We start from the raw sequence: 72,089 nt of genomic DNA, 5'->3' as shown, positions 1-72,089 counted from the left end.
ATAAAATTACACAAAGGTATTTTAGCCTTGGCTCTCTCTCGAACTCATGGTACATTCAACCCTCTTCCCTTTGCTTAGTATCTATCCTTTCTCCTCATCTCCGGACACTGTGAGTCTCTCGGTGTGGGGTGAGGCATGGGTTTTAATTTACTTTCACAACTGTCCAGCCAAGGTTGAGAATGGCCAGATTGCATTAAACATTAGCAGTTCGAAAATTTCAAATCTCCTAACTCCTGAAAAACATAAGCACAGAGTTCCAATTTATCTTGAAATTCTTTTAGTGGGAAATTTCAAAAAAAAGTATATATTCACATTTTTACAGAACACTGGTAAAAATAAAAAGATTGTTTTGGAGTAGAACAAAGTATGTATTCAAGATGATCCTGAAAATGCACACATTCTGTCATGTTTCCTGCCACCTGTAAGGTGGCAGTCCCTTGGTAGGAATATTAGTTAAGCCATTTTGAGTGGACTAACACATTAACTTAGGTATGCAAGTGACGTAATTAAAAGTTAAACCAGGTAAATTAGTAAACACAACAAAAGTGAAATTTCAGTATGTATAAGAAATTAAGCATTCATAATTAAACGCAAATGCCTGACAGAGACTCAAGCTGGTATTATTTAGTTGGTATTGTTAAACCAGATCTAACATAATTCTAGTCAGATGGAAAGGCAGTAAAATGCATGTCATAATATTTTCCTTTCTCTGGAATTAACATTATAATTTTCAACAGCATATTTAACAAATGAAAGCAAGTGAAGCAGTTTTAATTACTTGATTGGCTATTATAGGAACGGCAATGTTTTAATTAGCTTCTAAATCTGTAATTTTCTTCCAATGTATTCATCTGCTGCAGTATCTGTTAAGTAATATCTGCCCTTATAAAAAATAAAACTCACAGAATTTTGAAACAAAGGTTTTTAAAAAAACATTACATGTTGCCTATAATAGCTTTTAAAAAACTATATTGAGCTCTAGCTTTACAAGATGTAGAACACCAGTAATTGGTAGTAGCAAAGAAAAATATATATATATATAAGTATTAAGTTTGAATACATCCCTCCAAAATATAAAGTTCTTAATTGTTTAAAAACATTATACTCTGCTGACTTTTACTATACCTATGAAGATTACATTTAAAAAATACCTGTTTTGTTTTTTCTGGCCAAAAATAGTTTAAAAAATTTAAAAAGAGCTGCCATTATGTTTCTACTGGCTCTTCTAAGTTTGCCAGGTAAACATCTCAATTGAAAGCTGTAACTATGATTTATTTATTGGGCTTGAAATACAGAACATATCTTTCATGTTGGAATTTTAAATATCTTATTAAGCAATGTAAAGTCTATTCAGTGCTTAATCAAAACAAACCACAAAATAAGTACGTGTGTACTTAGCTTTCCCTCAGAAACCACCAGCTGAAGGAGATGGAGAAAGGAAATATTTCTACGTTCTCTAATTGTCTTATTTCTCTTTCTAGCAGTGTTTCCATACATGTAGATGTATATAAATGTGTATATTTACAAAGGGAACTTACAGTAGCAGAGACCTATATCATACGATATCTGACAAAATAGCTTATGGTTGTCCTCAATAAAACAAAGACAGTGGGCCTCAATTATTTTTTTAAAAAATGCCAAAAAGAAGGTAGCATATGTTTTATTTACTTTTCACTAATGTTTTGCAATAAATTCTTCAAATTTTATTGATGGAAAAATGTTTTTCTGCTTCCACAAAAATCCATTATGTATATTTTAGATGTTGGGAAAATATTGCTGCTTCTTGTATTTTTAAATGAAACCTAGCCACTTAAAAATATGTATTTCACTTTGAATTCTTTTTCCCTTATCTGTGGCAACAATGGTGTTAAATGATGTGAGGGGGATGCGTTTTAAAATGATGGTATTTAGACTAATCTGTTGGAAGAAAAATGGGCAATCAAGAAAATATGATAGAAACATCATTATAATATTAAATACAATAAAGCAAGAACTTTTTGTAGCATACTGAAATATAGATGGGACTGAATAAAAATGGATATTCTGTTCAAAAAGGCCATGAGCAACACTGGAATGGTAAGTACAGAATTACAATCACCTTTATGTCAATTAAAGAGTTTAACTACAACTGGCTGTTTAATTGGTCTGGTTGTAACACCACTGTTACCTCCCTCAGGATATGCAGAATTTGATAAATGGAAATTCAGAGCTTTTATTAAATTTTAATTGTATTTTATTAAGGCACAGATGAAAGACATTTTTGTGGTTTTATTATTAGCATGATAATTTGCCAAGAGAAGGTCTTTAATGGTTTAAATACTAATTATTCAAAGATATATTAAGCTCTATGAAAAGGAAAAGGGTTGCTCAGAGCGTTGGACATGCCGAGGAATAAAAGATAACATTTGATACAACAACTCATGCTGATTCTTTAAAAAGAAAAGCAGTTGGATTAGGAAAAATCTGCATTTTATGAAAAGTTAGAGGAATAAGTAAAATTATAATAAAGACAAATATTCATTCATTCATTTAACAAAGTTTATTAATTGCCTGCTCTATGTATCACCAACTTTTAATCACTGTGAATATAAAGTCAAATCATACACAGTTTTGTCCTTCGGGGGGAAGCGGGAGGCAGAGAGACATGAATCAACAATAATAGAGGGTGCTGGTATAAAATCTTAGAGTTCTGCGAATTCCAAAGAGAAATACATCAAACAAAAGCTGATGTGGGCGTGGGAGGCACGTAGGTAAGTTTCTCCAGACACAGATCTATTTAAACTGAATTTTGAGGCTGTAGGAGACAATTTTCATGTAAATGGGGCGAGAGCATCCCAGGTGCAGTGTAATAAAGCACAGAAGTAGCAGGACCTAGGGAAGCAGAAAGGGCCAGACAACAGATCTATTTGTGAAACTCACAAGTTTGAAATTTATTCTAAACTTTAGGAGGAGCTACTGGAATCTCTCCTGTCAACTGAGGTACAGTTTTTATATTGTGAATTTACTCACTGTAGGATTCTTAGTATGCCAAGGACACAGTGAGATTTGTATTTTAGCAAGACCATTTTGGCAGCACTATGGGGAATAAACCAACAACCATCTGTCTTTGCATCATTCATCTTCAAATACCGGATATCTCAGCAACTTTTGTTGCTTACCAAATATCAATGTTCCCACACTTTTCCTAACCCCCTTCAGTTAGGCAAGGCCATGTGACTAATTCTGGTCAATGGGCTGTATCAAAGGATATATTTGGCAAGAATACCTTCAGCTTTCTTTCCTCCCTTGGATATAAACATAGAACCATGTGCTCTGTACGGTGCTGCCTCAATATGGGAAAGTCTTCCTTAGTCTGACTCCTTAAATGGCTGTGTGAAGGCTTGTCTATCTAACCCCGCCTCCGACCACTGCCGACAGAGCTGGGTGAGTTAAAATATGAGTTAAAAAATAATCCCTTGTTCTTATAACGTATTCCAGCTTAGGCGAAATAATTTTATTTTCTACCCTACTTTATTCAGTCACTCCCATGATTTTTGTGTGACTCATCACTGGTAATTTCAGGTATCTTCCTCTCTGACTCTTATCTCCTATTTTCTTGACGAACTCCATATACTTTGTGAATTCATACTATTCCCCAATTTCATTGAAATTCAATCTATTCATCTAACTTTTCATTATCTCTTACTCCCCTCATATCCTCTCCTTCTTACATCACTACATCCTATGGCCGTCGTTGTGATTACTCCCTTGCAAATTCTGTTATCTCATTTGTCTCTCTTTGGCTTTTGAATGCTCCCTGGCAAAACCTCAGACCTGGTTGAAATTAACTCTGTCATCTCTGCACCTGAACATTTGTTAATGAGTGTAGCTGGAACAAAACACCCTAGCATCCGGATTATTCTCACTTTTAACTTACGACTTCGAAATTTATACATTTTCCTTGCCCATTGGTTTTCCTACTACTTTTAATTTGTATCTTAAACTTTCTTTTCTCAAATCACCAACACAACATTACTAAACTTACTAACCTTGCTTCCTAATTCTTTAAGAAAATTGATTAGTTCTCAGAAGAGAAAAAAACACCTAAGTTGTAACCACAGGCGCTATTTCTAACTGCTGCATATGCGCTGTTTTCTCTCCTGTAACTGTGGGTAGTCTATCTGTAATCCTATCTTAGGCTAAGTAAGAATCACTTTTGCATGTGATTAAAACCCTCCTTGCTGGCCAGGCCCAGTGGCTCAGCCTTGTAATCTCAGCACTTGGGGAGGCTGAGGAGGGTGGATCGCCTGAGGTCAGGAGTTCAAGACCAGTCTGGCCAACATGGTGAAACCCAGTCTCTACTAAAATTACAACAAAAATTAGCCAGGTGTAGTGGTGGGCACCTGTAATCCTAGCTACTCAGGAGGCTGAGGCAGGAGTATGGCTTGGGCCCAGGTGGCAGAGGGTGCGGTGAGCCAAGATTGTGCCACTGTTGCATCACTGCCTTCCAGCCTGGGCAACTGAGCGGGACTCTGTCTCAAAAAAAAAAAAAAAAAAAAAAAAAAAACAACGCAAAAAAACCGTCCTTGATTGTGAACATGGCTCCAGAAATTCTCCCAACTTTATGGAATGACTGCATTTTCCCGCTTTTTGAAATCATTCTTGCTAACAGGCCAAGATACATCAACTTTAAATGTCTTTTCTTGACTTACTCCTCCACCTCTGCCCCTCTTTACATCAATTCTTCTCCAGAATTTACCAAGCCTATTTCTCTTCAATTCCCCTCCTTCAATTATCTCTTAATTAAGTCTAAAGAACTTTTACCTTATTATTTTCCTGGACTCTTCCTGTCTTCAATGAGATTCATGTTGCTAAACAGTTCTCAGGTTTTATATTTTCTGACAACTGCCAATTCTCATGTTTACTTCCACAGTCTAAATTGATCTCCTAAACTCCAAATTTTGAAAATCAAATTGTCCTCTTAATGTTTTGTTTTCACACAGCATGTTTAAAAAATTATTTTTTCTCTTTTCCATCTCTACCATCATTTCTAGTTGGATTATTGGACAGGCATCCTACCGTTTTTCCCTAATTCAGTACTTTGGTTAATTATCCCTTTGGTTAATTCTGAAAACTGATGTCAGAATGCTTCTTTTTGAAACTCAAGTAAATCATGTGACTAGTCTTCAAAACCCGCCAGTTGCTTCCTCTCTTTCTCAGAGCAAAATTCTTAAAATGCTCTATAAAACATTGTGTCCTGGTTGTCATCAACATTTCTCCAATTTCATGTCTTCCTTTTTTTCTTTTTCTTTTCTTTTTTAAAAAAAATTATATATATATATATATATATATATATATATATATATAAGTGTACTTTAGGTTTTAGGGTACATGTGCAGATCAAGCAAAATTGTTGCACAGTTACATACATGGCAATGTGGTTTGCTGCCTCCATCCCCCCATTACCCATGTCTGGCATTTCTCCCCATGTTATACCTCCCTAACCTGCCTACTCCCTGCTGCTCCTCCCTTACTCCCCCTCAGGAGACCCTGGTGTGTGATTCTTCCCTCCCTGTGTCTATGTGTTCTCCTTGTTCAACACCCTCTATGAGTGACAACATGCAGTGTTTTTCTGTTCTTGTGTCAGTTTGCTGTGAATTATTGTTTCCAGATTCATTCATATCCCTACAAAAGACACAAACTCATCATTTTTAATGGCTGCATAGTATTCCATGGTGCATATATGCCACATTTTCCTTGTCCAGTCTATCATCAATGGACATTTGGTTGGTTCCAGGTCTTTGCTATTGTAAACAGTGCTGCAGTGAACATATGTGTGCATGTGTCTTTAAAATAGAAAGATTTATATTCCTTTGGGTACATACCCGGCTGGGTCAAATGGAATTTCTAAGTCCTTGAGGAATCACCACACTGTTTTCCACAATGGTTGAACTAATTTAAACACCCACAAACAGTGCAAAAAGTGTTCCTATTTCTCTACAACCTCTCCAGCTTCTGTTGTCTCCAGATTTTTTAATGATCACCATTCTAACTGGTGTGAGATGGTATCTCGATGTGGTTTTGATCTACATTTCTCTAATGACCAGTGATGATGAGCATTTTTTCATATGCTTGTTAGCCTCATATGTGTCTTCTTTTGAAAAGTTTCTGTTCATATCCATTTTCCACTTTTGAATGGGCTTGTTTTTTCCTTGTAAATCTGTTTTATTTCTTTGTAGATTCTGAATATTAGCCCTTTGTCAGATGGGTAGAAGGCAAATTTTTTTTCCCATTCTGTTGCTTGCAGGTTCACTCTAATGAATGTTTCTTTTGCTGTACAGAAGTTCTGGAGTTTAATTCGATCCCATTTGTCTATTTTGGCTTTTGTTGCCAATGCTTTTCCTTTGAAATCTGGCACTAGACAAGGATGCCCTCTCTTACCACTCCTACTCAATATAGTATTGGAAGATCTAGCCAAAGCAGTCAGGCAAGAAAAAGAACTGGAAAAAAACCACCTAAAACTTCATATGGAACCAAAAGAGAGCCTGCATAGCCTATACAATCCTGAGCAAAAAGGACAAAGCTGGAGGCATCAGGCTACCTGACTTCAAAGTATACTACAAAGCTACAGTAATCAAAACAGCATGGTACTGGTACCAAAACTGAGACATAGACCAATGGAACAGAACAAAGCCTTGGAGGTAATGCCACACATCTACAACCATCTGATCTTTGAGAAACCTGACAAAAACAAGCAATGGGGAAAGGATTCCCTGTTTAATAAATGGTGTTGGGATAACAGGCTAGCCATGTGCAGAAAATAGAAACTGGACCCCTTCCTGACACCTTACACTAAAATTAACTCCAGATGGATTAAAGACTTAAACATAAGACCTAACACCATAAAAACCCTAGAAGAAAACCTAGGAAAAACCATTCAGGACATAGGCATAGGCAATAACTTTTTTTTTTTTTTTTTTTTTTTTTTTTTTTTTTGTGAAGATGGAGCCTCCCTCTGTGGCCCAGGCTGGAGTGCAATTACACAATCTTGGCTGACTGAAACCTCCCTACCTCCCAAGTTCAAGCAATTCTCCTGACTCAGCCTCTCAAGTAGCTGGGATTACAGCGTCCACCACCATGCCCAGCTCATTTTTGTATTTTGAATAGAGATGCGGTTTCACCATGTTGGTCAGGCTGATCTTGAACTCCTTACGTCAGGTGATCCACCTGCCTCAACCTCCCAAAGTGCTGGTATTACAGGTGTGAACCTCCATGCCGAGCCCCTTTTCTCTTCTTCATTCATTCAGCTCTAGACATGCTGGTCTCCTGGCTGTCCTTATAACATGCCAGTAAAATCTCTCTTCAGGGCTTTTCTCACTTATTACCTTCTCTGTCTAGAATATTATTGCCCAGGATAATTGCAGGTCTGATTTCTTCCCTTCCTTTGAATATCTGCTTAAACATTACCTTCCGCTGTGGTTTTAATATTTGTGTCTCTTCAAAATTCACATTAATATTTAATTCTCAATTCGATAGTATTAAGATGTGGGCACTTGGGGAAGTGATTAAGACATGAGAAACCCACCCTTGTGAATGGGATTAATGCCTTTATAGAAAAGGCTTTAGAGAGCTTCCTGAAATTTTCATCTCTTCCACCACGTGAGGGTATAGTGTTCATTCTTTTTTGATCTTGGTCCATGTGAAGACACATAGAAGTTTCTACCCATTAGGAACAGGCCCATGTTCCTTCAAATCTGCTGGCACCTTGATATTGGACTTATTGTCCTCTAGAACTTCAAGAAATACATTACTGTTCTTTATGGATTAGCCAGTACAGTATTATAGATTACCTAGTCTTTTGCTATAACAGCAAGAATAAACTAAGACGCCTTCTAAGTGAGGTCTGCTTAGAACTCTAAATAAACATACTTATTCTTTTGGTAATCTTATCAACCAGATATTATTACATATTAGAGTTGAGGAAAATTTACAAGGTTATCATATCCGAATTGTAAAGAAATAAAGGTTCGCAGAATAATGCCTAGCTGTAGCATTACTCTGTCACAGAGATTGTAAGCTCTTTACATATTTTATATTAACTTATTTAATCATCACAATAACTCTATTATCCACAGATATCAGATAAAATGTCAGAATCAATAAGTTGTATAGACAGCTGAGACAGTTTTTTAAATCAATACTGTCTTTGCTATGTTTTTCAAACTCCTGGTATTATCACCCAATTATGCAAAAATCATATATTATTAGTCATAAATAAGTTCTTAGGAATTGGTTATGTGTATTTTTCCAGTTAAGTTTCTTGGATAGTCCTATTTTTTACTATAATTTTTAAAAATAATGCAATTAAAATGCATAGTAATTATAAATTTTGAGTTGTTGGCATCTCTATACACTGTTTTACTATATTTTGGTCTACATTGTAAATTTTTATCACAACACTGGTCTCCCCAACAGACAATCTGATTTTTATCTAAATATAACATTGTTTTAAAACATAAAATATTTAAAACCAAATAAACAAAAAGATCCTAAAGAAGGGTTTGGTGAATCTCTAACTTCATTACAGGAATGGTTATGTAACATAAAATTTTTATAAACAGGTTTAAACGTGTATATTTTAAAAATTTGTCTCTAATTTGCTAAAAATTTAAGCATGATTTGGCTGCTAATATTATATTTTGTTTATAAGTTGTCTATTAAAATTTTTCTATGCTACAGTCCATCACTTATAAACACATAATTTTGTAAAACACACAGGAAATTTAATGAATTATACTGCTCATTAGTGTATGCAAACCTCATCTCCTGTTCTACTTTTTCTTTACTCTACTTTCCTTGGTCTCATAAAGTTGGAACCCATTCTATTGTGTTTGACATGTCTTTAACTATTTATGTAATTTTAATAAAATGTGTAGAGTCATTTGGATAAGTGTGTTTTAATTTCTACATATGAAATTGAATTATATAACTTTTTATTCAATGCTGCTTTTAAGAATTATCCATTTTTATAAACACATTTAGTTGTTGTTTCTAATTGCTGCATGGTATATGTGTGTACCTCATTTTACTCACCTACTCTTCTTGCCCTTGAATAAAGGCCACAGTGAAAATCTGCACGCTTGTTCTCATACTTCCCATGTGAGAATTTCTCTGGTATGCACCCAGAACTGTGATCCCTGGGTCAAAGAGCATATCCTTACTTAATTTTAGTAAGTACTACCAGTTATTTTGAGAATACTTGTGTCAATTTATATCTTTAACAACAAATATCGTCTCTCTCATTTTAAAGATTTGCTCCCCAAATTTCTTGTCATTTCCACATTTAATCCCAGATATATGTATATATCTGGGATTTTATACATATACCTGGGATTAAATGTGGAAATGACAGATACATATATATGTATATATTACATATATTTATAAATATATATTCTCTGTATAAATATATATTTGTAAATATATATTCTATATATATTTACAAATATATATAAATTATATATATATATATATATATATATATATAAATATATATGTATTCTTTTTTTTTTGAGATCGGGTCTCATGCTGTCACCCAGGCTGGAATGCAGTGGTGTGACCTTGACTCACTGAAACCTCTGACTTCTGGGCTCCAGTGATTCTCCTGCCTCATCCTTCCCAGTAGTTGGGATTACAGGCACACACCACCATGCTCAGCTAAGTATTTTCAGTAGAGATGGGTTTTCACCATGCTGGCCAGGCTGGTGATCTGCCTGACTTGGCCTCCCAAAGTGCTGAGATTAATTACAGGAGTGAGCTACCGTGTCCGGTTAATGTATCCCATATATGTTCTTATTATTGGCATTTGATAACTCAATAATGAAGATGCAGTTTAAATCAAAATGACTCTTCCATCACATTAGAATAATATAGAGTAAAAATAACTTTTGAAATAAATCCACACTTTCATCTGTGGCTTTTTATAGTTTTTCTTTGTCTTACAGTTATTTATACATTTGTTTTAAGTCCTGTAATTGCGAACTTCTTAAAGGCAGGAGCTATGCCTCAAACACTGCAATATTCATCTACATATTCATTTATGGATTGAAAAATATTTATTAGGCATTTCCGTTGTGGTAGTAGCTTTCTAGGTACTAAGAATACAAAAGCAAATAAGACACAGTGCTATGCGAGGCAGGTCAAGTGAAGAGTGGAGAAAAGCATGGAAATAAATGACCCAAATGCAACATGAAAATACGTAGATCAAGTAGATGCAAGTTTGAAGAACATCGCTAAATTATGTCTCCAATGAACCTGATAAAAAGACCTCTTCCCTCTTTTCATTCTTGTTCTCAATTTGATTGGACATGTATGTGGAATAAGGTGACTAGAAATAAGCTGTTCTTAATTCTAGAACAACGAGAAATAAGGGATTCAAAGAAGATAGAGGAAAAAGTATTGTCAAAGGTGAGGAAGGTCAAGGGGTACAAAAAGTAGAAAGAATAAAAAAGTTATACTATTTGGGAACACAGAAAGGTGACTATAGTCAATAAGAACATAATTGTATATTTTAAAATAAGTTAAAGAATGTAATTAATTATTTGTAACTCAAAGGATGCCTGGTTGAAAGGATGGATACCCCATTCTCCAAGATATGCTTAATTCACATTGCATGTACCCCATAAATCTGTACACCTACTATGTATCCACAAAAATTTAACATAATTATAAAACAAATTTTAAAAATATGTTCTGTTTTGTAATGTTTCTTAGAAAAACAAACATTTGAGGGGAGGCTTCAAAGGTAACTCATGTGGCAAATTCACCAGGTAAGTGAGAGAGAGTCGGATATTACTAATAGGCAGGTAATATCTGCAATGGTGCAAAGGCCTAAAACAGCATACATTATTTGGAGATTTAAAAATAGTCCATTAATTCTGGTGCAGGATTCCAGGGCCAGTGTGGCAAATAAGCCTTGGAGGAGGATAGCTCATGAGAAAACGTTATCGTTCATTTCAAAGCAATAAGAATCCTCTGAAATTATCGTACTTTTCTTTGTTTAATTAGAAAAATAATATGTAATTATAATAGAAAATTTGAAAGACAGAAAAGTAAACAAGATAGAACAAATTAATTCACAATCTTTTATTCCTAAGATAAGTACTACTAACATGTCTTTCTGTATTACTCTTCCATCCATATATTCATTTATCTATATTTTTTAGATCATTACTTTTTTAGCTTTCCTATATTTGTACATTTTAACTTTAGTAAATAAGGATTGTAGTGTTTTACAGTCAACATTTTTACACAATATATAGTATTAACTCAGTCATTATCATCCTATACCATATCATACATCACACACACACACAAATCTCATTTTATTTAAAAATTATACTTTAAAAATTGAATTTTAAACTCCTTGTTTATTAGCTTATTTATTTTGAAAGTCAGGTCACAATAAATCTGTTGCTCACCAGTTACTTCTGGGTTGCAAAAATATGAATAATTTTTCTTCTCTGGCCACTATTAATTAACCTGATTTCCCACAAAGAATTAATCACTATTTGTTGTAGACATTGTGGATCTTTAGTCTTGCTATCCTAGTTGCTATGACTATTTTATGAAGAATGCCAAAACTACTCCAGAGCCAATGCCATTTTCCCCAGTCCCTCTGAGAAGCACTCTAGTTATGTTTATAATTCTTCCCTCAAAATGTACCGAAATTGCAGTTTTTTCAAGGTTAGATTTCTAATCACCTCCCTGTTGCTAAATGCAATGTCAAATTCTTAGTCTTATTCATCTTTGACCTGTGTTAGGGTTGAACTATCCCTCTTCTTCCAAACACCGTTTTGGCTTCGCTATTAGGATACACAGTCTTCTGATTTTTCTTATACTTCACTGCCTATGCCTTTTGAGTATTTTGTCTTGTTCCTAATCTCTCAGCTCTCAAACTTCTCAGAACTCAATCCTTTAGTTTCCTGTCTCTCTCTCTCTTTATCTCCATTGGTCTCTCTGTGATATATATGGAAAGAGATGGATGGATAGGTAGATAGTTTGTAGGTGATTTCATTTAGTCTCTTGATGTTATATATCAACTGTATAGTTTATATGGGAGGTAAACTTCCAAATTTGTTTTCCTAACTAGGCTTCATCCATGACCTTCAGCCTTGTACATTTATTTGTTTATGATATATACTAATTACGTAATAGGTATCTTTAACATAACATACTCAAAATAAATATTCTCATTTTACTCATCAAACGATCCTTAGACAGTTGCCCCAGTCTCAGTAATGACAACTCCATCCTTTCTCTTGCACCTTCACAAGGTGAAGGACCTTGGGGCAAATACTTGGCTTTCACACTCCATGTATAAACTGTCAGCAGATCATCTCGGCTGCATACAGGGCCAGGTGTGGTGGCTCATACCTGTAATCCCAGCCCTTTGGAAGGCCGAGGAGAGTGGATAACTTGATGTTAGGAGTTTGAGACAAGCCTGGCCAACATGGTGAAAACCTGTCTCTAAAAGAAAAAATAGAATAGAATAAAATATAAACAGAATTGAACTATTATTATTCCTTTGTCCAAAACTCTCCAACGACCTCCGTTTCATACAGAGTAAAATTCAAAGTGTGTAGAACCCCCTACGAATCCTTACATAATCGGAATTCTTTATATTTCTGAGCTTATCTTTTACTACCCTTATCCTTGCTCTTGGTACTCAAGCTATATCATCACCCTTCCTGAACTAAGCCAGATATAACTTTGCCTCAGGGGTCTGCCTTCTGCTCGATAATGTGTTTTACCTACATGACTCAAGTCTTCGCTGAAATTGTGCAGGTATGTTTTTTATTGTTTTATTGAAAGCTATCAGAGGTAGCTTTCCTAATCATCCTGTTTAAAAATCACTGCCTCCTCCTTTCATGCTTTGTCTCATTTATTACTGTCTAATAATCCTACAATTTACTAATTTGCTAATTGCTATCTCTTTGTAGCCCAATATAAGCTTCATGAAGGCAAGGATGTTTTTCTCTTTGTTTGTGGTTATGTCTCCAGTACTATAACATAATGTTATATACAATGCTAGCTTATTTTTGCTGAATAGATAACTGAAAAAAAAAGATTTGTATAAATTTCACATGTAGAATGTTAGAAATGATAATAAATGTATATGCATATGCTAAAATAATGAAATAGTCTCTGAAATGTAATCTTATAATTTCATTTTACTTATGCTGTGCCTTTATTAATGTATTTTCTCTAAAATGAAAAATATTAGATTCCTTATTTTTAAGTATAATTCTATTGTGCTTACAGTGATAGAATTCCAAAATTTTACAGCTGGAGTCAGCATTAGAGGTTATGCTTATTTTATTTAGACAATAAGCGTCAGATTTTTAAATAAATGATATTTGTTAAAAACTATCTGCCATCAGTAACAATTTCTGACACTTTCCCAATATAACAGTAAAACTTTGCCTTAACACATAGGGCAGTAGTAGAAGTTCAATGATGTAAAATGCAATTGTCTATTTTTTGCAAAGTTAAGCAGAAACATTGCTTATCAGTTTGTACTGTCATTTAAAGTACACACGCACACACACATGCCTATAAAGCTAAACTTAAACTGATTCTATACTGTATAGAATGAGAGCAAATGTTAAGAAATCCATCATAGCCTATTTAAGACAGGCCAAATGAGGCATCATAGTGCATGCCTATAATTTCAGCTACTTAGGAGGCTGAGGTCAGAGGATTCCCTCAGCCCATAGTTCGAGACCAGACTGGGGAACATAGTGAGGCCTCATCTCAATTTTCAAAAAAAAAGAGAGAAGAGGCAAAGAATAGAAACCAATTCTAATATGATTACAACTAAATTTACATTATTTCAGGTTACAATATTGCTGGATATTCTACATTTAAAAAATATTTATTTACTTGGAGTGGTTTTATGAAGATTTTTGGCAGGATTCCTCTTTCAAATATATATATTTTTGAAATGAGCTTCATACATTTTTAAACATATACTCCATTAGCAAAAAGCACCAATGTCATAGTTTTGTAGGCTTAGCAATGAACAAAGTCCCTTTTCTCATCTAGCTCACATTCCAGTGGACATTGATTCAGGCACATTCATTATTGTACTTTTGTTAAATGTCTGACCACTTTTATACTTTATAAGCCCTAGCTCCTGCACAATGACTGATGTTAAAGTTTTGACAGTCTTACTAATGGGGCACCTCTCAATAAATGTTTCTGCTGAGTGGTCTCCTTCCCATTATAAATGTTGAAGTTGGGCAGAGACATTACATTTTCAAAAGAACTTTTTTTTTTTTTTTTCTGAAAGAACTCTAGTGACTGGAAAATTTTAGCTTTCATTTGAGGAATTCAAAACAAAACAGAAAACCACTTTACAAAACTTCATTTCTCTGTAAATTCTCTGGTAAAGAATAATCCTTACCAGACTCTTCACTTCTATGAAATTTGTCACCACTCTGGACTCTGATGAATTAGAATCCCTGAGCTCCAATGGAAACCCTTCCCACAGGTATTATATTTATACAGTTTCTCTCCTATGCGTACTCTACGATGAGCTTGAAGGTTTGACCTCCAACTGAAGTCCTTTCCACACAGCTTACATTTGTATGGTTGTTTCCCAGTATGGACTCTCTGATGGGTTTGAAGACTTGAATTCTCACTGACACGTTTCATATCTTGTTAATATTTACAGAGTCTCTCTCCTGTGCAGAACGTCTAAGGTCTAAGAATCTTATAATATTCTTAATAATGATTTTTATTGATTTTGTGATCACATAATAAAGATAAAATTTCAATAACATTGTTGAATTTTTTGCAGTATTGCTTTATATCAATCATATACATTGTTTTGAGACATAATGAAATTGAGAGGTGAAAAAGAAGAGAAACATCTAAGTTGTATACACAATTCAAAATAATTAAAATTATTATATTGGACATATGCAAAGTTTTTCTTATCTTAAAGTGTTTTAGATATTTTTATTATTAAACAACATGAAATAAAATGTATATATACACACGTATATAGAGATATACATACACACATATACACACACAAATATAGTTAGTTCATCACTTAGTACATATTTCTGCATCTCAAGACATAGTGACTTTTTTTCTCAGACTATACATCATTCAACTTTTCTTTAAGTGGGAAGCGCAATTGTGCTTTAGTCTCGGCTTTTGGTCTTGACTGTGAAGCACAGGCTCTGGATCAAGGGGCTTAAAATACCATCATCCTAATGCCAGTAAGTGACAGACATTTTTTTTCAATAGCACTATAGAAACTACTTATATTGAGTAAATTATATGCCACAGTGAAATATTTTTCAGAAAGCTTTAGATCACATTGGGCACAAGGATTCCATCAGTTTGGCTTGTTCATTCAGAAAAGTTCTGTAACATGGTTTCTAAGTCGCAGATTTTATCACTCTTAGATTTGTAGTAAAAAAAACCCTTAGATTTTATAGTCAAGCAACAAATTATAAAGTCATGAGTCATAGCAATTATTAAGCAGTAAATAAGCTAAAATAAAGAATATAAAAAGAAAATTTAAAAAATCAACCATTTAAAAGCGCAGAACTATAAGGGAATATGTCATCTTATTACCAGAGAAATCTTAATTTTACTCAGCCAGTTTACTAGCTGTAAAAAGAAATAATAAGAAATCCTGGTGAAAATAAATCAAAAGTTTAAAGCAAAACAGACGGGACACAACTCAAAAACTTAATGGAGACCTAATTCTGCTGAGAACGTAATGAGAATACACAAATATTTAAGGCTTCTGCTTCAGGCAAAGAGTAACATAAGATGAAATGTCTTGTTAAGTCTCAGGAATGTTCATATTCTAGTAGCTAGACTGTCAGAATATTTCATTATGCAGCGAACCTGAGCTACTTTTTATTGCTCATAATGATTTCTTCGTAGTCCTATAGCTCCATAGTTCTGTGGGTTCTGCATTGAAAGGGCAGGAATTTCAGCTTTTCCACAAATAACAATAGTCAATGTGAGAAGGAATTGGGAAACGTCAAGGCAGTAAACAAATGTAAAATTCTCCTTGTCCTTCTTCCCAACAGCTGCCAGTCACAGGATATCCACCACAAGACACTCCTGAGAACAAAAGTTAGCCATCCCTTCGAGCTTGTCATCATCACAGAGGATTCACAGCAGGCAGGATAACAAGACTGGCTACCTGGTAAATACATGCTTGGACGATGTGTAACAGTAAGAATGACATTAAACAAATGAACAAGGATGATAGGGCACTTTCTTCTTTGAATGCTTGTTTAGCACACAATTCCAGTGACTAGGAGAACAATGGAGATTCCCAAGAGAATTAACAATCAGCTTGTATCAAACCTTCAGTTTTGACTAAGACAGGTGCCCTTTACTTTTCATTGTCAAAACATCCAAGAGCTGGGTGTTGTGCTCTGCAGATAAAGACAATACCTTGCTCTTCTTCCTTTTCACAAACAGGATTACATTACTATTTATCATCTTGCTTTAAAACACACTTTTTTTGTTTTTCTTGTTTTTACCCTCAAATGCTTGATTGACAATACCCCAGGAGATGTCATAGTTTTTGTAGGAATCACTGCAGCATCCTGAAGCCACAGACATGTTGTGAAGACTGTCTCCCAGGTGTTTGAAATAGCTGTCAATGTACCAGAAGGATGGCTTCTTGTAGGGCTCACTTGTCCAACACTTTAACACCAATTGATGTCTATTTGAAGAGGAGATAAAAAAGAAGGCAAAATGGTGCAGGGGAAAAAAGGAGGGAGAATAAGTTCATTAAGGGCCTCCATCTGAAAGCAGCATGTGCGGAATGTCAATTTAATAATAGAATTGACAGCTCTTCTCTGGTGTCATTCCGCCACAATGGCTTCTTTGACAATTTATAAAATGGACCCTTTGTAGATGTCAGTGAGTGGCACTGCATACATTTGTGAATGCCCTGCATAACTAACATTCTCCCCCAGGCCGCATTTCCAGGATCTGTCGCAGGAATCTTTTTAGACTGACCCAGGGAACTGGTATATGAAGACCCAGTGAATCTATCCTATTTCAAATACTGTATATAATGTAAATGCATCATTGGCAGGTCATAAGTTAAAATACCTAACCATTTTGGAAAATACTCTTAGCCTAAAAGATATTTTTGAACTTTATTGCTCAACAAACACTAATACAAAATGCATCTGATCACTTATTAACATTGTGATGAGCCTAGTACAAGCTGATTTTATTATTCCAGGCTAAATTTGGCCCTTCAATGCATATATGGGTCATTCCCATGAATTGAACCAATCAACACTGTGCATACTCAGGGGAATTTTTAAAAAGGAATGAATGGCACTCACAGTACAAAATAAAGAACGGTGTAGAAAACAACAAAAATTTCTCAGCAGTCCAGTTTTAGATTATATTACCAAATTATTATTTTGTTGTTTAAACATGTTTTTCTGGCCAATTAAAATTGTATTAGTCAAGAAAGAAAAGTAAAAAAAAAAAAAAATACATTCCTAAAAGTCAAAGGTAAAATTTCTATTTAAATTTGTCATTCACTCTACATATTGAAAAATTATTTATTTTTGTATTTTAGCAGTGTTATCATAAATTATTATTTTTAAAAGAGCAAATTCATACAAAGCATTTGAATAAAGATGGAAAATATATACATTTTATTCATTATAGTCATCACAAAGAAACGATTTGACAGATCAATGACAATTGTGTTTCCTATACTGAAACTAAAATTACAAAATATATAAATTGTATTTTCATAACAAATCTGCACATTCTGCACATGTACCCCAGAACTTAAAGTATAATTAAAAAATAAGAACACTGAACATTATTTTTTAGTGGCAAGTTACCAGAACATATATATATATATATATATATTTTTTTTTTTTTAGAGGAATTTTCATTGACACATGGATCATTTGAACATGTTGGCTTTCTATGACAGTTTTATATCATCTTAAGTGGTCATAATAACAACATGGAAATTTTATGTAACAAATAATAAATACAAATTAAAAAACATTGAGCCAGTTTACTTTATATGTAAATTATTTTTGCTCTCCTAACATTATATATCTACCTATTTATGTATTCACTTTATTTAGTAATATTCAACATTCAACAATTTATTATGTGTAGAATTAGCTTTAATTTGGGGTGAAAGGAAGAGAGGCATAAATGATTCTACTGTTAATTTACAAAGTTCTAGATATGGAAGATAACTTGAAGACCCATTAATCTGACTTTGCCATTTTACCTTTGAAGGAACTAAAGCCATGAAGTTAACTTATCTTCTGAATTTTGAAACAGAATTTATGTCAACGATCACAGTAAAAACACATTGATCAGAAATCATCAAACAATTTAAAGATTCTTTTAAAATCCCAATAAAATTTGATGGCTGTTAAACATCATCATTTTAAAATCCCAGATTCAATGGCCGTTGTTTGCCCTGAATCTATGGACTATTGGGAAGCTGGAAACAACGTTGAAATACACAAACCTTTCTTAAGGAAATACTCAAATGTAAGTCAAATGTAATATAGTTAATTAACTATTATTTACCCTATGCTCAATAATGATTCACATTAATAATTAACTAAATTGATCAAAACAAAGTATTTCTTAGGGATATGTAAAGGGTTAGGATCTCAATTTGGCTTAAGTTAATAAACATTATATTTTATTTATTCAAACACTTTTTTTATCTTCAGGTTTCTAAATAAAATTGTTAACTTGAAACAGTTTTTCATACTGATAATGTTACTAAAAAATCAATTAACTAAAATTATTGCATAATAAAATATTTTTATTCTCTCTGCTGATTTTTGTATATGATATGAGATAAGGACACAATTTCATTGTTTTACATGTGGCTATTCAGATTTCTAGACACTATTTATTAAAGAAATTGTCCTTTCCTCATTGTCCTTTCCTGGAAACTTAAGGTGGATTGACCATAAATGCATGGATTTATTTGTAAGCTTTATAAGCTGTTCTATTGGTCTGTATGTTCATTTTTAATGCCATTTTAGTTACCAAACCTTTTCAGTATATTTTGAGATTAGACAGTATGGTGTCTGCAACTTTGTTCTTTTTGCTTGAGATTACATTGGCTATCTCTGGGTCTTAGACAGTTCCACACATATCTTTGAATTGATTTTTTTTTTCCTGCCTCTGAAAAACGTTATCAAAATTTTGATAGGGATTGCACTGAACCTGTATATTGTTTTGGGTGGTATGAACATTTCAACTATACAACATTTCAACATATATATGTGTGTATATATATACATGTTGCTTTTTAATTTTTAATTTCTGAGAGCATATACTAAGTGTATATTTTATGGGGTACAAAAGATATTTTGATACAGGCATAAATGTATAATAATCACTTCAGGGTAAATGGGATTTCTATCACCTCAAGTATTTACTCTTTGTGTTACAGACAATCCAATTATATACTTTTAGTTATTTTAAAATATATAATTAAATTACTATTGACTATAGTCACTTTGTTGTGCTATCAAATTCTAGATCTTACTCATTCTTCTATTTTTTTTGTACCAATTAATTATCCCCACTTTCTTCCTACCCATCACCCCTACCCTTCCCAGCCCCTGGCAACCACCTTTCTAAACTATATCTCCATGAATTCACTTGTCTTAACTTTTACCTCCCACAAATAAATGAGAACACTGCCAAGTTTGTCTCTCTGTGTCTGGTTTATTTCACCCAGCATAATGATCTCCAGTTCCAACCAGTCATTGCAAATGACAGAATCTCTCTCTCTTTTTTTTTTTTTTTTTTTTTATAGCTAAATAGTACTTCATTGTGTTTATATACCACATTTTCTTTATCCATTCATCTGAGAACAGACACTTAAGCTGCTTCCAAATCTTGGCTATTGTAAATAGTGCTACAGTAAATATGGGAGTGCAAATATCTGTTCAATATACTGATTTCCTTTCTTTTGGGTCTTTACCCAGCAGTGAGATGGTTTAATCATATGATAGAGTCACTTTTAAGTTTTTTGAGGAACTTCCAAACTGTTCTCCATTGTGGTTGTACTAATGTACATTCCTATCAACTGTATATGAGTGTTCCCATCTCTCTACATTTTCACCAGCTTTTGATAATTGCTTGTCTTTTGCATAAAAGTTATTTCAACTTAGATGATATCTCACTGTGGTTTTGACCTATATTTCTCTGATGCTCATTGATGTCCAGTACCTTTCATACCCTTGTTTGCCATTTGTATGTCTTCTTTTGTCTAGTCAGATCTTTTGTCCATTTTGCAAGCAGATAACTAGAATTTTTTTCCTTAGAGTTGTTTGAGCCACTTGCATATTTTTGTTATTAAACTTGTTAGAAGAATAGCTTGCAAATATTTTCTCCGATTCTGTGGGTTGTCTCTTCACTTTGTTGATTGTTTCCTTTGCTGTGCAGAAGCTTTTTAACTTGATGTGATCCCATATGTCCATTTTTGCTTTGGTTGCCTCTGCTTGTGGGGTACTACCCAAGAAATCTTTGCCCAGAATGTACTTGAGAATCTTCCCAATGTTTTCATGGAGTAGTTTCAGAGTTTGATGTCTTAGGTTTAATCCATTTTGTTTCGATTTTTATATGTGGTATGAGATAGAGGTCTAGTTTCATTCTTCTGCATGTGGATACCCAGTTTTCCCAGCACTATTTGTTGAAGAGACTATCCATTCTCCAATATATATTTTTTACATATTTGTCAAAAATGAGTTTACTGTAGTTGTATGAATTTGTTTCTGGGTTCTTTACTCTGTTCCATGAGTCTATATGTCTGTTTTTATGCCAGTACCATGCTGTCTTGGTAACTATATCTCTGTATTAGAATTGGAAGTGAGGTAATGTGATTCTTCCGGGTGTTTTTGTGGTTTTGTTTTTGTTTTTGGCTCAGGATTGCTTTGGCCTATTTTGGGTCCTTTGGGGTTCCATATAAATTTTAGAATTGTTATTTCTATTTCTGTGGAGAATATCATTGGCATTTGGATAAGGATTGCATGGAATCTGTAGATTACCTTTTGTTGTTTGGACATTTTACCAATATTGATTCTTCCAATTCATGAACAGGAATATCTTTTCATTATTTTTTGCTTTCTTCAATTTCTTGTGTTAATGCCTTATAGTTTTCATTATACAGATCTTTCACTTCTTTTTAATTTCTAGATATTTAATTTTATTTGTAGTTATTGTAAATAGGATTACTTTTTAAAATTTCTATTTCAGATGGCTTGCTCTTGGCTTATAGAAATGCTAATGATTTTTGTATGTTGGTTTTGTATCCTGCGCTTTTACTGAATTTGTTTATTCGTTCTGGCACTTTTTTGGTGGGGTCTTTAGGTTTTTCCAAATTTAAGATCCTATCTTCTGCAACCAAAGATAATTTGACTTATTACTTTCCAATTTGGATGCTCTTTATTTGTTTCTCTTGTCTGATTGCATGAGCTAGAACTCCCCGTGGTATGTTAAGTAATAGTATTCAAAGTGGCTATTCTAGTCATCTTCCCAATCTTAGAGGAAATCTTTCCATTTTCCCCCATACAGTATGTTGCTAATTGTGGGTCTGTCATATATGGTTCTTATTATGTTAAGGTATGTTCCTTCTATGAGCAGTTTTTTTGAGGGTTTTTATCATGAAAATATGTTGAATTTTTTTCAAATGCTATTTTCATATTCATTGAAATAATATGATTTTTTCCATCATTCTGTTTATATGATGTATCACATTAGTTGATTTGCATATGTTGAATCATCCTTGCATTCCAGGGATAAATCACACTTGATATTGTATTATTCCGTTCTTACACTTCTATGAAGAAATGCCCAAGATTGGGTAACTTGTAAAGAAGAGAGATTTAATTGAATCACAGTTTCAGATGGCTGTGGAGGCTTCAGGAACTTTACAATCATGGCAGAAGGGGAAGCAGGCACATCTTACATGGTGGCAGGTGAGAGAGACTGTATGAAAAACATATGGTCAAACAGTTATAAAACCATCAGACCTCACAAAAACTCACTCACTATTATGGTTCAATCTTGGTGGATTGTATGTGTATAGGAATTTATTATTTATTCCAGTTTATCTAATTGCTGGCATTTAGTTGAATTTCTGCAGTATCGGCCATATTTGTCTTTTTTCTTCTCTGAAAAAGTGAGTTGTTTATTTGTGATTTTGTTGCAAAATCGCAAATAAATAACAAATGGCATCTACAAATTATACATCTAATAATAGGCTAATATACTATATATAGGGAACTCAAGCAACTCACTAGCAAGAAAACAACTAATTTAAAAATGGGCTAAGAACTTGAATAGACATGTCTTCGAAAGAAGACATACAAATGATCAATAAGTTTACAGAAAAATGCTCAACATGACAAATCATCAGGGAAATGGAAATTAAAACCACAGTGAGATATCACCTCACACTTGTTAGAATAACTATTATCCAAAACAGAAAAGATGACAGTTGTTGGCAAAGGTGTAGAAAGAAGGAAAACTTTGTATACAATTGGTGGGAATGTTAATTAGTACAAGTATTATGGAAAACAGTGCAGAGCATCTTCAAAAATTTAAAATAGATCTATCATCTCATTCTGCAATCACTCTTTTAAAATATGTATCTAAAGGTAATAAAGTTAGTGTGTTCAAAAGATATCTGCAGCATTATTCACAGTAACTATATGTAATAAATCTAAGTGTTTATTAATAGATGAATGGGTAGAGAAACTTTGGTGTGTGTGTGTGTGTGTGTGTGTGTGTGTCTGTGTGTGTGTCTGTGTGTCTGTGTGTCTGTGTGTCTATGTATACATATATATGCAAAGACATATTACTCCACCAAAAAAAAATTTCTGTCATTTGAGGCAACATGAAAGAACATGAAGGACGTTTGTCTAAGTGAAATAAACCAGGAACAGAAAGACAAATATTACATGATCTCACTCATATGTGAAATCTAAAAATGTCAAACTCATGAAGCAGAGAATAGAATGGTGGTTTCCAAAGACTAGCGGGGTAGGGTGGGTGGGTAATGGGAAGATGCTGGTTAAAGGGACAAAGTTTCAGGTAGACAGAATGAATAAGCTCTGGAGATTTATGGGACAGCACAGTGACTGCAGTTGATAGTAATGTATTATATAGTTGAGAAGTTCTAAGAGATTACATTTTAAATGTTCTCACCATGTAACAGTGATACATGTGTATGGTAACAGATACATTAATTAGTTTAGTCATTTCACAATGTATCCATATATCAAAACATTACATATTACACCATAGATATAATTTTTATTTGTCAATTATAAATTGAAAGCTGAAAAAATTTTAAAAATAAAATATGTGTAGATAATATCCACAAAAATGAAACAAAAGCATGAAACATGGTAAGTTGGTCATAGATTTTCTTAATTTTTGTTTCATAAAAAAATACTTAGAAAGTACATAAATAAATGCTTCTAACATTGATTTTACTTAATAAAATTACTGTTGGCCTTTAAAAATAAACAGTTGAATTCAAAATGTGGTACATATACACCATGGAATATTACGCAGCCATCAAAAATTATGAGTTCATGTCCTTTGTAGGGACATGGATGAACCTGGAAACCATCATTCTCAGCAAACTGATACAAGAGCAGAAAATCAAACACCACATGTTCTCACTCATAGGTGGGTGTTGAAAATGAGAACACATGGACACAGGGAACACTAGACACTGGGGTCTGTTGGGGGGAAATAGGGGAGGGATGATGGGGGTGAGGAGGTGGGGAGGGTTAGCATGAGGAGAAATGCCAGATATAGGTGAAGGGTAGAAAGGCAGCAAATCACAGTGCCATATATGTACCTATGCAACAATCTTGCATGTTCTTCACATGTACCCCAAAACCTAAAATGCAATAAAAAATAAAAATAAAAATAAATAAATCTGTTTGACTAAGCTTGAATGCTTGATTATTTTTCAGGCAAATTTTGTGTGTAAGGAAATATGTTTATGTCATTTTTTATCATGGAAAAACTAAAACCTGTAATTGTTAATTTGATGGAACAACAATTACAGGATGTCTCTCTAAGTCACATATATATTATAGATCAAAAACCAATAATAAACTATTCTTACAGAACCATAGATGTTTTAAAGAGCATGAAAGCTAATGTCTTACAAAAGGTATCAACTTTCAAAAGACTGATAGTATGATTTGTTTCAGTGAAAATCTTTCCAATTTCATTTTAAAGTTTCTGAATTGGTATTTGGGGTTAGCAGTCTTTAATAAGAACTAATAAATTACTTATGTTACTTCTCTATTGGAGGACTTAATATACTCATGAAAAGTATATTTGTAATATATCATATATGTATAATATCTGTAGTTATGTCATGGAAAACTGCTGAGATGCTACTTCCAAGCAGGCACTTTGGTTCTCATCCTAGCCACACAACTCGAAACCAAAGAGAATCACATGGACTGCTTTGTAATAAAGAGATTTTGGGGAAATGGCTATGCCTAATAACAAACTATAAGAATCATGCTAGGATGATAGATTGTAATAGTACTAAATAAGAGGAATGCCCTGATTCTTAACAGAAGAGGGTTTTGTTTTGTTTTGTTTTTTACCATTTTTAAACAAACTTTGAACACACAAAATTTGTATATATATATTTTTAGAAAGGCAACTATCGCCGGGTGCTCACGCCTGTAATCCCAGCACTTTGGGAGGCCGAGGCAGGAGGATCATGAGGTCAAGAGATCGTGACCATCCTAGCCAACATGGTGAAACCCCGTTTCTACTAAAAAATACAAAAATTAGCTGGGTGTGGTGGCATGTGCCTGTAGTCCCAGCTACTTGGGAGGCTGAGGCAGCAGCATTGCTTGAACCCGGGAAGTGGAAATTGTAGTGAGCCAAGCTTGCACCACTGCACTCCAGCCTGGTGCCTGGCAACAGAGCGAGACTAAAATGCCAGATATAGGTGATGGGGATGAAGGCAGCAAATCACACTGCCATGTGTGTACCTATGCAACAAGCTTGCATGTTTTTCACATGTACCCCAAAACCTAAAATGCAAGTTAAAAAAAAAGAAAAAGAAAGGCCATTATCAGCCGTGCGCGGTGGCTCATACCAGTAATCCCAGCACTTTGGGAGGTTGAGGCAGGCAGATAACAAGGTCAGGGGTTTGAGGCCAGCCTGTCCAACATGGCGAAACCCTATCTCTACTGAAAATACAAAAATCAGCAGGGCATAGGGGCAGGCGCCTGTGATCCCAGCTACTTGGGAGTCTGAGGCAGAAGAATCACTTGAACTTAGGAGGCAGAGGTGGCAAGATTGCAGTGAACCAAGATCGTGCCACTGCACTCCAGGCTGGGCAACAGAGCAAGACTCTGTCTCAAAAAAAAAAAAAAGGAAAAAGAAAGGCAACTGTCTTATTGAATAAGCCACATTTCTTTAGTCTTCGTTTATATCAGAAAAATGTATTATCCACCAATCAAATGTCATTTTTGTTAATAATTCTGTAAGATTTGGTAGTTTAATTTATAGCTTAATTCTTTTGTACAGAGGCCAATTTTATTTGAGCTTATTCAAGTAAAATTGTATCAGATTTAATTTTATCCCTAACTACGCTGTCTCCATGACTTAAAGTCATGACACAATGTAGGAGAATTGTCAGCAGCTGCTTCTGAAAAATAGATTAACATTAAAAGTGAAGACTGAAGCAGGAAAAATGTTAGTTTAAAAAAAGTTCAGGATTATAAATCGTTCTACTATAAGGAAACGTGCACACGAATGTTCATTGCAGCATTGTTTACAATAGCAAAGGCCTGGAACCAACCCAAATGCCCATCAATGATAGACTGGACAGGGTAAATGTGGCACATATACACCATGGAATATTATGCAGCCATCAAAAACGATGAGTTTGTGTCCTTTGTAGGGACATGGATGAACCTGGAAACCATCATTCTCAGCAAACTGACACAAGAGCAGAAAATCATACATCGCATGTTCTCACTCATAGGCGGGTGTTGAACAATGAGAACACATGGACACAGGGAGGGGAGCACTACACATTAGGGTCAGTTGGGGGGAAATAGGGGAGGGACGGTGGGGGGTGGGGAGTTGGGGAGAGATAGCAAGGGGAGAGATGCCAGATGTAGGTGATGGGGAGGAAGGCAGCAAATCACACTGCCACGTGTGTACCTATGCAACAATCTTGCATATTCTTCACATGTACCCCAAAACCTAAAATGCAATAAAATAAATGAAAAAAAAAAAAAAAAGAATGTCACTTTCTAACAGGCTCAGGGCCCCAAGTTATCCCAAACTGCCCTTTTACAAAAAAGGATTACAGGTCATTGTGAAACATGTCATTCATTTAACTGAAGTGATTATAAATTATAAATCATGTCTTTTTCTGACCTAATTAATCCTTTAATGTATAAAGTTTCTTAAAGTCCAAAAATGGCTTGTTTGGGTTTTTTTTTTTTTTTTTTTTGGTATAGAAATTATACAAAACCCATTGTGAAGTATGAAATGGTGTTTGGTTTTCTTTGGGCTGTATTTGTATAAATATATTATTGATATGTGTTCAAAAAAAAAAAAAGTTCAGCAGCACCCACCTCTTGATATCAATTTTTCTTCTATTTAATTACAAGGTGAAAAAGTAGTTACCATAATTTAGGAGTTCAATGTTAAGACTAAAAATAAACAAAACAAATGGCAATTTGAAAAAGCTATTTATAACCACAAAGTCAATCACATAAAGATCTGACCATAAAAAATCCCCAGGACGATTCTCAGAGGTTATTACCTGTTATGTATTTTTCATAGGCACTGATAGCAATAATAGTCTTACTAATGCCAGGGAAAGTTACTTAAATGTGTACAGATAAATAATATACCTATATCTGCATCCACATATGCATTTTAATCTATAACTCATGTCAAATATATGGTAGCTTTCTGATACATTTGTAAAAGATGGTTTGAGTTTTAAGATGTGAAAAATTCAAAAGGAACTACTTCAAAAATATGTCACACTTAGTCCTGTGTACTGACTTGTACTGCACAACTGACATTGTTATGAAAGAAAATGGTTAATCCTATTGAAATATTTATTAATTCTATTAAAACACTTTAATTGTAAAATATAAAATATTTTTTAAAATATTTGTAGACCAGCACAGAGGACTTCTACATAACAAACTCAACGGAATGATAAATGTTAACGTTTTACAATATTGCTTCCTATATTGTTACTTTAAATGGAAAATGCTTATAATACTGTGTATCAAGAGCACTTTGTCCATGACAACTTCATGGGAAATGTATGGATTAATTTTTTTTTAATTTTGTGAGTACAAAGTAGGTGTATGTATGTATAGGGTACATGAGATGTTTTGATATAGGCATGTAATGTGAAGTAAGCACATCATGGGGAACGGGGTATTCATCCCCTCAGGCATTTATCCTATGAGTTACAAATAATCGAATTGCACTCCTCTAAGACCTTTCTTCAGAAGTAACCTTTGGTTTATGGAATGAAGTGTGAAAATATTTTAAAAACAATTTCCTTAGTCCCAGTTAGCATTCTCTCCACCATTTTAAAGGCTTGACATTTGGAGACGATAGAATCTAGTTTTGCAGCCTATTAGGGGTGATCACACCTTGAGAAATTAAATTCAGATTACCTAATAGAACTTTTTTGGTTTTGAAACTTGTATAAATACTGTAACTTGCTCCACAACTGTATTGGTGACATCAATAAGACTGATAATTATACCTTACATCATTTGTACCTTGCTTTGCTCATTTAATTTTACTAGGTTATGTTTAAATATTCAATAACAAAATTAGAAGTGATTTAAAATGTTGGATGTGACATAAATATAGGTTGCAACTATATTAGTACCTAGAAATATGAATATATCACTGCTTTATGTCAATTATTATGTTCTAGCAACTATTTATTAGAATCTATCATTGAATCTTATATTTATTAGAAATTAGATTTTTAAGCATAAGAAACAGAAACTTAAATATTGTGAAGGCATGGAGTAGCTCTTGAAATCACAGGAAAGGCCAGAGAACAAAGCTTGAGGGCTATTCACCCCACATCACTGAGAGATTGGTAATGACACCACAGTCCCTACCACTGTCTCTGAATACTGCCACTCACATTCCCCACCTTGCCAACTTGACTCCAGGGCTAAGCCTCTTATTATGACTACCTTTGAAAATCAGATATAACTGCTGTCTTTGCTGCCTCTGCTTCTCATCATCAAGAAGAATTCTGTTGTTGACTCTGAGTCTCCTTGTTATTGCTTTAATTTCAAAGTCTGAGATGAAGGACTCTGACTGGCAAAAGTCTAGATTATGTGCCTGAATATTTATTGCAAGAGCATCTGGGAATGCCATTGTTGACACTTTAAAGTTCTAGTGTGGGGAATGAATATCTCAATCCTAAGAAATGCTTCCAAAGCTGAGTGACCAATAAGCAACAGATGTCTACTACTGTTGTAAAATAAAAAATGAAATTCTGTCACTTTTACGTAATGAGAGTAATCTTGAATAAATTATTAATGAATGCATATCAGAGAAAATATTTAATCGCATTCATATTGGTTAACAGCACCCTGAATTAAGTGATTCTACATGGCTGTAAAATCCCAAATGATTTACTAACAGTCAGTGTCCAATAGGATGCAGAGAAGTAATCCATCTTGTTTTGGTGATCAAGGGAATACAGATTCTACATTGTATCAAATAATATCACATTAAAATTTTACAATTCATTTGGAAAATAATTACTACATTTAGAGAGATAGAAGCTTTGAGTTTACATATTTGTGATGAAGAGGTAAATGTCTATCCCACACTGTCTCCACAAGTTTTTATAAGATTCTTTTAATATTTGGCAGAATTCTTTCAACACTTCAGGCAGAATTCTTCCTGAAATTTTCACATACACTTATGTGAGCAACTGACTATGGTTAGGTTCAATTTGTGACTGTGGAATAATGCAATCACATTTGTTTTCTGTAATGTTTGTACATTCAGTATATCCTCTTTCCATTCCCTTTATATAAATCACATTTAGCCATTTTCAATCCCCCAAAAATGGCAAGACACACTCACAAGACCCTGGCTCACAGAAGGTTAATGCAGAAACTCTAATTGTCATTCTTATTTTCAGTATGGGAAAAAAGGTAGGTGACATCACTGTATCTAGATGCTTCCCAAATAGTGAGAGACAAAAATGAATCCACTTTGAAGATTTCCTTATGAAGACAGTTGTAAAACTTTTCATTGGATTTTAGAAAATTAGAAAGTACATAAAGGGGGCAGAGATCATTATTCATGTATTCATTCATCCAACAAACATTTATTGAGAGACTATTATGTGCCTTAGGCATTTGGTATACATAAGTAAGCAAAACAGATTCCCCTTCAAGAATAAAATAGAGAACACCCTTCCAAAACAGATTCTTCTCCAAAGAATAAAACAGAAAACTCCCCTTAAGGAACTTGAAATGTTAAGGAAGTTAATTAAGGAACTTAAAATATTAGAGAAATGTGAGTAAAAAAGGCATATAGTGACAACAGCTATGAATGAAGAAGAATAAGAAATAGGGTACTGGGAGTGCCAGGTTTTGGGGATGGGCAAGTTGCAATTCTAAATAGGATGTGTATTTAGTATCATGGAAAAGGAATATTTGAACAAAAATTTGGAGGAGATAAGGCTATTCACCATCCTAGTGTCTGAAGAAAGAGCATTCCAGGCAGAAAGAATGGACTGGGAAAGGCCAGACAGTGTCTGTTGCGTTTAAGGCATGAAGGTCACCTGGCTAGATGTAGGGGGCACTGAAGGGAAGGAGGGAAAGGAGTAGGTGAGGTGAACTTTGAAGCCACAAGCTGGGATAGGACTTCCTGAGGTCCAAACTGACTCTGCTACTTCGTAGCTTCCGCATGATACTTAATATTTCCAGACCTTTTAGTTCTTACCTATAAAATAAACCAAATGCATGTGATGTTTTTTATATGTAATATTATTCACAATAAGATCTCTATAATAATATGCTAGTTAGATGACACTAATTGTGGCAAAAGAGTTGCTGGTAGGGCTAGACCACTTTACAAATCCCATCAAGTGATTTCAGTGAACCCAATGAGTGCTGGCAGAAGAGGGCAAGTGGGTGTGAGTGGTTTAATATTATCATTTTATGTTCCCCAAAGATTTATTTTAGAAATTTGACTATAGAAAAATTACAGCTTCAAAATATATTTGTGGCTGTTGGGGGTATGTTATAATATTATGAATAAAATCAGGGGAGTGGGGAAAGAATAAAATATTACATATTGGTGTTTTGGAGGCAATAGGAGAATGTGAATTTTATAATCACAAGAAGGCATAACTGACAAGAGATTGAGAAAATTAGTTAAAACTTTCTGCAACCTCTCATGTTAGCAAGAGTAAAATAAAACTATATGAGGTAAGGTATAAACAAATCAGTTGTACCACATTACATTTAAAGTTAGTGTGGAAACATATTAAATAGATATATATTCATGAAATCAAGAACAGGAAAAAATAACCAACCAGAGTTAGCTCACATGTTGTTCAAGAAAGTGTTTCAATCCACCTTTAGGACATTCTCAGGGTGGAGACTGGTATTCCAACATATCCTAGTGCACTGATATTGGGTATTAAGATAAAATAATATTTAAAAAAATTATTTAATTTTAGGTGTAGTTGAAAGAACTTTGGGCATAGATTTAGATTAATGTGTTGTGAAATCATGGACAATTCAATATACAAATGTAAATACTGTAATTACTAGTATCAACAGCATAATCACAAGGCTTGATTTTAATACACTTACATCTCAGAAATGATATTTTAAAAGTATATTGAAAAGATTATATTAGATATTCAATAATCTATGCTTTGCTCAGTGAGTCATCCATTAGAAGTCATTTAAGTCTGTTTCAATGTCAAGTTCTTATAATAGTTCATTTTCATTCAACTCTTGATTAACTCTGAATAGATTATTCACTTGGTTACTTGTAAAAAGTCAGGTACCACAAATATTTAATGCCAACATTGTTTACACAGCCTTTCCTAGATACTCTGGGTTCAACATCTTTGGACATAGTAGTCACTATCTCAATGTGGGAGATTAGACTAGAAAAATCTCAAAGGACATTGTCAGTGCAGAAGAGTAAACTGGTTCACTAAAATAGCCTTCTTATATTGATTAGATTTCTTTTTCAAGCATCCCTCTCTTCAGAGATGAGAAACCTTCAACTAGTCAATTTCATTGTTCCAGATGATAAGGTAACACATCTCTCAGTGTGCATTAATTCATTGACATTCTAATTTACAAATGAGAGTTTTATGAAATAATTCCCCAAACTATGGACATTTTAGATGAAATTAAAAAAAAAAAACTTTTGGAAACACTAAAGGCAAGTGAGTCAATGGGGTAATTTGAAATCTAAATTGAGGCTATAGACCATGTCATAATATTTTCAGTATAAAAACAATTAATTAATAGTTTTCTTAAACCTATATATATTTGCCAGGAGCAGTTGGCTGTGTCACATGTTTTATGAATTTCATCAGTGTAAGAAGTAAGTGAAAGGAATATTAGTAATATTTCAATGTTCTGGAAAAAACCCTTTCATGCGTTTGTATATATTGCTAAAAATGTAACATGTAAAATATTTAAGTTCACTTCATTATTGTCTCAAAGCAGGATTGAAATGGATCAAGAATGATATGTAACAATTGAGCCAGCCAAATCAAGCACATGTGAAGATAGAAAATCCACCGTAAGCATGATGCACAACATTAACTATGAATGTAACAGCAACTTCTCATTTCATCAATGGTATTCAATATTCTCCTCAAGTATTACAGAAGAATTATTTATCAAAAAGTCAGACAGAAAAGCCAAATGACAGGTAGATTTTCTTTATTAAAATCTTCACATGACCGGCACTGCTCTTCAAGGATTTCAAAACAGAAGTCCATTATATTACAGAAAGCATACTTAATTCAAATACAGTGACCAACTAATCATACTATTCCACACATCTTTCTGTCATGTTATTGTGAATGATGACCAATTTTGCCACTTCTATAGAAGCAATATGTTTAATGTCAAAATCATTTCCTGATTAAAAAATATATCCACCCAATTCCATGAAAAGATAAATTAATTGCCAAACAAAATGTTAGTCATCAAATGAATATAACATTCATTAAATCAAATTTTTCAGTTCCCAGAGTTGACATGATATAAAAATTACCCATGGAATCACTACTTCATCATAGGATGGTATAAAAATTCCGGTAAAATAAACAATTATGATAACAAACTCAGGTTGAATCAATGATAAGTGTTTATAATCTGCTTATGATTTTATACATGTCTACATATAAATACTGTCCATATTATTTTTCTGAGTCAATGTCTGAATTCTACTCAAAATAACAAGATACAACTTAAAACACTGCAGTTTCAAACCAATAAGGTCTGAGATTTTTAAAAATAGCATATATTAGTTTATTTATTTAATTTTTGTTATAGCAAACTACTACAAATATAGTTGCTTAAACCACAGAAATTAATTATCTTGCAGCTTTGTAGTTCAAAGTCTGACATGGGTCTCACTTTGCTAAACTGAGGATGTCCACAGGGCTGCCTTCTTTCCAGTCTTTAAAAAACATTTCCTTATCTTTTTTAGCTTATTAAGCCTACCCTCACTCATTTCTTGGCCCATAGGCTTCATCCTCCATCTTAAAAAACACAGATTTCACGTCTTTCTGACTGTTCTTCAATTGTTGAATCTCTGTCTCCGACCCAGCAGGGAAAGGTCCTCTGCTTTTAAGAACGCAGGATTAGATAGGGTCAAACAGAATAATTTGAGATGAGATTCTCATATCTGAGTCTTTAACTTAGTTGCATCAGCAAATTCCTTTTGCCTTGTAAGGTACAATATTTACCTGTTGTGGGGATTAGGATATAGACATCTTTGGAGGGTATACTACAGAGCAGAAATGAAGCATGAGATTAAGGCATATTAGAGCCATAGGTCCGAGAGTGACTGGTTGGTATCATCACTCCAATTCTTGTCAACATTATTAATTGGATCTTTATTTTCATGCTTATTCGAAAGTTTAAAAATTATCTGAATCAAAAATCTGGCACTCCACAGGGAGGGAAAATAACCATGCCTTTTTTTCTTGAGTTTCTCAGAGAGTCTGTAGAATTTTCTAGTTTGTTCTCTAGAGCAAGCAGTTTGGAGGATGTTATAAATGTTTTTGACGGTTTTTGCAACTAAGAGAATTCAAAAAATATTATTTTGAATTTAGTAAGAGCTTTTAGTTTGTATTTAAACCTTTTTTTTTCTTGTGAAATAACTTAAAATTTTGATATTGAATGTTAGTTGTATTGAAAAGAGAATTTGCTATTTAGTTTTAAGAAAACTAGCATTTATATGTAATGTGATCTTAGTTTATTCATTTAATCTGTCTTATACTTTGTTTTCTCACTTACATCCATTCTTACCACTTCTCATCACGTGCATGTGAGGGTCAAATATGCAGATGTTAGATTTGTAAGCACTACGATGCCATACAAATTTTGGTTCTTAATAATATTTTATTCTCTTAGCACCCATTGGATAGGGTATCATTATTTCCTTTTAATTAAAACAGTAGAGGCATACATACATGAGCACACAGGGCAAAGTGACTTGATGAGCTCATTCAAGGATAGTTTTAGAACTTTCATTTTTGCCATCTTTCCCTCTGGTGCTTTTCTTTATTTGGAGCCACTTGTTAAAAACTTCCAAATTCCCTCTTGAGATGGGGCTTAGGTCTGGGTAGAAAAGGTGTTGATTTCATAACTGGGGCAGCCTATATTGAAGTCTTGAGGCCCTTGGGATTGACAATGAGAAGCCCTCATTCTACTTTTCCTTTGAAACAACTGCTTCAAAAGGAATGATCTCAAAGCAAGTTAGACACTCAGCAAAAGATTTGTAGTAGGAGAAGTGAACTTGCCTTTTGAGTTTGCCTTTAATCAGGGAGGTAAATAGGGAGAGGGGTCTAGTGAAATTTCCACAGTTTCATTGTGGTCTTTGCTTATTTGTACTTACATTGGTTAATATTTTAATTAGCAAAATACTTTCTGCTAAAGCTTTGTGCATAGAGATAATACAACTGGATTGTTGATAAATTATAAAAGAAACAGCATGTGGCTGAGTTTTCATAGCACCTTTAATTGGAGGCTTAGAGCACCTGCTACACTTCAGATCATATGATCCACCCCACAGAAGCACATAATACTTCCCAAAAGATTCCTCTGCCAGGGGGCAGTGATAAATCCCCTCCTAAGCAAGACTAGTTAGCCTTTATTTTTTGTATTGCTGTGGGCATCTCACATGACATTCCCAAATAAGGTATTGTGCTACAAGCCTGCTATGATTACTAGTAATGACTTAACGGCAAAGGAATTATTACAGTATGAATAACAGTGGTTTACACTGTGAATGCCCTAGCTACTCCAAAAATGCCAGAGCATCAAATATAAAGTGCTTCTCATTCGCCAGTTTGAAAGAGTAAAAGTCAGAAGACTACAAATGCTGCTAATCTGTAAACACTGGTTGTTCATTCAGCAGCAGGAAGCAAAACAAATGTAAAACAAGTGATGGCATTAGCCGTTGTGCTGCATGCAAAGACAATTATATTAAGGGAATGAAAAAAATAAAGATTATATTCAAATACAAGGCAATTGAGAAAAAAAATTTTGCCTTCAAAGCTATTAAATAGGAAATTTATGTGCATTTTGACTTTGGATTTTAGACTGATCACATTACCACTGTTACGAGGCATATGTCTTGTTCCACATATTCATATCTGGCATTATAAATTAATGGTATAGAAGTACAATATTAAATTTATGTTCTTAATTATATTGCTATACCTCTTTATTTTCAAAAAGGATTTGCATTCAATTGAAAAATTAAACATGACATGACTTTAAAAAGCATAGAAAACTAATTTAAAGGAGCAAATACTAAATAACATTATTTATTGTATGGCATGTGTGGTTAAAAATAATTAATTTACCCACCCAATGTTTAAGAAATATGCCAATTACATATGTACACCTCAAATAGTCATTTATTTATTGAGCTGATGTTTACCTTCTAGAATTGTAGCTTACAGTTAAAGATTATAGATGAGATATAACCTTTGTATAGCATTATGAATTAGGGCAGTGGATTTTGCAGGCATTCACTTCACAGGAAAAGGAAAAATGAAAAAAAAAAACTTCTCAATCTAGAGATTAATGCTTCTTAGTGTCTATAATTTAAAAATTGCTAATATCAAAAAGAGGGCTCTTTATGCTGTAACAGGTAAACTTTATAACTGTGAATGCACACTGAATTTCATAAATAAAAGGCAAACATATCTTATTTGCCAGCTTACTTTTAAGAATTTTTGGGCTTGAAAAATAGAAAGGATCTGGGGAACGTCTAAATTATCTCATAAAACTATTTGCTGGGGCATTAGCTTTTACCCAGGTACCCTTTCCACTAGAAGGGATCCCAGCTAAATTTCACTGTTTTCTTTCATGACAACTTGTCCCACTTGCCCAAACACCTATGCTTCTTCTCATGATCCCATACATCTAAACATTGGCATTGCGAAGTCTGGCAAGTCAGGTGAATGAAAGTAGTAAGGTATCTAAGAAGGCTGTGGATGCCTTGCACAATTGGAGTTACTCATAGAGATTTTATTGGCAACTCGACTCCCAGATGGGCTACGGGCTGGGAATTTTACTTCTTCAGCATTTAGAACTATGTTCCATATACTTGTCTTCCTATTCAGGTTTTAATACCCAGTTGCTTGACCAAGGGACAAGAAATGACTTTTACTTGGGATTCTTGAATAATTGCCAGAAAGGAATTGACTCTGAGAATTGCCACTTCCCGGGTCCCCATAGTGTATAAAAAGTCAAATGGTCTAAGCTAGAGGTTAGAGACTGGGTTCATATGAACAACATAATAACAATCTAGGTGACAATAATAGTGATCTATGTAGTTTTCATCTGAGGGATGGGGTAGAAGGTGGAAGGATCTGTCAAACGCCATTTTAACATGCTTAAGAGACAATTAATTTTCATATTAATATTAATAGCCTTAGATCACTGAAATCAAGTAAAAGCCATGCCACAAAACATAGCAATAAATTTTATGTCTTAGTCACAATACATTTCCAAAGTATTTTCTCATTTTTTAAGCTAGGTCTGAGGTTGATAACTTATGGACTTCAGGTCTAATGTAGTCTGTTATCTATTTATGCAGGCTCATAGGCTACAAAGAAACTTTAAGTTGTTGAAAACTATCAAAAGTAGAATAATATTTCATGGCATGTGAAAATTATATGAAATTCAAATTTCAGTGTCCATAAATAGATATTCATTGGACCACAGCCATGCTCATTTATTTATGTATTGTCCATGACTGCTTTTGCATTACAACAGCAGAGTTGCATCATTGCAATGGAGATCATATGGCCTGCAAAGCCTCAAATATGTACTGTCTGGTCCTTTACAAAAAAAAAAAAAAAAAAAAAAAAAGTCTAAACTAAAAGCTTGCAGACCTGTAAATTGAATTATTTACTCTTTAGGGTCAGAAACCATATTTTGTACATTTCTAACGTCCCCCAGATTGAAGAAAACATAGAAAGTGCTCAAGGATAATTCACTGTTGCTCACTCCCCATGCATGACTGCCAATTCGAAACAGTCATAAGCTTTCTGACAAACTGAGTATTGTGACCCAGAGGAATTTTGTAGCATGTGAGCAGGGCTTCTGATGTTCAGGACACAGAGGTTGCACATTGAGCACATGCTCCATATAATTAATTATTCTACTTTCTCTACCTTCATTCTACATACGGAGGCAGTTTAGCTTGAGAGAGAGGAGATGATAAGAAAAGAAACACACACACACACACAATAGAAAAAATAATAATATTTACCAAAAAAAATGGAAACAACAGTCATTTCTAATATAAAATGATTACCTACTATGTGACTAGCACATATTATCATCTTTTAATTTTTTTCTTGGCCAGGTATGTTAGCTCATGCCTATAATCCCAGCACTTCAGGAGGCTGGGACTGGAGGATCACTTGAGCACATGTGTTTGAGACCAGCCTGGGCAACATGGTGAGACTGTCTCGACAAAAAAACAAATATAAAAATATTAGCTGAGCAGAGTGGGTTTCACCTGTGTTCCCAGCTACTTGGGAGGCTAAGGCAGGAAGATTGCTTAAGCCCAGGAGGTCAAGGCTGCAGTGAGCTGTGTTTGCTTCACTTCAGCCTGGGCAACAGAGTGACAATTTATCAGTCCTCTCTCTCTCTTATTCTCACTCTCTCTCTGTCTCTCTCTCTCTCTCTCTGTCTCTCTCTCTCTCTCCCTCTCTCTCTCTCTCTCTCTCTCTCTCTCTCTCTCTATATATATATATATATATATATATATATATATATCTTATGAACTGAAATGTGTCCTCCCTCACTTAAAATTTTTAGATATTGAATTTCAAACCCCAATGTATCAGAATGTGACTGTATTTGAAAATAGAATCTTTAAAGAGGCAATTCGGTTAAAAAGCAGTCATTAAGATCAGTCTTAATCCAATATAATTGGTGTTCTTAAAAGAATAAGAAATTTGGATACAGCCATGTCCAGAGGAAAGTTGATATGAAGACACAGAGAGAAGGTGGCTGTGTGCAAACCAAGGAGTGAAGCCTCAAAATAAACCAATCCTGCCAACATTTGATATTAGACTTCTGTCCTTCAGAACTGTGGAAAAACAAATGCCTGCTGTTTAAGCCATACAATCTTAGGTACTTTATCATGGCAGCCTTAACAAGTTAATATGTTATCTTAAAAAGTTTAAGTAAAGTGTGATTTCCATAAGACTGAATATCTGCCATTAAGACTATGAATGAAAATAATTTGATGCATGATGAGGTGTTCATGTTTCAAACCCATCTTTAAATTTTTATCTATATGTTTGAGACCCTACTACCTGAGAAGGATTATTCTAGGTGTTCCAGATGTGTTGGTGAACAAGTGTGACAAAGTCCCTTACCTCATGAAGCTTCCATCCCAGGGGAGACAGTCAGAAAATGTATAAACAAAATACATAACTAATATATTTTGAGTTAAAATGGAAACTTTGTGGAGTTTGACTAGTTATAGTAGTTGTAAAGACCTCTGGATACATTTAAGCTGAACCTATGTGGTAAGAAGATATTTAAAATATGAAAGAAAAAAAATCTCCAGAGCTTGGAAATTCTTGGAAAGCCTCCAGAGTTTCCAAGACAGGGATAATTTTGATATATATAAGTGATGGGAGAAAGACTATTTTGGTCAAAGCATAAAGAAAGAAAGAAGTCTTGTTGGGAACTGAGGATGGAGAGGAAATCAGGATGCAGGTCTTACATGGCCTTTCACTTTCAGGGGAGGAATTAGAGGGGTGCTGAGCTATGAAAAAAAAATTTATGAATTAAGCTTTTAAGTTCATTTTGTCCACTCTTTAAGCTAGGTGAGCCATGATGGCTTAGGTTAGAGATTCAGCTATAAAGACATTAGAGGGTGAAAAGATTCTAGATGTGTGGCAGTGATATGCCAACAGAAGTGATGACATGCTGCTTGTAGACTGCAGGAAAAATAAAGAAAACAAGCATGATTCTTAGAAGTTGAAATTAAGAGAGGGCCAGGTGCAGCGGCTCATGCCTGTAATCCCAGCACTTTGGGAGGCCAAGGTGGGTGGATCATTTGAAGCCAAGAGTTTGAGATGAGCCTGGCCAACATGATGCAACTCTGTCTCTACTAAAAATACCGGGTGGTAGTGGCACACACCTGTAATCCCAGCTACTCAGGGAAAGCTGGGACAGGAGAATCACTTGAGCCTGGGAGGTGGAGGTTGTAGGGAGCCGAGATCACACCATTGCACTCTAGCCTGGGTGACAGAATATGACCCTGTCAAGAAAGAAAGAGAAAGAGAGAGAGAGAGAGAGGGAAAGAAAGAGAGAAAGAAAGAAAGAGAGAAAGGAAGGAAGGAAGGAAGGAAGGAAGGAAGGAAGGAAGGAAGGAAGAAAGGAAGGAAGGAAGGAAGGAAGGAAGGAAGGAAGGAAGAAAGGAAGGAAGGGAGAAAGAAAGAAAGAAAGAGGAAGGAAGAAAGGAAGGAAGGAAGGAGGAAGGAAGAGAGAATTCACTTTGGCTTGTAGAGAGATGACTAAACATTCTGTTTCACATATATTTAAAGTTTTTACATTAAATACACCAGCAGAGATATGAAGTGGCCGATAGTATGTACAAGTATTGAGGTCAAAAGAGAAAGCAGAGCTGGAGATAAGATGCAAGGTTAATTCAAGTCATAGGCTTGGAAAAGTTTACATAATAAGAAATTGTAGCTTGGAAAGGAAAAAAAGGCTTAAAGGAAGTCTAGAGAAATCCAGCATTGAAAATCCAGCATTGAAAGAAGTAGCCAGTGAGGTTAAAAAGATATTCCAGACCGGGTGCAGTGGCTCAAGGCTGTAATCCCAGCACTTTGGGAGGCCGAGGTGGGTAGATCACGAGGTCAAGAGATCGAGAACATCTTGCCCAACATGGTGAAACCCCGTCTCTACTAAAAATACAAAAATTAGCTGGATGTGGTGGCATGCACCTGTAGTCCCAGCTACTTCGGAGGCTGAGGCAGGAGAATTGCTTGAAACTGGGAGGCGGAGGTTTCAGTGATCCGAAATTGTGCCACTGCACTCCAGCCTGGCACCTGGTAACAGAGTGAGACTCTGTCTCAAAAAAAAAAAAAAAAAAAGATATTCCAAAGAGGGTGGCGTTACAGCAGCTTAGAGAGACACTCTACTGAGAAGGAAGGAATGGACAACAGAGTGGACATTTGGAGGCACAATTTCGGTGACATGGAGAGGTGCTTTGGCACCCGTATTGGATGGGTTGAGAAGAGGACTAGAAGTGCAAGAATAAGATCAATAAATATAGAGAATTCTTCTAAGGCGTTTCAATAGAGAAAATGAATAGAAGCAAATGGCTGGTGAGCCCTGTGAAGCCATTTTCGAAAACATAGAGCGATATTAAAACATTTTCATTGTTTACTTTACTGTTGGGAATAATTTAGAGGTAAGAAAAACTTAATGATAGAGAGAGAGGGGGCCTAATTGTAGAGCAAGGACAATCAATAAATGACAGCAAACGAGGTTCTTCAAACCACATGTGAAGAAATTGGCCTTAGAAAATAGCTGACATCTCTATGTAGCAGGAGGAAAGAAAAAGCTATCTAGGTACAGATGCAGATACATGAGTGAATTCTTTGTGGAAAGGTAAGGTCAATTCTTACAATAAATGTTTTCAATAATATTTGATTTATGATCTTCAGGGTAGAGTAAGGGGTTGTGGTATGTTTGGGAAGAGAAAAATGGTGTGGAAATAGCAATTGAAGAACTTGGAGAGATGTGCTGAAATATCCATGTGTGCTGAATGCCCATTTTGAGATTTGTAAATATAAATTTAAAGTGAGATCAGTTCACATAATGGAAGGAATTTTTCTTCAGTCATAAGTAGCTGCTGAGACTGGTGGATAAATGGTTGGATTTAACCATAGTTGGGGTTTTGCCAGGAGCGAGGTCAGAGGGTGAAGGGGAAAAAAAAGACCAGGGCCTTAGAAAGACATTGGCTATAGGGCTACATAGCCACCAAGGAATCTAAGGAATCTTGGGCTCTTGAGGAGGGCTGCAAGGACAGGGTGTGGAGGAAGGTAAAGGAAAAATTGATTTGGTGAGGAAAAACAGAGTCAATTATTGGAGGCCTGTGAAAGATTGAAAGCTGGCTGGAGTGGAATTACTTTAGTAAGTAAAGGAGCAAGTTAGAACGTGGAAGTAAAGTGGGATGTACAAAATGCAAATTTTTGTCTGGTGTGTAGTGTCTCATGCTTATAATCCCAGGATGGCGTGAGGCCAGGGGTTCAAGGTCAGCTCGGGCAACATAGGGAGGCCATATCCTTACTAAAAATAGAAACAAAAATTAGCTGGGTATGGTGGCATGCTTACAGTCCCAGCTACTCAGGAGGCTGAGGGGTAGGATCACTTGAACCCAGGAGGTTGAGGCTGTAGTGAGCCATTTCATGCCCTTGAACTCCAGCCTGGGGGACAGAGCGAGACATTGTCTTGAAAATGTAAATAAATAAAACAAAAATAAAATGCATATTACGTGGGAATGAAAGAGATGAAGACAAGACCCAGAAGTTGAGCAGATCAATGATTTTAGATAGATCGATGTTGAATTTCCACAGAAAATGACTGGAGTAGCAATGAAAACATCAAGTACTAACGGCGATGAATGAAATGTAGCTATGCATTTTCACTTAAAAGGTTAAAAAGTGAGGGATTCTTTGTACCTCAATAAGGCACTGTCTTAGTCTTTTCTGGAAGCTGTGGCTAATAACTCAGCTTTTAGAGATACATAACATCTGTTTATCACACCACAGAACAGTTCACATGAGCTATTAATGTGAAGTTACTATGCATGCGATATTAGAAGACTTCAAAGAACACTCTGATAAAACCTGAGAAGTACTAGCGCATACACACATCTATGGACCATTCCAATTGCTTGATGGTTGTAACAAAATTAGACTATTTCTCAGAAATAATCTACTGCTTGCATGCTATTTGGAAAATTGGTTTTTGGTTTACAACAAAAGTTCAAGCAATGGAATTTAAAAATTAGAATTATTTCAGTCTAGAACATGAAGTTCTCCTAAATCAACATTTTAAAATAGTGCTCAGGAAGCTAAAAAATATCTACATAATACAGTCAATTTCCTTTATCAGGAAAGCTGAGAAAGAAGATTAGAATACATCTTACTTTGAAGTGTACATTAAATCACTTATTAACAGTTTATTCTTTGGTCTAAATATGTATAGCAGAATAATATGAAGGTAGGCCCAGACATAAAACTAGCAGTAATATGAGAAAGTATGTTATGAAAGTTTAAATATGTAATACTGGATTCTTTATACTGTTATATAACATTTTATCTATTAAAGGACTATAGAAGACTTATGTAGAACATATTTAGAAAATTTCCCGATTAGCATAAATATTGATTTGAGTTACAACATATTGCTATAATCATTGACAAGTGACTTATTTTTTTAAACAACCAGCGAAGAAACTTACATATTCCCTTTATAAAGCACAGCTTGTTTAAAATAGTGGCATATTCTTAAAGTCCCAATAAATGGAGGCTTTCTGTAGCTGACCAGACCGTTAAATCATAAAAGTACAATATGAGCAGTAAGTTTGCCATCTATTGGAGAAACAAACACAGTATAAGCATACCAGAAAAGTCATAGTCTAAAGGCAAATTATATAAGCATTTTTTTGTTATATAAGGTAATATTTCGCCATATCAAAATATTCTAATTTATCCATAAAAATTGGTCTTATTGCTGCTGTGACATATTCCAGTCATAGAAAGGACACTAGATGTGAAATCAGTATACCACGGTTCCTTTCCCAACTTTTAATGTGCAGTGTAACCTTGCACATGTTGTTTAGCTTCCTATGTGCCACTTTCATTCTATACAAAAATAATTTATGAGGGTGATAGCAACAATTCATCAGTTCCTCGTATTTTAGAAATATTATAACATGAGTAAATGAGTAGAGGCAGATGTTGTCACATTTAATGAAGTTCAATTTTAATTTTCCTTTTAAGTATGAGACACACATATTTTTCTGATGTAAACTGTAGAAACCACTGTACACAGAGTCTCATTTTAGGAGCATAGGAGTTACCCAATATCTTGTAATTGAATGCATAAGTGAATGGGTAAGACACAAAATGAAAAATCTTTTAAAATTTTATAATTCTCTACCTCCTTACTGTGTGTAATCATTAAATTTTATTAACCTGTGACACAGGGTTTACTGATTGTCTAAATTGGAGAACTTTTCACTTTGGAGCGGAAACAAAAGTAGATACAAATAATGTGTTGAAATTAAAGAAATTAAATCATTTATGTAAATTTGTTTTATGTAAATACATAAAATAATTGTTATTTTTGTCTTTTCATGTTTAAGTGATAGAAAAATTAAAATTTCTCTTTGAACAGCATTGTAAACAAAATGAATTTTCCTAATCCACTTGAAAAATATTATTTTTAAGAAATGATGATGTCTTGTGATGAGGATTACAGAAAAACCAGCTGAAGGCAGGCAAATGGTACAAATTTTCAGGACATGGTTAAGACACTTTCATTCTTCTGGGATTTATCCTTAAAACATAATCAGAAATCCACAGAAAGAGTATGTGCATGTATATCCAGTGTTATTTAAACATTGCACACTTGCTAATAACTGAATATAACACTAGGTATATGGCTATTCTAAATTAGTTACAGCTCCAAAGAATATAGATAGAATATAGAAATTCAGACCACATGGTCATAACATTTATGGTACATTCATCAGTCATCACAGTTGATACCTTCAGTAGCAGGAAAAAGTTTAAATGTCAGAGTTCCTAAATTAGAAACTAAAATAGGAAAGCTAAATTAAAATAAAAGCAATCCATAATTTCATATCTGAATATCTTTAATGTAAGATAATGTTATGCTAATACATTTTAATTAGTAAGTTAACATTCATTAACCTTTTATTACACCTTTGTAGAGAAATTATTGTAAATCCTACACCATTAAGGTCTGTACAGGTCACTCGGTGTTCTGAAATACACATTTTTCTAGAATGTAATAATACTCACCTTATTAAAGTTGAATAACACAAGATAGACCAAGGTAAGACATGCAGAACTTTTTTCTTTAAACAAAAATCCAATATATTTCAAATGGAAAATGAAAAGACAAGGAAATGTGTCCATTTTAGAGTTATTTTTCTAACTTTGGCTGTAAAATTTTATGATTTTAGTTTTTTAGCCATCAAAATGTTAGCTAGTTAACAATGAGGATCATTATGATATGCTTTTCTCGGAGGACAAAAGGATGGAGTTTATGAGGTGAAAGTGACAATATTTGCAAGAATCTAAAGTCTTCACACATGTTTCAGCCATCAAACTTAGCCTGAGCATAACCAAGTTTAATCTTTGAATCTACGTATTTTATTCATTCTTTTATGTCCAAAATTATTTCATCACAAATTTTGGACAATTTACCATAAAACTAGAACTTCAGGTATGTGCTTGTGCTATCAATTCGAGAGTCTGTTTTATAATGAGAGGAAAATAAGAGGTGAAAAGCAATATAACCTTAGCAAGTACATTTTTCCCAAGACCTCACTATATTCTGTATAAGCATCTAACCTCAGGATCTGAGGTCTGGCAATTCACTCATTTCTTTAGCAGGACTAATTTATTTGGCACCTATTTGCAATGTTAAATTGATTATTTTATTTTCCATTGAGCTCACTATGGACAGCGTTTCAGCATATGGAAACATACGAAGGAATAGAAAAATAAGCTGCAAAACAAAAACTATTTGCCACAATGAATAGAAACAGATTTCCATTTATTTGTGCAGTGCCAAATAAAGACATATAACTTCATTGTAAAATTATACTATATCAATTACATAATCTTTAAAGTTTGAAAATTATTAGCACAATCAGAAATATTTCTTCCAAATCTCTTATTTCTTCCAAAGCCTAGCATGGAAATGTCTACTGAGACAACAAATGTAGACCTTTCCTCAAAATAGACTTTTTAAAAATCGTATTTCTGAAAATTCACCACAGGAACTTCAAATGTGTTTATTCATGTCACCGAATAAATACACTGAGAAAATTATACCAGGAAGTGAATTTGAAAGGAAGTATGCACATATGTCATATGTCAAAATACTATTCCATATGTGGAAAAAAATTCTTCTTAGTCTCTTTGTACCTGCATCAAACTATGAGAACAATATTTATAATTAACTGTGTATCTTATTGGCTTTATTCAATATTTCCACATCAGTTTCAGGTTTTTAAAAATGATACCTGAGATGCTCAAGGGGCATTTGTTCTTTAAATTCCCTGGTTACCAGTGCTCCACAACCTTTTGAAAAAATTAATTTTGAATCAAAATTTATTATGCTGCTGTTTTGCTTCTGATTTTTTAAAAGCTTTAGGGAGGTAGATTGACTACCTTCTAAAAAGTTATTTAAACATGACCCACATTTTTCATACTTTCAGAAAATTTGGGGAAGATTCTCCACCCTTGGGTAACCCATGCTTATGTGTAGAGTCATAAGCTGATCTCTGTGTACCTCCTCCTCCAGGCTGCTGATTTGTTATCTGGGTCTGCAATTTATCTCAAGAGGCAGTTGAGGATGGAGGATGGAATGATCACAGTGAGTGTAAATATGAATTAACGCCAAGAGACAAAAAAACAATGGGAATAAGAAAACTTGGGATGTAATAGGGGAGATTCCCACTGTTTCTCATGTTTTTCAGATCAAATATGAGAAGTAGAAAAGAGAAGGCAGAATCAAAAATGACAGAATCTGGGAGCACTTTTATTCGGTTTATTACCAAATACAGTTTTGGATGAAAGGAGTAGAAGTCAGTAGAAAGGTAGTATAGTAAAGAGAAAACACTAACAGTTAAGATTCCTAAAGTCAGGATTTAAGTTCTTTACAACTCTGACTCTAAAAGGCAAAACTCATTAAAAAGTAGAAATGTAGACCATGCAGCAACTCTTTTTAATAAATAATAAAGAAAAAATATATCATTCTAGCTGAACAGTTTAATTTTGATTGCTCAGAAGATTGTGTAAAGATTCTGTCAATAATCAGTTTGAAATTACCCAGAGAAACAGGAAGCACCAAAGTAGTAAAGAGCCAGGGTCTGTGAAGAATAAATTGGGCCCAAATAAATTTATTATCTTTGTGAGAGAATAGCGAGCTAAAATATAATAATAATTTAAAAATCAGTGGAAAAATTTTGAATTTCACAAAAGATCTACTCTCGATCTGAAGTGGCATTCTATTATAACTAAGGCCTAAAAACGAACCTGTGGAATATTATTGCTATCACAAAAAATTAGATTCACATAAAATCTATTATTTCATACTCAAATGTGATTAAAGGAACTGAGTACCTTACTGATGATTAGTGGGACATTTTAAGAATGTGGAAAGTAATATTTACGGCAGTTCAGAACACCACTGTTAGAAGATAATGTCAGCAGCTCAAGGAGTTATGATGGCATTAATCATTGAGAATGACATGTACGTGTGAAAGTTCTGTTTGGGCATTATTTATTCCAACTAGAATGGAAAAGAAGACAAAGGAATTTTTTTTTTTTTTTTTCTGTTTAAATGAAGCTTGCCCTAAGATTCTCTAGTGGTGCTGAACTAGAACTGTATGGAAGACAGTAATAGTCCTAATTGGAAAAAGTAGTTTGGGAAATAAACTAAAAAGCATTTAAAAATATGGTTTTTACTTCCTGTTCCTTAGAAACATTAAGTTATTTCATTAGTGTAAGCATGGTCTTGAATACCTCTTTTCACAAGTTCAGGGTTCAAATATGACCATAGCCACTGTTTGACTTACATTTTCTCATATATTTTGTAAAATAAAGGAAATAGATTGCAATTATTTCTAAAATTATTTGTATCTCTACAAAGAGTATGATTCCCTTTATTTCTTGAAGATCATCCAGGCTTACTAAAGAGTGAGCAATAATCCTAAAGGTTTAATCTGAGTATCGTAATAATACTATTTAGGAATTTATGACTGATTAGAACTTTCCTCTGCTACATTCTGCATATGTGTTACAAATGTACTAATTTATGATATATGCAGCATCACATTTTAATTTTAATGGGAAAAGAAACATCCCAAGTATAACAGTGGTTCTCTGGGCTTGTGATTTAATGCCTCTACCACACTTAAGCCTTATTAGTAAAAGAACTGAGATGTTCTAGTGGTAACGATCACTGGAGGAAAGAAGCTATTTTCATTTATTTCCTGGAGGACAGAGATACTTAATATTCTGCAATTCATAGGACAGCTCTTTTCTACCAAGCATTGCTCTTCCTCATATCTAATAGTGCCTGTGTTGCAAAATAGTAAAGCACTGTCCAACCAATGTTCGTATTTTAAAATGTGCAAATTTCTCTTTTCACCTCATGACAGATATCAAATGAATGACAAAGACTAGAAGGTTTCTTTTTCATGGGCAATCCGACTAAGTAACAGTAAATATAATAAACTAATAACAACTGGACAAAATTGCCTGATATTTAAGTGATGCTAGGCTTGTGACTGGCAACCCTTCATATATTTCCTCAAGTGTTCTTAAGGGGAAAAGAAACTGTTGAACAATGTGTTCTGGAGCTGTTCTTATAGGGATATATACTAATCCTCTTCAGAAAACACTTTGCATTGATTATGTAGAAAAATCTTCTTGGACAGCAGCCATACAGACTCTCACTACTGAGGAAAATATGGCAGAAAATAGATAAAGACAAAAAATGACTCTTTTAAGCTAGGATATTGTATACTCACAGATAACTGAACTCTGCTATGGTTGAATTTGTCCCCCAAAAAGAATATGTTCAAAACTTAATCCACAGAGCAACAATGTTGGGAGCTGAAATCTGATGAAAGGTAATTAGGTCACCAGAGCTCTGTGCCCTCATGGATGGATTAATGCCATTATCTTGGGAGTAGGATTTTTAATCATGGGAAAATGGGGTTCTGATAAGAGGACAACTTTCCCGATTAGCCTCACCCTCTCTCACACTTTCATCTTCTGCTGTGTGATGATGCAGCAAAAAGACCCTTGCCAGATGCTGCCCATTGGCCTTGGATTTCTCAGCCTACGAAACTGTAAGCCCATCAGTGTCTGTTCTTTGTAAATTATCTAGTCTCTGGTACTGTCTCAGCAGCACAGAATTAATGGAGACAAAGGTTTGGAAATGGAAAATTGGGATGTTGCTATAACAAATACTCGAAAATGTGGACATGGTTTTGAAACTTGGTGATGGATAGAGGCTGGAAAAATGTAGAAGAGCAGGCCACAAAACTCTGTGTTACTGTGAACAGAAGATTGATAGCAATTCTGGTGAGGGATGAGAAGAAGAGAAGAAGTAGAGGGAAAAGATGGAACATCTTGGAGATTAATCAAGGAGTTGTATTCAGAATATTGGTAGAAATATGGACAGTAAAGGCCACTGTGATGAGGTCTCAGAAGGAAGTAAGAAATACCTCGTTGGAAACTGGAGTAAAGGCCATCTTTGTTATAAACTGACAATAAGTTTGGCTGAATTGTGTCCATATCCCAGGGCTTTGAGGAAGGCGGAGCTTAAGAGAGATTAAGATGCCTGGTGGAAGAAATATCTAAAGAAAATATTGAAGGATCTGCATGGCTACTTTTAATTATGTATCGTATGATGCGAGGGGATAGAAATGATGTAAAGCTAGAACATATAGTAAAGAGAAAGCAGGGTGGAAAGATTTGGAAAATTCACAACCCGGCCACATAAAGAGTGAAAAGGCATGTTTAAGAGAATAAATCAAGGGTTTGGCCAAAAGTCTGTTTACTCAAAAAATTAGTACACATAGAACCCTAAAACACATTTTAGAGCTCTTTGAGACAAGCTAAGACTTTGAGGGCCGCATTTCCAGAGAGGTACTTGCAGGATCTCGGCCATTGCTGCCCTGAGCCGCCTTGAGTGTCTGATCCCTGTATTCAGGCACCGTGTTCTTTCGCTGTCCTACCTGTGCCTGGAACAGAGTATAAGTAGCAAACCTTGGCAACATTCATTTCGTGCTAACTCTGCAGGCCAACGGAGTTCCTGAGCTGTGGGGGTATGGCTTCTTCCACTTAAATTTTAAAGGATGTTGCATACAGCCTAGGGGTTCAGGCAGAGACTTGCCATAAGGATGGAGCAACAGCAGAGAGTTCCCAGTAGAACAACATCTAGCAGAAATGTGGGATTGAATCTGCCATAGAGAACCTCCACCAGGGCGATGCTTAGTGGAGCCAAGGGAGCAAGGCCACTTCACAGTCTCCAGCACTGTTGAGCTGCCATCATGCAGCACCAACTTTGGAGAGCTGCAGGCATGAGACTCCAACCTGTAAGAGCTGCTATGTGGGTCCACCCAAGAAAAGCCATATGAGTAAGGCTGTTGAGGCCCCAGTGTGACCGACAGGGTGGCACATAGAGCAAACAATTTTTCTAGAGTCTTAAGATTTAATGTCATCTACCCTGCTTGGTTTTGGACTTACTTGGTTCCTATTACTTCTTTCCTTTTGCTTGTTCTTACCTTTTGGAATGGGAATATTTATCCCATGCCTGTTCTACTTCGTATTTTGGAGATAGATAACTTTTTTTGATTCCACAGTCTCATAGTTGGAAGGGAACTTGCTTTAGGATTAAATGTGCCTGGTTTCCACTGATACCTGATTTAGATGAGACTCTGAACTTTGGACTTGTGAGTTGGTTTACAATTAGTGAAGACTTTGGGGCTATTAGAATGGAATAAATGTATCTTTCTTGTGAGAAGGACAGAGTTTTAGGGCGGCTGTGGAACCCAGGGGTGGGTTCATTGTAAAAAGGCAAATTTGGTCTCCTTTTCTCTTCTCTTTCTCTCTCATTCCCTCTCTTATCCTTTTGCCTTCCATTGTGAGATGACACATTTTCTTTATAAATTATCCAGGCTTAGACATTCTAGTATAGCAGCACAAAACAGACTAAGGCAAGCTCTAAGCTCCATGTGGATGAGGACTTTATCCTGTAATTCCTTAGCCTTCCCTCCAACACGTAGAAGACTTAAAAGCAGATTGCTAATATTTTACGAGTTACACGACTCCTCGCTTGCTAGATTCTCAAAATAAAATTGGATAAGCTATTATAAAGCTTCTTTTTTTAAATAAGCACATGATATTATGTTTGTAATGTTATAAATGACTTGGCTTTCAGTGGGATTTAAACTTTCCTTGAAAGACAAGAGATAGATATAAGATAACAATAAATGTATAAAATATAATAGAGAAATAAAAGACAAAATACTTATGGACAATATTGATCATATTTGCTATATGTGAAAGTAAAATGAAGACCCAGCTGTGGAACGATCAATTATGCATGACGCTGAGAACATACTGGACCATAACAATGTACTGCCTTGCAATGGTTTGTGTTGTTTGAAAATTTTTTAATGGGATGATATAGAGTGTGTAGAAAAAGAAATGTTCTTTCTTCTAAGCATTGGTTAGAGTCTTAAACCCCTTTGTATAGTATCATACTCCATTAATGTAGGCAGATGTGGAAAGTACAGAGAACAGCAAATAAAACTTTTCAAGTAGGACATAACCGATGCTAAAATATGTTTTTCTAATGTGATGGTTTTATCAATGCAAAACAGAGGAGGATGTTCCTCAAATACAAAATATTTTTAAATGAGAAATTTGTAGTTGCTAAATTCTAGTTAACTTCAAGAATCCAAAAAACCAGGCACATATTTAAAGTGTAGTAGGACAGTAATATCAACTAGTGTCTTTAGATGGTGATTTTTTTTTCCCCTTTCTTTAAGTCTCTCCACGTCCATTACCTCTAAGGAAAATGTGGTCATAGAGGGTTGTGGGTTTTTTTTTTTTTCGTGAAAGTAACATTCTGGATAGATTTATTTAAGGGAAAAATAATTAGATTTTGTGTGTGTATGTGTGTGTGTGTGTGTGTGTGTGTATTATATATATATCTCTATATTGTTTTTCCTTTGAAATGAATTAGTAAGAAATTAACAAGAATTAGTAAGGAAATAATCTATTCAGCTGTTGGCAAATTGATTTATGGTAAGGATGATTACAAAAGTGAGTTAAACATATCAAGGGAAAAAATTCAAAATATTAGGAATATATTATATATCAAGGTTAATAGATTAAAAAATTATTTCCTCATTGATTTGTGCAGCAAAACTGCAGGCAATTTATCCTACAGGTGACACAGTAAATACAATTTTTGTTGTTGAGCTTTTTGAGATTGTTATCTTAGCACATGTAGCAAAATGTATTAAATCCATTTAAGCTCTTAGGATGGTGTTTGGCATATTATAAGAGATCAATCTATGTTGGTGATATTGTTGTCATCATCATTGCTGTTATACTTCATAATTAGTGGATTGCTAAGTAATTTGGCAAATCTGAGAAATGGACCTGTTAGACCCTAAAACTCCACTTCTAAATAAGAAGATGGCAGTTAACACATGTTTGAGAAACCTGTGCTTATATTGATTACCACTGGACAGAAAACGACCCTGAGGCAGAGTGAACATACAGACTGTTCAAAATAGATGTGTTCAGTCATAATCGGCCAAAGAGGAACCTGGATCTTGCTTTTAATTTGGGGGCCTAACACGGGGAATTTCAATTTAGCGTGGAAATTAGAGGCTACTGAAACTCCCTGTAGCTGATGGCTTTTATCCAACTTGTCTCTCCTAGGCTGAATAGAAACAGTAGGAGTTACCGAAAGTCCAAATCGCTGGAAAATGTTGGGGCTTCAAGCCAGGTGCCTGTAGTGGTCTTGGTGTGGCTAAAAAGTTTCTGTTAATATTTATCATTTTGATTTTTCTGAAGTTAAGTAATAAGAAGGTAACCAAAGAGTCCAAAAATATGTATTAAATGCCTATATAAAAACATCTAGACATTTAAAATATTTCAGATACTGTCCCCGTCCATAAAGTGTTCACCCTCAGTCAATGAGAAAAATACTTTGAAAACATTTACTTTTTAAATATATTACTAATAACATCAAAGGTATAGCAGAGAAAATAAAATCTTCTAAGACTTGAAATGTTGCCTATATACTGTGTGCTATCATAATTGAAAACACATTTTAGTGCTTCATAAGCACAGATATGAAAATAATTTACCGACCTGAAGTGAGCGTAGCAGTCACAGAATTAAAGACTTCAAGAGTTAAACTTATTTATTTGTTTATGTTGCTTGGGATTGTAGATATTTGGGCAAATAATAACATGTTTTAGAAAATGTAGAAATGAATTCCAAAGTCCTGCTCAGCAACTCAGCAATGAGAATCTTCCTTATGTGTAGTCTGCTTTATTTACACTGTCAATGTGCCAATTATTTAAAAAAATTCCCAAAGAGTTCAGAAAAACAGAATAGTCCCTATCCCCTTGCCCCACGAAGTAATTCTAAAATCTTAAATTTCTGATTTTTTGCCATCTTATCCCTGTTTTCCAACTCATCCACCCAAACAATAAATGAGGAGAGATGGAGAGGGAAGATAAATAATAGGTGACAAATTTGGGGAAAAGAAGAAAGAAAGAAAAAGAATAAGCAGGTAGAATAGAACACAGGTATTCTGTAAAAATTCAACCTTAAAGTAAACAAGCTTATAACGCTCTCAAATAGAGTTTAAAAAAAATTCCATCGATAAATCTACTGTGTACTCACAAAAATTTAAATAAAAATATTAAAGAAAATATTTTCTTCAAGCTTTTCTAAAACTGGCAATTAAAAAAAATCAATGACATATTAATGAAGTCATTCTCCCTTCCTTCATTAGAATTTTAGCTCACTAAGGTTGGGCACGGTGGTTCATGTGTGTAATCCCAGCACTTTGGGAGGCCGAGGTGGGCAGATTACAAGGTCAGGAGTTTGAGACCAGCCTGACAAACATGGTGAAACCCTGTCTCTACTAAAAATAGAAAATTAGCCCGGCATGGTAGTGGACACCTGTAATCCTAGCTACCTGAGATGCTGAGGCAGAAGAACTGCTTGAACCCGGGAGGCCGAGGTGGCAGTGAGCCGAGATCTCACCATTGCACTCCAGCCTGAGTGATAGAATGAGACTCTGTCTCAAAAAAAAAAAAAAAAAAGAATTTTAGGTCACTAAATTCTTTCATCTATTAATTGGCATTGCCTTGTTGATTTCCTAAGAATGACAGAGTATATCAGCTGTGGAAGCAAAACTAGACCTGACATTTGTTAGCTCAGTCCGCTGCTTTCGCATATTTTCTGTTAGAAAAAAAAAAAAAAATCTGTCTCTCTTCACTCAAGTAAACACTAAGAATTATCAGATAAAATATTTTATTATTTTACCAAACTTGTCAACTATGGAAAATAGAAACATTCCTTTAAACATCAGTAGCTGTGGGGTTCGGCATTCTGCAAGCCTACTGAGTGCACGTCCGCAGCCGGCTCCCTACTGTCTGAATCACCACCTCTCTCCTGGCTGTATTTCCAAAATGTCTCTTTCTAACAAGCTGATGCTGGACAAGCTGGACATGAAAGGGAAGCGGGTCGTTATGAGAGTCAACTTCAATGGTCCTATGAAGAACAACCAGATAACAAACAACCAGAGGATTAAGGCTGCTGTCCCAAGCATCAAATTCTGCTTCGATAATGGAGCCACGTCAGTAGTCCTTATGAGCCACCTAGGCCGGCCTGATGGTGTCCCTGTGCCTGGCAAGTACTTCTTAGAGTCAATTGCTGTGGAACTCAAATCTCTGCTGGGCAAGGATGTTCTGTCCTTGAAGGACTGTGTAGGCCCAGAAGTGGAGAAAGCCTGTGACAGCCCAGCTGCTGGGTCTGTCATCCTGCAGGAGAACCTCCGCTTTCATGTGGAGGAAGAAGGGAAGGGAAAAGATGCTTCTGGGAACAAGGTTAAAGCTGAGCCGGCTAAAATAGAAGCTTTCCGAGCTTCACTTTCCAAGCTAGGGGATGTCTATGTTAACAATGCTTTTGCCACTGCTCACAGAGCCCACAGCTCCGTGGTAGGAGTCAATCTGCCACAAAAGGCTGGTGGTTTTTTGATGAAGGAGCTGAACTACTTTGCCAAGGCCTTAGAGAGCCCAGAGTGACCCTTCCTGGCCATCCTGGGCAGAGCTAAAGTTGCAGACAAGATCCAGCTGATCAATAATATGCTGGAAAAAGTCAATGAGATGATTATTGGTGGTGGAATGGCTTTTACCTTCCTTAAGGTGCTCAACAACATGGAGATTGGTACCTCTCTGTTTGAGGAAGAGGGAGCCAAGATTGTCAAAGACCTAATGTCCAAAGCTGAGAAGAATCGTGTGAAGGTTACCTTGCCTGTTGACTTTGTCACTGCTGACAACTTTGATGAGAAGGCCAAGACTGGCCAAGCCACTGTGGCTTCTGGCATACCTGCTGGCTGGATGGGCTTGCACTGTGGTCCTGAAAGCAGCAAGAATTATGCTGAGGCTGTCACTCGGGCTAAGCAGATTGTGTGGAATGGTCCTGTGGGGGTGTTTGAACGGGAAACTTTTGCCCAGGGAACCGAAGCCTTCATAGATGAGGTGATGAAAGCCTCTTCTAGGGGCTGCATCGCCATCATAGGTGGTCGAGACACTGCCACTTGCTGTGCCAAATGGAACAAGGAGGATAAGGTCCTCCATGTGAGCACTGGGGGTGGTGCCAGTTTAGAGCTCCTGCAAGGTAAAGAGCTTCCTGGGGTGGATGCTCTCAGCATTATTTAGTACTTTCCTGCCTTCTAGATCCTGTGCACAGCCACCAAGTCAACTTAGCATTTTCTGCATCTCCACTTGGCATTAGCCAAAACCTTCCATGTCGATTCAGCTAGTGGCCAAGAGATGCAGAGCCAGGAACCCTTAAACAGTTGCACAGCATTTCAGCTCATCTTTACTGCACCCTGGATATGCCTACATCCTTCAAGATCCTATTTGAATTTCTTAGTGACTAAATCATTGTGCATTCTAGAGTGCATGTATTTTGCCTGTTAGTGAACTGTGTTAGCTTAGTTCTCTTTTGATGTAGCTTATTCTTATTAGCTTTGTCACTGTTTCACTACTCAGCGTGGAAGCAAGATGAAATTGCCTTTGTAGGTAGGGAGGAGAAATTGATGATCCATTAAATAAACAATAAAAGTGTCCATTGAAACCATGAAAAAAAAATATCAGTAGCTGTTTGAAACTTTTGATTAATCAATAACCCTATAAAAATAATATGAATATGAGAAAAGATAATTTAGAAGATACCTACAAATAGCAAATTATATTTATTACAAAATATAGTAATTTAAATAGTCATATATGTAATGATATAAAAGTAAAATGTTAGAGTATATGAATATAATAATAGTGAAATTGAATTATTCTTAGCTAGAAAAATTTTAAATTAAGATTTTAGCACAAAAGAAAATGTGAATGTAGGATGTAAGAGGGTGAGTTTATATTTTGTTTTTTCCCAAAATATTATTCTATATAGGATATAAAACTTGCTAGTACATGCACACACACGCACACATATAGTGTTTACATATTATAAATATTTATTACATATATGTATATTTCACAAAGGAATAAAATATTTTCTGTTAAAACGTATTTGGTAAAAAATTTTACAAATCATGTTTTCATAATAACTAAAAACATACTGAAACCAACCATAATTTTATATATAAAATGTAATTCAAGAAAGACTTTTAAGTGCACTATATATACATTTTAATAGATGAGGATGTAATGGAAATTTTCTGATCTTTCCCTGCCACCTAGTGGTATGCTCCATAGATTGTTTTTTTTTTTTTAAAGACTAGTGTAAAACTTTAATTGAACTGGAATTTACATGTTGGAATTACAGACTCAGTCATTTAATACATAAAGTTATGAGCAAACAGAAATAGGAATTCAGTGTATGCGTTGTATGGTGTTCACATATTACCTTTTCAATTACAAGGTTTTCCAAGGCTTGCTTTGCTATTTACAAAATGTAAAACTTGAAGGTTAGAATAAGCAGGATAAAGCTGTTCCCATAAGGCATAATCTTCCAAATCAGATTCCAAAGGAAGTAGCTGTCAATTGTTACATGAAGTTGTAAAAGCCTAACTGGCTATCACGCACTGTTTAAGTATTTGTAATTGCATAGGAGTTTCTTAAGCACTTGTGTGTACACTGGTTCATTTAGATATGTCACATAACAAATTAAAATGTGTATGACAAATTTGTTGTCTTAATACTTACTTTAGAAATTAATTACCTATAAAAGCAGAAAAATATATTGAAGTTATTTAGATAGAATAATAATTAGACAGACAAAAATGATTATTGGTTGCACATTCATGCTCTTCTGTCTGGTAGACAGTCTTTTCTTGAATAAAGAAGAGTTGATAAGTGAGAGCAGATATATGTAGTTTTAAAATAAATGATAAATAGAGAAAGCCATACATTTCTAAAATAAAACGCTCAGAATTAAAAGTTCAGGTGTGTATTATTTAAAATTGATAAGTTAATATCTTTCCTTGGAAAGGTTTCTTAGTAAAAAGAGCTTGTTATCAGCCTCCCACTGCCCCTTTCTTCACTCACCTGCCAGGGGATGCACTTGCTTTTGTGAGTGAAGCCTAGTGTGTATGAACAATGTACTGGGTCTTTATAATTATCTGTAGCTAAGAGTAGTAACTTTTTTCATATAGTGAGAATTGACTGATGCAAAGATTAAAATGTCCTGGAACCTGGGCACAATTAATATTACATATTATAGAAAGGGAAGAAATTTATTATAAAAGGAACAAAAACATATGACTTCTTTGTCTTAAAATTAACATTAACAGAAAAGAATGAATATCATTTTTTCCTTCTGAAAGGTCAATTTACATTTGAACCAGTTTCTGTACTCTTAATCTGGGAAATGACTATTCTATAAGATTAGCATTCATAATTAATTTCTAACCCTGTTATATAGTTACAGGATCATTGAAGTGTCATTTTTCTGGTCGGAAACCTCTGTGGCTGGTGGCGCTGTTGCCCTAGTTTTGCTGGGGCCTGCTGGGCTTGTTTCACCTGCTTGGCCTGGCAGTCTGCACTCAGCCTACACTACCAGTCTGTATCCCACGCCTGCCAAGGGTGAGTCAGGTGTGGAACAGCGACGGGTGTATGAATGAATGCGGAGTCTACTCCCTGAGCACAGTCAGATGTGCTAGTTGCAGGACAGGCAACTCCAGGTGCTGATGAGAGTGTTCACTCTTTGCAAAGCTGTGTCTGAACAAGGCACACTGCAAGCCACTTCCACAGCTGGCACTGGGAACACCATTGCATCTGGAAGCTTGGAGATGCCGGGAATTACAGAGCCCCAAGGAGGGAGCCACAGCCCTGGCTTTGGAAGTTTCCAGGTCTGGGATTTCTGAAGGGCCATGGTTCTTCTCCACACTTGCAATGTGTTAAGCAAGGGGCTTTTTTCAGCCCCCTGTGTGTGTTACAGCTCTTTTAGCCCCACCGTTTGACAAGTCCAGAGTTCTAGTCCTACCACGAAGAAAAATGAGATATACAGACAGGTGGACGGTGAGCAAGATGAAGAGGAGCTTTATTGAGTGATAGAACACCTAAGTCTCCTTTATTGAGTGATAGAACACCTAAGTCTACTTTATTGAGTGATAGAACACCTAAGTCTCCGGCAGCTCCTTTCTACAGCCAGGCAGCCAGGGTGTCCTGAGGCGTGTTCAGCTCCTAGCAGAGAGGAGGCCCTGCAGTGGATCGGTCATCTCTGCAGCTGGCTGATGTCTGCTCTGCTCTGGCTGAGCCCTGGGGTTCTGTGGGCCTCAGATGAGAGGAAATGTGTGCTGATTGGTCCATGGGTCGCCATGGCCTGAAAAAGCACCACATGTTCTCACTCTAGTCTGCACGACCGGCAGCTGGCTGCCAGCCTTTACGTCCTCCCTGGTCTGAAGATGGAGCTTCACCGGGGACTGCCCCCTTTCACATAGGAGCTTGTCTGTCTCCTGCCACCATCTATGGTGCCCAGGCAGCTCATGCCAAGGGGCATCTCTAGGCCAGCACTGCGCTGTCCTTGGCCCTCACCTCAGCCTCCCTCCCATGCTTGCTGGTGCCCAAAGTCCACAGGGGCTCAAGTCAGCAGGGGCCTTGTGTGTCCCAAGTGTGTGCACTCCTGGAGGCTCCAACAGTGCCCAGGCTTGGCCCCACATTGCTCTGAGATTGGAGCAGATGCTGAAAGTGGGGAGAAACCAGGCAGCAGGAACAGGTACCTCCAAGCCTGCAAGGGCAAGAGGGGTCTTCCTGAGACCCCAAGAGTTCAGGAATGCATAGATGAACAGCCGTGGGTTGTGTAGTTACAGCTGGGAATTGGAAGGTGGGCTCCTGCCTGCCCTGTGGAGCATGTGACCAAGACCAATGCCCTCCTGCTGCAGCGACCTGATGGCACTGGGTGCTTCAGACTGCTCACCGCTGCCATCGATATGACAGCCTCAAAGAAAAGCACAATTTTTATAAAACTATACAAGTATGAATGTAACACTTACATTTATAGGAGATAATCTATTAAAATTTTCTGTGGAAACTGGTGCTTACAGGAATACAAAAGTTAAAATGAAGATAGCGTACTAAAATTACGAAATTATTATGTTTATTATTTTTTTTTTAATTGAGACAGGGTTTCACCATGTTGGCCAGGCTGGTCTCGAACTCCTGACCTCAGGTGATCCGCCTGCCTCAGCCTCCCAAAGTGCTGGGATTACAGGCATGAGCCACCACTCCCGACCTAAAAATGTTTTCCAAAGAATGTAGTAAAACTATAATCACTAATAAGTTAAAGTCAAAATGAGAAAAATGAAGTGTGCATTTACTGTGTTCCACTTCATACTCCAAGCACAGAGTCTTATTTTTGATACTAGACTAGGCTCACTTATGATAGAAGTAGACATTTTATTCACAGATTTTAATTTATGTTGAAAGATATAATATAATGTAGTCATTACAAATAGAAACTAATGCTACACAATATGCCATATCTTTATTTGAAATTATAACTGCCAGGTGTCTAAAATAGGGCAGTTTTTTCCAAAAGTAGTTTTCACGGTTTATTTCCAAATTTGCATTTCTCTTTTGTAGGCTGTACGTAGTATTAAAATGTCATTCTCACCCAAGGCTCTTGTAAATGAAATGTGGTAAAAACTAATTTTTTTTCTGCTTAAAATATATATTTTTGACATAAAAATACACATGAACAAAAACAAGAGAAAATTAATATTTAAAAATGTATACTTATCAGATATATGTGTATATATAATACACATTTCAATATATTTAAAATATATGTGTTTATATATGGTTTTATGACTAAGTTTGTAATCTAAACTCTATCAAAAATAATTTCATATCATTATTTTTGCTTCAGCAGTAATATGTCATGCTATAGAGCTTTGTTTATAAGCTTTTGGTAACCAACCATTGTTGTTGGATTTTCTCTATTAAAATAAATACACAGCTCTGATTATTTTAGTCTATCCATTATAATTATTTTTAATGCAAATGTCTAATACCCACTTAAATAATAGAGATGTATTACAGATGTTGATATGTATTTTTATATTGCCTTCCAGAAACTTAGTTAAAACTCTGGGAAGTAATTTTTAACTAAGTATCAAAGCCTCTAGATTTTACAATCTCTTATTATATATTTTTACTCCTGTAAATCTGGTCCCCAAAAATCAATGCATTTAGCCTGAAATTTCAGTGTCATTTATTACTTTGAAATATTAGAAACCATGTAAATACTTTAAAATGTCATAATGTTTAAATTCTAGTAGTTTTATGAGATATGTAGCTATTATTACAATAAAAGTCTATAAGAATATGAAAGTATAGATAATGTAGCATTAAATAAAAATAATTGCTTAAAGTATGTTAGTCTATTTTAAAGAATCAATACAAGAATCCTAGAATACCAAAATAACTCTGGGCATCTTTGTGTGGTAGGAATATGGGCCGCCTTTTCTTTTTCCTGCATTGTCTTCTTATTTTAAAATAAGCATATGTTGATACATCAATAAAATATATAATTTTACTTTAAAACATGAATCATGTATTTCTTCCATTCCCCAAATGGAATTATTTAACTCCCAAATTATTTACCTAATAGCAAAGCAGGAGCCTAACAATTGACATTTACAATGGAAAATCATAAATACGTTCTCCTGATAATTTCCCTTAAAATTTAAGAGAACTCACTATGAACACGCCCCAGAATGTGTTTTCTTCCTTTCTAGTTTAAAAATGCTACATAGCTGTGATTGGCTACTGATATTTAAAAAGGGTAAATATTCTTATCTGGTGCAGAGTAGGCAAGAAAAGCTACTTATAATTTGGAACAGTACTTTCAAAACTAACCTACGGAACTCGGGTGACAGTTTTGGTTAAGATTCATGGATCCATAGGTGTATCAAATAACTGTCAAAAAATGTACAGTTCATATATATATATATATATAAGTAATGTAGTTGCAAATTCAATGAAGGGACCGGTATCAGAGTCTTAGTAATATGAATAAAGAAATGAATGAAAGTTTTGAGAAAAATTAACATCATAATTCTGTTTGAAAGTATATTGTTGCTTTCCTTTTCAGCAGGTAAAAATACCTACATTCAATTCATTCAATTAATGAATGGTAGAATAACGGTGATTATTAGACATCTATTATTTACCTTAAATATTACATTACAATGAAGTTTTATAGTAAAAGATTATCAAAATATAGTGGAAATATGTTTCCATAAAAGAGTTCAAATAAAAACTTAAACAAATGAAGCCTCGAGTTGTAATTAAATTTCAATAACCTCTCCAGTGAGACAGAATTTAAATGTTAAAAGCACAGAGAAGTCTTCCTTGTACAGTTACTGTTTTTGAGATTTATTGTTGTTGTTTACTTTCTGCCTTCATGGTCTTCTCCATTTTCTTCTCATACTGGCTTGCAGCTAGCAGGAGATACTCTCTTGTAATGATGTGACGTACCCCTGGCTCTTGCTGTGCCTGTAGATTTTGAAATCTAAGTCAATTCTACTCACAGTAGGGGCCATTGGTAAAGTACTTCAGTTCAGAACAGCAAATTGGTTAAACTCTCATTTTGGGTGTCCAAGGGATGCCCATGGGAAACTGACTTTCAAACATCAAAACAAAAGATTTCTAGTGTTAGTAAAACAAATACATACTTTAAAAGCTTAGCTGAGATACAGGAATGCTTATAATTTGTAGTATCAAATAGATTCACGTCTTGCTTATCTGACCATTTTTATTGTTAATTATAATTCAAAAAGTGTTTTACAAAAATGTAAACTTCCTGTTCTCAAAGAAGCTAAATTACAGGCACATCATAAAATATAGGGTGTCATAGTGTAGAAATTTCAAACTTGTGGCATTACAATCAGCATTCAATTAGTCAAATCAGGTATAAGCTGCTTATTTCTAAATGAAACTAAGAAGTAAACTTAATCTAAATTCTTGGATAAAAAGAACTTCTTAGATTTCAGCCAACTTCTTTCCTCCCTAATTTACTTATAAACAAAGAGCCTCTAGTAGAGACAAGACTGCCTGTTTGTAAGTAAATTAATGTTACCAGTCTCTTACGTTAGTCTCCAATATTAGGGAAAACTTGCAGGTGATTGTAGTGGACATATATCTACCTTTTTGTATACCGTATTTGAACTGCTATCCTATGCTTGGAAAATTCCAGACTGAATGATGTCAGTGACATGCATATCCCTTCCCAGCATCACTTACAGGCAGAGCATAGATGCCTGACCTGGGCTCTGTCAAACATAGCAAGCATGTGCCGAGATCTGGAATAAGGGGATGGTGAGAGAAAGAAAGGGAGCTACCATTAAGTCTCCATAGAGACAGAAGCAGTTGTGGTTAATTCAGATTCCTGGGACAGTTACAGCAGCCGTGTTGGTGGTGGATCCAGTATCTGGGGTTAGCATTTAAGAGCTTCAGAGTTCAGCCATCATTAGCAGCGATAGCTGTGATGCTGTCTTGTTGCAGGTTGGGACTGGGGTTCAGTTTCAAGCCAGAGAACCCTCAGACCAGCTCTCCAGCACTTTCTGTGATTTTGGAGTTATCCAGTACCCTTTTCATAAATTGCCTTTCTGCATATAGAACTCAGAATAATTTATCTTGCCTGTGACTAATAAATCTAATAAATTGACTAAGTCAAAGTGACAGTGATTAAAGATGAAGGAATGCATAGAAATGGTGACAGTGATTGGCCTTGAACTAAGCTTGATGATTCAGTCATATGGCTGCTCCCCATTTGTGATGTGTGAGGCACTAGATGGTATAAAGAACCTCTGACTTTAGTCAAAAGATGATTGAATTGAGTCATACCGAAGATTAAATTACAGTAGCTTTTGCAATAAACTTGTGTTTGGGGAGAAAATGCTTACACATAAATTGGAAAATATATAAAAAATTGTAATAACTTCATTTCATTGCTTAAACACTATTCACATAGTTGTCCTTTTACATTCAAGCCAGAAACTGTGTTTTCATATTTTTTAATCTTCCCTTGTAGCTCTTCAGATAGCAAGTTTACTCTTATATTCCTTAACAGGTCATATACAAAAATGAGTAAGTATATTAAAACATTTTAAAATACTATCATGAAAATTATAATGAAATGATTTGACTAGATATAAACTATAATCAGATATAAACTAGATATATATAAACTATATAAATAAACAGAAAGTTGTACATCAGAAGCCAGTATTTTTTTTTTAACCATTACTTTTATGAAACACTATTTCAAATAGTTTATGTAGAGCATGGGCCAGAAATTGAAATACTTAAATGAGTTACTAAAAATGATAATTGTATGAAATTTGCTGTGTGTAAGACAATAGGAAATGGTGATGGCAGTGACAAATTGGTTAATGTATAATTTTCTTAAAGAATCTTAATTTAATTCTAAGACGCAGACAAAATGAACACACACACACACACACACACACACACACACACACACACACCCAACTGTGAGTACTAGAAACCTGTAGGCTTAATCTTATCTATAAAACAGACTTTCATATAATTTCTCATTTAGAGTTGGTTTCAGGAAATACAAGCCCTCCTCCTCTTTTCCCTCCTTCTGAAGGTCTTTGTTGGCTTTTCAGTCTGTAACTCAGAGGATAAGATATATACCTCCATAACTCAATGAGTTAAAAGTTTGTTTATCCAGTGTCAATTGCATGTAAGTTTGTTATTCTGATTAGAATTTAGTATTAAACATACAATAATAAATTTGATTGATAAATTTAGAAGGCTAGTGAGTGAATATTCCTTGATTCCTGATACATTTAAGGCACAAGAGTATCTGAGAGGATAAAGACCTTCTCATTAATGCTTTAAAAATATGATTTTTCTTTATTGTAGTAGACAATCAAGGATATCCATCACCCAAATAAAGTAAAAGATTGTATGTTGTCATTAGGGAATGTGGTGAATTATTAATGTGTTTTCTCAGTTATCTATGTGTTTAGAAAAGCTTATAATATGTTACAAGGTTACATTGATTTTGGATGTGTGGATAATTACTTATTCATGTAAAATAAGTCAGAAGAATGCAGAAAATATGCTGATGGTTGTGTCTTTAATATTCATGTTACTGAATGTTAATAAAATTGTTTGATCTGGAGGTCAAAAACATTTTTTTTAATTTCCAAAACTTTCTAGAGTGTCTGCATTTTTCATTTCGAAAAAGAAACTGTGTATGGAAAATATTTAGCTGTTTGGGAAAAACAATTGCTGCATAATACAGCAGTTACCACACAACTGTCATATAATACAATGAGGTGGTTATCGAAACAACATGGCTTAATTTTATTTGTTTGTTTTATGCACATAAATATTTTCCACATGAATAATGTCAAAATGTCCTTTGACAAACTGATTCAAACTGAAATTCACAAACACTGTTTCTATCTTCTCCAGACAAATTTTAACATGTAAGATTTACTTAGAAGTTCTTGCTGAAACATGAAAGTTAAGGTGAAGCCTATTAAATCATTTGCTCAGGTAAGATACCTTGTCACAATTCACAACACTGCATCTACTATATTCTCTCTTAGGAATAATGTTTTCAAAGATTTTTGAACTTCAATATATTAGTGTAACATAAAAAAGGAGCTAAAGGGTTCTAGTGTTTGGGAAAGCAACTGAGAAAACTGTGAGTTCTCAACAAAATTTTTAAGAATTACCTGCAGGTGATTTGAAAAATTTTTCTGTCCTTCTTTTTCAGAGATAACACCTGCCAACATATATGTTGAGGTTTTTCTGAAATGGTTAGCTCTTAGTAGAGTTACAAAGAATTGATCACAATCCCCTATCTTTTCCTCAAACATCAATTGCCACCTGTACTTGTGTTTCAAAAGTGTCTGCTGATCATTTGTGAATCATATAATTTTCAAAACCAAGATCTTAGGTTTGGTATCATGATAACTATACTCTAGTAAATCAAACTGCAACAAATTAAGTGTCAATAGCATATCTCAATGATTTTAAGATCAACTTGTTGATTTTGTTAATTTGTGGCTCAATTTTGAAGCTAAACAATTCCTCATCCCTTGACAAAATAGAAATGTACTCATAAACACCTTTTATTATATCTTTGTCTTCTGTCAATTGTTTCTGTATATTGTGAAATAAAATCCAGCAGCCAAGGTGAATGAGAGAAGGGTGGTCACACCCTCATTGTTACCAGAGAGGGCAGCTCCAGAGGAACATCTTGTTTACACCTCTGAGCTAAGATGGTTCCTGTAACTGGAGCTGAAGCTCTGGTGGGAAGACTCCTGCCAGCAGCTGCCTGAAAGGGGCATCTAAACAAGACTTCTGGTTTTGGCTTGGAAAATACCCAATCAGAGCTTAGCTGTTTTCAACCAATTGGAACTGAACACGCACATGTGGACCTCATTGGGGGCTGAGGCGGGAACTTTCCCTATTCATTAAGCCGGACCTGGTTTTGGCTTAGAAAATGCCCAATCAGAGCTTAGCTGTTTTCAAGCAATTGGAACTGAACACGTTGAAATTCTTCACATGCATATGAGGACCTCACTGGGGGCTGCAGCGGGAACTTTCCCTGTTCATTAAGCCGGACCTGCTCTTTGTTCTCTGGCGCTTGCTTCGTGTTTGTTCCAACAGCATCTGAAGATTGTTTTGTGTTGTTGTTTAAAAAACAAAACTCTCCTTTGTTTTTCCTCTGAAGACGTCATTGGCTTTAGTTAACAATATCAGGCATTTCTTTGATTGTAACATCATTGGGATCTAAAGCATTTATGTAGAATATATTTCCATTCATTTGAGAACTTTAGATATAAATACTTCTAAAGGGAAAAAAAGAGAGCCTTTTTTGTTTGTTTTGTGTTGTCTTTATAGATTTGGGGAGCACATGTGCAGATTCGTTATATGGATATGTTGTACAATGGTGAAGTTTGGGCTTCTAGTGTACTGGTCAGCTGAATAGTGAATATTGTAACCCATAGGTAGTTTTTCACCTTCTCTCAGCCTCCCCCTTTTGGAAGAGCAGATGTCTGTTATTTTTTTTCCTAGGGTTGTTTTTAAAATTTATAGAAGAAAATGATCACCGTTATCTTTAATATGAACCTTTGGATTGTTTCACATTCAATTTATATGGAAAAAATCCTCATTATCAAGAAGCATAATAAAGGTGATATTTGCCAAAAAAGAAAAAAAAAAAGTAGAATTTTTTAAGCTATGTTAGCATTGCAGCATCAAGACCTTAATATATGTAGTCTTTATTGTTCCTGTGCAAGGTAACTTTTTGGATTTGCTGTAAGCATTTTAAACTCCTGTGTTTTTCCCTATGTAACTAAACATTAAAACAAGATCAAAATATCCTCTTAATTTTATACACGTTTAGAAAATTACACTAAGCTATTTAACTTATTTTATTCAATCTTAAATAAGTCACTCATTAACATGTTTTACATTTAATGTCTAAACATATAGAAACTAAAAACAAATTATAGTCTTTGATTTTTCATTAAATATTTGGAATATTATCCTGTAAATTTTCCGTGGGTCCTAAAATATGGAATTATAAAAAAACATAGAAGATTAAAGGATCTGTTTCCCTAATGATATGGAGGCTGAAGATCTATGAAAAGATTGAATGTTCCCCAATATTAAATATGGTATGAATATCCAGATAAATAACTGTGACAAAATATCTATAAAACACAAAACATTTGATGATTTCGATGAAAACACATAATCTCATGATAATAATTTTTCAGGATAGCTTACCTGACATAAACACAAATCTATGTTAGATATTCTTTATTTTTCTGTTTCTCTTTTTCCAAATTGTTAAAGCTACCAATGCTCCAGCACAATTTTAAGACAACTCTAGGAGGCATGTCACTCATCTTCTTCCACGTACATTTGGTAAAGCTGGGAATATTTGTGCTTCCTTATATGACAACTAGATCCTCTTGTTTCCCCCAGTTCTTCAAAGCTGCCAACCACATCTGAAAACAACTAACTCAGAAATACATACTATGCATTTAAGGGACCAACAAACCTAAATTCTCCTTACATCGCTAGTTGTGAAGCCTTAGGCAAGTCATTTACTTTCTCTGAGTGTTAGTTTCCCATCAGAAAAATAGGCTTTAGTATTCCTGGTTCACAGAATCACTGTGGGATGAAATGAGATCAGAGACTTGAGAGTAACACTGCATAGTGGCCAACAGCTCAGGTGGGGAGTTTCCTGAATGGTCACTGTTACTATGTGACACTTAGACCCCAAACGCATGGACATACAGGGCCAAATGCGCTTCAGTTGATATTGTTGTCTTCCATTCTATAACAATATTTTGATGTACATTGGGATAAATACATTTACCAGATGTTTGACCCTCAAAGAAATCCGCAGCTGTTATGATGAAGACTTCTTTTGATGTATGAATAGTAATGGTTATTGGTATATGAGGAACAGGTGTTATCAAGGAAAAACCACATTTACTAGATGAATCAAGTCAAATTGAAATAGATTGCTTTGTCTTTTAGTCTTTTTTTGCTTTGTTTTATGGGCACACTGTTAAGTCCTTTAAATGAATCTCTTATACTCTGTGGTTTTTATTTAATAACTTTGGTATGATTTTTGAATAGGTAATTTGTATGAGAAGATTAAAGAGTCTGATAACATTCTGTTTTAGAAATTTATGACTTTTAAATTTTTTACAAGCACAAAACTTCTGGAACTTGTGTGTTTGTTAAATAAATAGAATGTAGGGCCGGGCGTGGTGGCTCACGCTTGTAATCCCAGCACTTTGGGAGGCCAAAGTGGGCAGATCACCTGAGGTTGGGTGTTCGAGATCAGTCTGATCGACATGGGGAAACCCCATCTCTACTAAAAATACAAAATTAGCCAGGCGTGGTGGTGCATGCCTGTAATCCAAGCTACTGGGGAGGCTGAGGCAGAACAATTGCTTAAACCCAGGAGGTGGAGGTTTCGGTGAGCCGAGATCATGCCATTGCACTCCAGCCTGGATAACAAGAACAAAAACAACTCTGTCTCAAAAAAAGTATATATATGTAAGTAGAATGTAAGATGTGAAAACTGCATTTTGATATGGCCATAACGAAAATTCCTGACTCTATAAATTTCAGGATTGTCCTACAGTGCTGGTAATTTTAAGTACAAGTAAGAATGACAGACTATAATTAAGTGTATTTGCCTGTGCCATCTGAAGCCTTTTACAGGCTATTAATTGGTAGGATTATTACTATGTTCTCAGTTAATGGATTCTGTCAGATTCAAGCTCCAGATTTTTTTGTGGTTGAAAGGCTGTTTGTGGGTTTGAATTAAGTGCTTAGTTATTTCAATGATGTGTGTGACTATTACTAAATGCTACTTATCCATCGCTCTATGTCTTACTTTTGTAATGGATTAAAACTCAAAAATTTTACTAAGGCTTTTGCAATTTTGGATCAGCATTAATGAAAAAGTACTAATTGTGTGCATAATTGCACAGAGTCTACAGAATACTACTTAACCTTTATGTAGGACTACAAAAAGTTAAGTGGAATCTTTTCTCAGCATAGCAAGTTTTAGGGGACAAAATCCCCACATTCCTTTAATTTGACATATACATCATTTTGTAAATTTAAAAAAAGATTTTTCTGGTGTTTTTCTAAACTGATAAACCACTGGGATATTTCTCTTGCTAGGAACAACTCAAAAGTTTAGTAGTTAACTAGGGTAGGCTTTTAAACCACATCTGAATTTATAATAAGGAGATAACTCAGGGCATGGACTGGTCATATCAGAATGATCCACCATGTAGGAAGACATTTGGGACTTTTGAGCCACATGATATTAGCCTGACCTTCTGGCTTCTGAGAAGGAGAGAGTTGAAGATTGAGTTCAATCACCATGGCAAATGATTTAACCAATCATGATTACATAATGAAACCTCAAAAAAAATTCCAGAAGCTGAAGCCGAGCTGAGCTCCCTGACTGGTGAACACATGAATGTGCCAGGCAGGTGATACATCTGAATCCATGGGTTGAGGGTATGGAAGCTCTGTGCTCAACACCCTCCCAGACTTGCCCTATGTGTCTCTTCATTTGACTGGTTTTCATTTGTATTCCTTAAAATAAAATGCTAATCATAACTTCCCTGAGTTTGTAAAGTCATTTTAGCAAATTATTACAATTGAGAGTCATAGGTATCCCCAAATTTCTAGCCAGTTGCTCAGAAGTACAGGAGGACATGGACTGGGGACCCCTAATGTTGTGGCTGGCATCTGAAGTGAGATCAGTCTTATAGGGGGCTTGTTCTAACTTTTGGTGGTCAATGTCAGAGTTGCATTACAATATTTCAGCTTTTCAATTTATTTCCACCTAGTACTCTCCATTTCACCCTAGAAGTATTGCCTAAAAGCCCCTAAGAAGGCCAGATTTGAAACTGTGTAAAATTGTATTACTTGTCAGCCAAATCAACTGATTTTCCAAGTTCTGATCACCACTACAATGACCTTCATTACATAAGCCAAATGTAGATGCTTTTAATGTTGCGAAGTGACAATATGGCTTTGTGAAAACAGAATGAAAATTGGGTGTTAAAAGTTGAGTATTTTCACAATAACTCTATCGCTAGACCACAAGAACTGTGGGCTTAGAAATATTTGGCTAATCACTTAGAACCTATTTATCCAGAAAAATATGGCAGTTGTACTAAATCATCTCTAACATTTTTATGTATCCAGAAAAATAAGGGAACTGTATTAAATAATCTATAACATCCCTGGTAACTCTTAGGCTGCAAGGTTTTTTTGAATTTCAATGCCTCAGTTTCCTTGTCAGCAGAAGGGAGTCAATCTGACTGAATCTCATTCAACTATGTTAAGAAAAAGCTGAACCATTTCTCCCTGTAGAAAAGAAACAGATTTTATCTTTTCTGAATATGTTATGATTCTCTTCAAATTTCCAAATACGTATTATCAAAAAAAGAAAAAGTAAGCCTACTAGTTTTAATAGAAAACAATTTTTCCTCAGCATTCATCAGTGAAGCAAAATGTACTTTTTCTTTTTATTTTTTTTTTTTTAGATGGGGTCTCATTCTGTTGTGAGGCTGGAGTGCAGTGGCATAATCTTGGCTCACTGCAACCTCTGCTTCCTGGGTTCAAGTGATCCTCCTGCATCAGCCTCCCAAGTAGCTGGGACTACAGGCACGCGCCACCACACCCAGCTAATTTTTGTATTTTTAGTAGAGGCTGGGTTTCACCATGTTGGCCAGGATAGTCTCCTTTTGACCTTGTGATGTGCCTGCCTCGCCAGAGAAATGTCTCTGTATTTGATTTTTCCATGGATATAATTTTAAACAATATAGAAGGGCAATTTTAGTTAAAATATGCTCACAATAAGTGACATAATATCTGTTTGATAATATGTGTTCAATTTTGTTTTGTTTACTATTGCTTATTGAACTCTGGCTCTTTGAGGGAAATTACTCATATCAGTGCAGAAGCCGAAGTGTTAATACAAGTCAGGAGGCTTAGCACACACTGAGGCACATGGCACTCTGGGGAGCAGAGTTATCAGAAAGGAGCAACAAGCCTGGAGGTTGGAGTAAAGCAGGGCCATATTTAAGTCTGAACTGCAACGCATACCAGCCATGTCACTCTGAACAACTTAAACTTTTCATAGCTTCAATTTTCTCTTCTAAAAAATTCCTACTTTAAGCACTGCAAAATATTGAGTGTTTAGCACAGCGGATAGAACATAATGCATGATTGATAAGTGGTAACTATTTTCAAAGTGACTGTAAAATCCTGTTTTTCTTTGTTGGTTTCAATATCTTCTTTTTCTCAAAGGAGTCACTTGGACTAAGTAATTACTAAGGATAATCTCATTTTTAACATTCTGATTTTAATTTTTTAAATTTAATTTTGTCATTCTGTCACCACCTCACTCTACTGGTATAATTTACAAAGTCAAAGTCACACTATGCAATTATTTCAAAAAATAATTCTCTATTATTTCACGGATTATGAAACAAGTGTCTATTATTTCATGAAAAGCAAATAATTAACTCAAACTATATTGTCTCTGATATTTCACAGCAACTCTGATAGAATAGTAAAATAGATTTTTGGAGTTTCTCCAACCTGTCATATTTAGGACATACTGCCACATCTTTAGTGGCATTTAAAACCATAGGTGTATTATCTGATGACAGAACAGTGTTTTTTTTTAACTTTTTTTCAAGACGGAGTTTCGCTCTTGTTACCCAGGCTGGAATGCAGTGGCGCGATCTCGGCTCACCACAACCTACGCCTCCTGGGTTCAGGCAATTCTCCTGCCTCGGCCTCCTGAGTAGCTGGAATTACAGGCATGCGCCACCATGCCCAGCTAATTTTTTGTATTTTTAGTAGAGATGGGGTTTCACCATGTTGACCAGGATGGTCTCGATCTCTTGACCTCGTGATCCACCTGCCTTGGCCTCCCAAAGTGCTGGGATTACAGGCGTGAGCCACCGCGCCCGGCCCGAACAGCGTTTTTTTAGATAAATTATTTTTACCTTTCCAGTTTGCCACAGATTTGTTCACAAACCCCTATGGAAACAAGAAATTTCCATATAAGCGTGTGTCTGGCATATCATTTAAATAGACATTCTAACTGAAGTACTTATTTGCAGCAGGTGTACAACATTGTGTTAAATAAAATGTTTCTGTGGAAATTGAGTAGGACGCAATGATAGGTTTTACAAATAAATATAAATACAAAATTTAGTTAGATAGCATTTACCTTTCTGTGTTTCAAAAATTAATGATTTACTCTTTGCAATGAATATTCCAAATGTTTAGGAGTATAGGTCCCAAATAAATAATTAGAACTATAGTCTTTGTTGGAGATATTTATCTTTAGATATTTTTATTCTTAATGAGAAAACGGTCATATAAATTGGATGACTGAAGAACAAGAATAGAGTTTCTAATTAATAGCCAATTTAATATATATTGCAAAGCTTTGGGTTCTGAGTTGTTTTTGGTACTTTTCTTACCTTAAATTCTTTGCTCCTAACAAGATTACTATGAAGTAAAAACAAAAATCTTTGTCTTTAAAATGGCTGAGGAGAGAGAAAATGTGGAAAAAATTATCTATGTAAACAGTTAATTTTGGACGAATGGGAGAAAAAAACCCTACAAACGAAAATTTTCTATTTGCTAATGGAAATTATTAAAGATGTTACTTTTTAGAAAAAGTCAAAAGGGTGCCTAAGTACTTAAACTTTACATTTTTTGTGTGTGTGTAGCAATTTACAAGACTATCTTCATCCTTTCACTATGTATTTGATTTTTATGGGCCTCAAATTTTCTTTGTATTGAACTTCTGTTGCATTGTAATAACAATAGGAGATTTATTATAGTACAATTCTTTTGCTAGGTGGAGGACTGAGCCTGGAAACTGACTTTTAATAGCACATTTGTGGGATGGCAAACTATTAGACAGATAAATGTTTTTTTGATAGTAGTTGCTCAAACCCATAACAGAGAAATTTTCTTTAGCAATAAGAATTTAATGACCAATAAAAGACGTATGAGAGAAGGAGCATCAATATAACAGTATGAGAAATTTCAGGAAAATGCTGCAT

The 72,089-nt window shown here is 35.0% G+C and overlaps 1 protein-coding gene, 1 long non-coding RNA gene and 1 pseudogene across 3 annotated transcripts; all 3 read left to right on the top strand.

Moving 5' to 3' along the window:
• Positions 1-19,382: 19,382 nt before the first annotated feature.
• Positions 19,383-36,913, top strand: LOC116550710. The gene is made up of 3 exons (XR_004268541.1): positions 19,383-19,520; positions 33,461-33,466; positions 36,904-36,913. It is a non-coding gene; the product is annotated as an uncharacterized LOC116550710 (long non-coding RNA).
• Positions 36,914-53,308: 16,395 nt separating this feature from the next.
• LOC116550979 lies at positions 53,309-54,491 on the top strand (annotated as a pseudogene). Its single transcript, XR_004268652.1, has one exon. The product of XR_004268652.1 is annotated as a phosphoglycerate kinase 1 pseudogene (transcript).
• Positions 53,401-55,086, top strand: LOC116550980 (phosphoglycerate kinase 1-like). Its single transcript, XM_032277183.1, has one exon. The coding sequence runs from the start codon at positions 54,076-54,078 to the stop codon at positions 54,649-54,651; it is 576 nt and encodes a 191-aa protein (XP_032133074.1). The 5' UTR covers positions 53,401-54,075; the 3' UTR covers positions 54,652-55,086.
• Positions 55,087-72,089: the final 17,003 nt, after the last annotated feature.

This window comes from Sapajus apella, unplaced genomic scaffold (assembly GCF_009761245.1).
Source record: "Sapajus apella isolate SASKATOON/1434 unplaced genomic scaffold, GSC_monkey_1.0 scaffold8, whole genome shotgun sequence".
In the NCBI taxonomy this organism is placed as follows: domain Eukaryota; kingdom Metazoa; phylum Chordata; class Mammalia; order Primates; family Cebidae; genus Sapajus; species Sapajus apella.
The sequence above is the reverse complement of the archived record's forward strand: the minus strand, read 5'-3'. Positions and strand labels throughout refer to the sequence as shown.

Excerpts from the sequence above, each read along its gene's own strand:
- LOC116550980 (XM_032277183.1), top strand. The coding sequence starts at position 54,076 with ATGCTGGAAAAAGTCAATGAGATGATTATTGGTGGTGGAATGGCTTTT.